At 48.3% G+C, this 60,948-nt stretch overlaps 1 protein-coding gene across 1 annotated transcript; it reads right to left on the reverse strand.

The window, feature by feature from the left end:
* Nucleotides 1-12,232: 12,232 nt before the first annotated feature.
* MAP2K6 (mitogen-activated protein kinase kinase 6) lies at nucleotides 12,233-54,722 on the reverse strand. Its single transcript, XM_062591609.1, has 12 exons — nucleotides 54,445-54,722; nucleotides 32,332-32,398; nucleotides 29,538-29,586; nucleotides 26,199-26,312; nucleotides 24,542-24,661; nucleotides 23,570-23,686; nucleotides 22,769-22,820; nucleotides 20,507-20,634; nucleotides 19,675-19,752; nucleotides 18,066-18,205; nucleotides 15,648-15,693; nucleotides 12,233-12,761 (listed from the first exon to the last, which is right to left on the reverse strand). The coding sequence occupies exons 1-12, from the start codon at nucleotides 54,458-54,460 to the stop codon at nucleotides 12,684-12,686; spliced, it is 1,005 nt and encodes a 334-aa protein (XP_062447593.1). The 5' UTR covers nucleotides 54,461-54,722; the 3' UTR covers nucleotides 12,233-12,683.
* Nucleotides 54,723-60,948: the final 6,226 nt, after the last annotated feature.

A 60,948-nucleotide genomic window follows, 5' to 3' on the forward strand; every position in this document is an offset into this window, starting at 1 on the left:
TAAGCATTGTGTGACAGGTCAGAAAGACACTGGGTTTACAAGAGTTAAGGACTGAGGGTTGGGAACTAATTGACATCTTCCATCTTCATGTGATCTCAGGTGGATACTTTATTTTTTGTCTTAGGAGGTTTATTTTGCTCCAGACTGATTGGATGAATTGCGTTCCCAGAGATCAGGGAGTTCAGATGGCAGAGGATCCTCTTACCAGAAGATGAAAGCCAATATAATCAACTGCATAACTTCAAAACATGCAGCTTGTTCTTGTTGGCTGCGCCTAAGTTTTCCCTGCAGAGAGGCTGTCGACAACGATTTGATATCAGTCCAGTAACAATCCCTGGTTTCTAATAATAATTTGCACTTCAGTAGAAATGTTGATGTGAGGCTCTGAGAACATTTAGCAGACGGTCATTAGTGAAGCTCTGGAGTTCTCCTGCAAGGAAGAGATAACAATTATTAGCCTTGTTTTACAGATGGTGACACCAAGGTGAGGTACTGAAAGGTGAAATAACTCTCTAATTTTCCATAATGAGCCAGTGGCAACAGGTCTATGAATGAAACCCAGGCATCCTGCTGCTATTACTCTACAAATCCTCTCTCCTTATCTCTTACGGGAAAACATGGTCAAAGAGGTGAGCCTGGAAAGCAAAAAAGCGAATGACTTAAAGGCAGGATTCATGACATATTTTTGGAAATAAGGAATTAGGTCTAAGTCAATAAATAACTGGAAAACCAGGGGGACGCAATCTGAGAGGCATGTGAAATGAGGATGGATGGAAAAGTAAGAAGATAATGGAAGGGAGGGGAAGGAAAACAGGGAGTAAATCTGACTTTTTATTTCCACTCTTGGTTTCAATCAGTGTTGTAGAATTAAAGGTTAGGGCTATGAAAGAAAGAAGAAAGCGAGCTTCATCTGTGCCTGTGAGGGTATGTCTAGTGGGTGCGGCTTCAAATACAGCGTGCCAGTAACAAAATCCTTGTTCTTGTGCATCATTTGATGCTCAGGGCCCCACAACAGAAGTGCAGGGAGGAACAGCCAGGCGCTGCCAGTGGTCCACAGATTGGGAAAAATAGTTGTGCTTTGGGTGCTGAATGTCCATGTTTTATGGCGCTGGGTCGAGGAACGCAAGATCTCAAGATGATACGAAGCCCCTGCCTCTCTCTGGCCTCGCAGGAGCGTTTGGACAGGAAGGGTGAAAAAGGGGCTGGAGCTTTTGGAAACGCTGACTCCGCCTGGGCACATCACGAGAAACAGAGCCGGAAAGCTGGGGGGCCCGGCCAGGCTGGAGACTGCTGCCCCGTGTCCTCGAGCCGGCAGAGGCCAAGCAGTAGGTCAGCCGTGGAGCTGGAGGTGCACCGACGGGCGCTTCAGGGACTAATTTTAGCTTTCAGTTATACTGTCTTTTTCTTTCTCACCCAGAACGTCTGGACTGCTAATACTGATCGCCTGGCTGATACTACAAGCCGGCTCTCTAACATCCCACATACATGACGAGGGGAACCCAGCCCAACGAGCTGGCCCCGTGGTTAAGTTTATAAAACAGCCAAATGGAAGCCAAAAGACTTGAGTTTAATCCCTCCAGTTAAGTCATCTAGATTCCTTCTCGCCACCAGACATCTGATCTCAATCAACAAATCTTGGCCTTCACCTCCTAACCTAGCGGAGAAGCGCAGTGCTTGGGCTTGAAGTAATCTGCATGTGAAATGCTTTAGTAATGATTCCTTCAAGAGGGATTTTTTTTTATTATGCTTATTTCACAAAAACACTTTGATGTGAAAGTGGTAGACAAACAAGAAAGATGTCTTACTAGCCGTTATTACTCATGTTTCCCTTTTATAATTTGTTAACAGAGTGTAGTGTTATTCAATTTATAATAATTTATAATTTAATAGAAATATTTATAATACTTTATAATTTATTCAATAGTAGCATTTTGAAATAAGTATATTAACATGAAGACATTAAAAACAATCACTGAGTATTAAAATAGCATGATTTTTCTATGGCAGAAAATATTTCCAATTTGTCTATTCCTCTCATAGCACTAATAGGATTTGGGAAGAAGGGATCCCAAAGGAGAGGAGGAAAGAGAAGACCAGAGGGAGCAGCACTGCGCTGCTGCACCTAGGCTAACTGCAGCCTCATCTTTCTTGACAGTGAAGGGAAGGTAGCAGAGGAGCTCATGCCAAGGAAGAACATGCGTTGCTTAACAAAGCCTGTTTTCATGCCCCATTTTATACAACCTAAATACTAGTTTTTATGTGCCTTACCATAGCCACAAGGAAGTCAACCAGCAATGGCTCCAACCTGCAGAAGAAGGACTACATTTGAATGGGTGCCATGTGATAGAAAGATAACTGGAGGTTTTTGAAGTTGGTGGTCCGGAGTCCTGCAGTTCTGGCACCACAGAGAGGCGTTCATCAGCTCAGCAAAGGAAAATGCCATTTCTCAGACCAAAGTGTGTCTCAGCAAGTCAGCAATCAACACTGGATTCTAGATATTCAACGGTGTCTTTAGTAAGAAAAAGCTATCAAATACATCTTTTTCTTCAGTTTTATGATCTCCAATGGCTACAAATTATTTATGCCTCTACATTTACTTTTCCCTTATCATCTCTTTCGAATTTCAGCAGTCACCAAGTACATGTAAAATGAGCACACGTTCACTGGCCAAAGTCTTTTTCCCAAGGGCCAGGACATTTCTCCGAGTCTTCCTTGCTGTGAGGAAGATCCCTGCTGTGCCATGTGAGGAGAAAGCAATCAACAGAACTGTGGCTCAGTTTGGCCCTTTGGGGAAAAAAAAGTGACCCGTTAAAAGCACAGGCGTTAGCCTGGACACATGTTTATGTACTGTCAGATGCAAGGATGTTCCCATCTGAATGTGAGGAACCTCAGTTTTCGCTCTTCTTCTTTCCCTCATTCGAATGTGATCTTAGTTGTGATAACGTAGAGCGTTATCTTGCAATTTCTTTTTCTGCATACACATGAAATCCTATCTAGTAGGCAGCAGAGACAGTGAGAACAAGATCTGCCATTTTGCCAACTAAAATAACTGCATTACGAAGCTCAGTATGGCTTACATTATTGTGCCTTGTTCAATCAGCTGCTGTCCCAAAGGTGCATACATATCACTTGACTATTTTCGGGGTTGGCAGCTCCTTCAGCACACTCCCTCCTTTTTATTTTTTTGTTTTCATCCAGAGGCTTTTAAAATTGATGGGAGGCTGAAGGCAAGAACTGAAGCATTGTAGATGACAACAAAAGAGGCTCTATAAAATTACTTCTGGCATCTCCCGTGCGTTCCCTCTGCATCTTACAAATTACTGCTGCATTTTGGTAATAGTTTTGTATTTGGAATTGATTACAGTGAGATAAAGCTCCAATAAAAAAAAAAGTACCGAAGCATAAATATTCTGAGCATACTAGGATAATTCAATTTGATAAAAGTATGGCTCTTAATTTCTTCCTTTTAAACAGAGCACAGACACATACGGCAATGCAGATAAAACTTCAGCAGCTGTTTCGCTCAGGATTCCCAGAAATGGTTATGTGCCTCCTGCAGCTCCTAAGACATTGTAATGGCAAGCTTGGTACCACCAGCACTCTCACCCCTGGTGCCGGGGTACCTTCCCCCAGCAATCTGCAAGCCTCCAGCCCAGGCCACTGTGCTTTCCTCTACGCTTAAGTGCCGATTCCTTCCCTGTGCCCTCAAAGGTTATTACATTACCCAGGCAATTTCTGTTTAATTCATTCCTTGGTGCATCAGCTCCGCTGCCGGTGCTTTCGCCTTAGCTGGGACTGCAGGGTCAGCAGAGGGAGCTGATATATTGTTTTCAGCAATTCTGACATAAATGGAAACATAACTTTATTTACGGGAGGAATAAGGAGCTATTCACGTTTCGGGATGACCCAGACCAGCACGCTTTGCTCAAGTAAAATGCCTTTTGATTTAGCCTATTGAATTAAGGGTGAAAACTGGCTTTGCACGGTGACTAATGCACCGCCGAACAGTTAACCGTTAAATGCAAGGCTTAAGCGTGGTGATGGCGTCGGGGCCAGCAGTGGCCCCACGGGCTGGTCCCCGACCTGGTGAAATAAAAGCACAAGGCTGCGTCCCGGCTCGGCAGCTAAGCTAGCTGAAGCACAGAAAGAAAAACCAGCGGCAGAAGGACTGACGGCTATTTCCGTAGACCGGCTTCAGCATTCCTGAGTTTTCAGCAAAAGACGATAAGCTGCTGCAAGTAAGGTGATCCTTAAAAATCTTCCATATGAATAACAAAAGCAGTACGAAATGCGTTCCCAGCAGGCCCTGATAGCGCTTCCACCCTGAGAAACACAGGTAGACTGACAGCATGTTATTTTTAAAGTTCATTTATTTATTTTTGTGTACATTTTACTTAATTTGACTGACATACCATCGCTATAAAGATGCCCTGCTCTTTGAATATTTCAACCAAGACCACTAGTTCAAGTGTGGTTATGAAAAGTCACGGCAAACATACGACTGGAAAGAGGTGGTTGGCTCTGACTTCCAGGCAGCTGTTTGAAGCGTTTCGTAGATGCACACGAGATCCAGCAGAGCACACGCACACACAGCGCCGAGGTTAACACACGCACGCGCACACCCACACGCACACACCTGCGCAACGGCTACAGTGGTTGACGTTTCCGAAAGGTGTGACTGTCCCCTCCTCTCAGCAGCAGTAATTAACCTTTGGGTATCCTGAGAAATAAAATCCAAGCCAAGTAAAGAGCATTAAGTTATCCAACCAGCAGGGAATTGGGTTTGGGTGTTTTCTTTCCCCCCCCCCCCCCCAAATTAAATATTTCTCCCAATCGGACCGTTCCGAGACGGCGGGGGCGGAGGGACGGCATCGGGGGCAGCAGGGGTTTGACAGTTCAGGTGTCCCACCAATGTCCTTCATCCAGCATGACGCTGAGCCTGAAAGCATCTCGCTAAAACGACGAGGACGAGGGCCCCCGCGCGCCCGCTCCCCGGCGCTTCCAGCTCCGCAGAGCTGCAAGCCGGTCGGCGCTTTCGCTGGGTGTTTTTTTTTTCTTTCTTTCTTTCTTTTTAGAAAGGTGGAGGTCAGCCTCCAAGACGCTTAAAGAAAAACCAGAAAAAACCTAATTCTTTAAAAAAAGGCTCCTTATCCCCTCTTCTGAAACCCAGAGCAGACCAGGTCACTAAAAAAAGAAAAAGGAAAGAAAAAAGAAAGAAAATAAAGATTTCCATAAATACAGTTGAAAATAACAATAGTTTGCCTTCTACTGACATTTGCATTTCCAGCTGTCAAAAGACACCAGAGTGATTCAACACGGCTCCAGAGCAGGCTGGCAATGCCTTCAGCACATCTTGGGTAGTACCAGAAATGGATAAATAATAAATAATAGGAGAAAGAAAAACCAGCTTCCCACGTGTGAGGAAAAGCAAGGACTTTCACAGTTATAAAATAAAAGATGTTGCTGTAAAAAATAAATCAAAAAATAAAAATAAAATAGAAATAAAAATAATAAAATAAGGACTTGCATTATAGCCGGTTGGAAAGTCTTCTCCTTACTAATCCGATCAAAACAGCTGCTTTGCCTGTGCCCTGTCCATTACCTGCAGCCCACTGGGAAGTGGTTGCATTTGGACTGTGCTCAATTCTTTTTCTTTCTTTTTTCCTTTTTTTTTCAGCTAAAAGTGTGTGGAAACGTCTTTTTTTACAGATTTCCCACCACCTCAGGAAAGAGGAGATTTCACACCATGAGAAGGAAACTCTGGAAACTTCATATATTTAGATGCAAAACATGGACCTTCACCAATAAAACCGTAATTGCTCAAATTGAAGATTTTAGACATTTTTAGACTTTTTTTTTTTTTTTTTCCTTTTCACAAGAAAGGACAAGTTTTACTCCAACACGTTCCCGGCTTGCAAAGAAGCCGCATTTAGCAGCCTCGCCCCGCCGCACGGCTGTTCAAACACGAACGCCAACTTCGCCCAGGTTTCGCCTCTCGGCGGCGAGGCGGCTGGCGCTGCGGACGCCGGTTACGGGGGGCCCCCGGCGCCCCGCGGCTGCAGCCGGAGCTTCGCTCCGGCCTGGGGGGTCCCCGCAGCTGGCAGCGGGCGCGGGCGCCTGCCCGATGCCTCCGCGGCGCCGGGGACGCGCTCTGAGCCGCGGGCGACCGTGAGCGTTCGATCCGGGCTCCCCGGGCACGATGCAGGCTGTAAATCAGCTGCGAAAACACCGAAAAATAAGTAAAATCAAGATCTCTGATTCTCATAAAAAGAATAATAATCTGGGGCAAAAAAAAAGGACTGAATTAGGATAAACGCTGAGCTGGCCTGAGTTCTTCCTACGGGAAAAGCAAACAGAAACTTTCCTGAACAGTCCAGTAATCCTCGGGACGTGTGTGTTTTCTCTTTATATAAAAATATAAAGCATCCTGGATTTAGCTGTGCCCAAAAGCAAAAGTAACATATCAAAATCCCATGAAATAAACTGCTAGGCAGCGTTTTCAGCTCCGGCGAAAACCACATCGCCCTGGAAATTGCCACAAGCCGTCTGATCTTGTGAGATTTCCATCTCTACTTCCAGAGCGGTTAAGACGCTTCCAAGCTTTTCCTAGCTTTATCCTCATGGCACCTCGGAGCCGCGGCTCCGCCGGGCCAGGGTCGCTCCGGCGCTGCTCCACTTCCAGGATTTTTAGACCGATGGCAATGGAGTGCAAAGAACCAGCGCGCAGATGGACTGAGGAAGCTCTCGCTTCGGTGGGACAGCCGCAGGGCCACAAGCCCTGCTGCGACTGCCCGTGAACGGTCACTGGGCAGGGGACGAGCAGCTCCCTTCTCCTCCCAAAGCACCTGCTGCCAAGAGCACCAAGGGGTGTCGACGGAGGCTAGGAGCTTTCTTGCAACCCAGGCATGCCCTAGAGGAGGCCAACTACAAAGCGTCATGCAGCCAAAATCACTCCTGGTGGAACATCACCCGCCCGCGGCGCAGGCTCCTGAAGGACTAACTCATCTTTGTAGACTCTAAGTTGGGCATTCCTACCATTAGGCTATTTAGAGACAATCTTAAAAATTTTATCCTCTTCTTTCTCAGCTGCAGAGACCTTTCCCATGCCTTCCCTATAATTTATGTCCGACCTCTGGATCTTACCGATGAGCCTAGCACAGGAAGCAGCAGTGCACAAGACTGCGCATCAGGCAACAAGCCCAGCAGCTCTCACAGCTGAATCAGCCTCAGCTAAGAACCCTCCTACAGGTTGACTTTCCCAGGATATTTTTCTTCTCTGCTGCAAAGAGGGAAAAGAAAATAAAACAAGGGAGAGCTGGGTGAGGGAAGAGCTGCCTGAGAAAGCGCTATCCATGAAAACCCAACTGTTTGCCCCAGACAAGATGCCCATGTTCAAATGGCTTTTGCCAGCCAGTACCCAGTGTGCCCCTTTGCGTCCAGCCCACTGACACCACCACCAAGCCATGCCTAGATTCATCTGCAAATACATGAAAGCCAAGATTCAAATGAGCCTTTCCCAGGCCTCTTCTATAATGAAATCAGCAGTTTTTATGGTGTGGGGCTACGTGAAGGAGCAGCGTTCTTCCAGCCTGGAGCAGAGCTGCCTACTGCACAGGGAGCATCTCTTCCCAGCAGGCTTGGGCGAGCGAACTCGACTGCACTGCAGCGCCCTGGCCTGCCAGAGCACACGTCAAACTCTGTAGTATCCATCTGCTCCAGCAAAGGCTGAGCTGAAATATTAATTAGGAGATCCGATCCCTTCTCACCAGAAACAATCTGGATTTTATAGCTCAGGCAGAGGCCAGCAGAGCAGACAAAGCTCTGCGATACATCCTTTGCTGCTGGTTAACAGCTTTCAAGGAAACAACTGACTTGGGGGGGGAGGACACAGACTGTAAAACATGTGGACATCTGGTCTGTTATGTCCATCTTTCACATCCCCCTGCGCTCAATCCCTCCCTTCTAAACGCAGACTCAGACTGGAGAGTGAAGACTCCTCTGACATAAACAGCTATAATACGGCAATAAAGATTAATGAGTAAAACTTGCCATTTTATGTATAATCCTTAGGGATTTACAATCATTAATCTTTATTAGTGGGTAATAACTGTTTAGACATTAAGGACAGATTCTCAGCTGGACACAACTGGCCTTTTTCCAGCCAAGCCAATGGAGCAGAGCCAGTGTACACCATGCCTGACCCTCGCGCTAAGCGAGACCTATCCCCATTTGCAGGAATCATATTGCTAGCAGTATTTCCCCAACAGCAGGGGCAGACCAGGGAAGGCAACTATTTGTCTTTCTCTGCATCCGAAAAAGCGAGCTGCATGTGTCCAGGAAGCCCAACAATAGACACGTCAATAAACACGAGGAAATTCAATGAAAAAGCAAGAGCAACAAAAGGAACCCCAAGGAGCAGGGAAGTGGATGATTTTTGAGGCAAGACTGTAAGATCTGGTTTGGCAGAAGCATATCTAAGAGGGATGCAGCAATCTTTGGCATGTGAAGGAGTGAAAGCACCAAGACAGGCTCCCAGAGTTCCTCTAAGAGGAACAAGATGGAAGAGAGGAAAAAATAAAGAGCATCTTGGCTGGTTTTTCTGAGAGAGGAGTTTGGGGTTTGTTTTTAATAAAGAATAGGGCTATTAAACAAGGGAGCCAGTGAGAACCTTGTCTGAACTACATCGGACCAGCCAATTTTGCATCGGCAGGTCAGATTATCTCTTCCAAAGCATCTAGAAAAAAACGGAGATGTGCAGGTAGATTCTTGCTTGCCACCAACAGGAAGAATCCTGGCTATGGGCACACACTGCCCATGGACACCTCTGTGCTCTCCCTCTGCACTGAGACCAGCAGCTCTGTCCCAACAACCCTCCCTCCTTCTGCTCAAAACTCCAACTATGTCATGAGCGTCACGAGGTGCCCAGTGAAGAAGGGGACGCTGTGGTGAGGCTGGGGGAGGAACGCCTCCGTAAGAGCACGTGGGTGGGCAGAGGCACCCGTTAGGCTCACCACCACATCCCTCCACAGTCGCCAAAGAAATGGGAGGTCAACTGCATCTTTTTTTTTTTTTTTTTTTTTTTTTTAAGAGCTATTTTTGAGTAATGGCTCGCCAGCTGCCTCCCCCTTTTCCCCAGGATGGGCCAGCTGCCTCCAGAAATGGTGGTCCTACCTCTCTAACACATCAGAAATATCTCCATCCCAGCCAATGAACACAGCAGAAGTCAGGGGAAAGGCAGAAATACAGTACATAGATATCTGTGTAAAGTTTTGTACACCTAGAAAATCCCCAGAAGAGATGGGCACGTCACCCACCGCAGCAGCACAAACCTGGCACGTAGACCCAGGAACCAGCAAATCCCCTCTGACTTCTCTTGCAAGTTTGAGAGATCTGTGGGGAGCCCAGAAAACAGCTTTCCCGTAGCCAGCCTGCTATGCTACAGCCGAAGAGCACAAGCCAGCGATGGCAAGGCTCGAGAGCCCAGGAACGCTGGGAGCTGCCAGGCATTTGCGCTGGCTCCCCTCCGGGATTAACGCGGAGAAGAGGGGACGAGCATCGCCGCGCCGCCGCACCGCTGCTGCTGCCGCGAGGACGGGGCTGGGCATCGTGCACATGGCTTGGTGAGCCCGGCCCGGGGCACAGCAGAGGGGTCCCTGCAAACGCTTCACCACACCAGCACTAATCCGCACCGCTCGTCGAGGGTACAGCTCTAGGCTCAGCTCCGAGCAGAGGTTCAACTGAATGAAAGAGCAAGGAAGCGGATTCTGGTCTTGCAGCTCAGTGTATCTTCAGAGCTGCCAAGAACACGAGATCTTGGCTCTCCACCCGCGTGGAGGCCACCCGCTCAGGTGCCTAAGAGAAACCGGGGCCGGTGCGAGCTTTGTGCTCACGCTCGCTCTGAGGGCTGCCGACCCAGAGCCAGCCCCTGCCTTTCCCTTCTGCCGTGCTACCTTCTGCCACAGCGACCGCTTGGGTCACTTTACTCAGCCACGCTGGTCACACAGATTCATAGTTGGTACTGACGGAAATGACTTCTAAAGGAATAAAGTCATGGCGACTCGGGAGGGAAGGGAAGTTATTTCTTGCATGCCCCATTGTAATGTTGTTAAAACAACGGGATTAGCCGACCCAAGCACTGCAAGAGCAAAAAGCATAAAAGAAAAGCACTCAGCATGTAGTGTTGAGGCATGCAGGAATCACTGTAGAGGGTTACTAGCTGCAGACAACACTGACATTAATTTTCTATTGGAAAACGCTGGTGACATTAATATCTGCTATTAATACTGAACTTTGACAGTATCACATAAATTCAGCTGTCAATTAGAATGGCACTGAAATAAAGGTGCTCTGAGGTCAAGGAGATGCGGTGTCCAAATGAGTCTTATATTCCAGGAGAAAAGCAGCAAAAACAATTTTTAACGAAAAGCATCAGATCCATATGTAGGAAAACCAAAGGGTGGTTTTAAATGTCATGTTTTTCAAAGCGAGAATTAATGCTGGAACCAGCTCCCTGAAGTGGCTGGCCGGACTTTGCACTGCAGCTCAGGACAAGTCATCACAACAGCCCTGCGACTATGAGAAAGCGAGCGCGAGCAAACGCACCCACCACGGAAGAGGAGAGGGCAGGTCAGGAGCCAAGCGAGGCTTTCTAAAATTACACCGAGAAGTAAAATGTCCCTGGGGTTCACCCACAAGAGCATGTCACCTGAAAGGCTCCACCTCGATGGAAAGTGGTGTATGGAGCTTCTTGCTACCATGGGCTGGGCTGGCTTGTAAAGCCCAGGTGGAGGAACGGGGAACCTCGTCTCCCAAAATCTGCGTGGCGGTGAGGACAGGCTCCATGCACCGGCTCCTGCCAGCCCTTCTCCGACCGCCCCGCTTTCCACGTGCAGAGGACAAGACCGACGAATTTCCACAAGCAATGTCTACGACCAGCTCTACACGGGGCCAGGAAGCCGAGCCTCGCGTGCCCGGCACAGCTCCGGGGACGGCTGCTCTAGCACCATCCTCTCCGTTGGCCTCTTCCCAAACGGATGCTCTGGCTAGCCCAGACGCCCAGTCTGCACCGCCAGCATGCTCACCCTGCCGAGAGGGAAAGGGCTGGACCCCAGACCGAGCTACATCCTCCTGAACGTCCACGCTGCCGAGCATGGCATAGCTCTGGTCAGGATTTGGCCCCCAGAGTCCGCATTTCGAGACAGCCCCACAGGCAGACACGGGCTTTGCCAACAGCTTTTCTCAGAGCCTCGGGACATTTCTGCCTATTTGCAGCAGGACAACCGGGGGCTCCTGCAACCCCTTCTCCTCGCCCCAACTTTCTCCAAGAATTTTTCCTCCCCTATTATGGAAAAGACATAGAGGGAGACAGAGCAGCAGGTTGTAGGGGAAAGTCTCCAGCAACAGAAACAGCCTGGGAGCGAGGGGAAGGGGGCTGTTGCCGCGACCAGAGCACGAATCTTCCTGCTGGCAGGAATCCCCCGGCTCCACCTTCCCCGGCAGCCACCCTGTGCTAGCGGCTGCCCGGGCGCCCCGGCGAGGCGGCGGCGCTGGACGGGCCCGGGCAGCGCCACAGCGGGACATCACGCGTGCACGGATGCACGGACACACGGATGCACAGACGCACGGACGCGGCCGCAGGGGAAGGCAGAAGCTCCGGAGCGGGGCGGCAAGGCAGGCGACGCGTGGCGTCGTGCTCCGGACGCACCGCAACGCCTCGCGCGGCACGGTCCCCGCGGCACCTGAAGCCAGGGGGACGGCGCCGCCCGGACGGTGCCCCCGCTCCTGCCCGCGGCAGCCCGGCCCGGGGCACCCGCCCAGCAGCGAGGGGCTCTGCCGGCGGGAGAGCCCGTCGCTCCCGGCTCCTTCACCATCCCGAGCGGAGCTGGGCGCGGACCAAGCCGGCTCGGGGACGCACGCAGGGCTTGCTGCCGACAGCGCCGGAATCGCGCCCCGCGGCACCCCCGCTTTCTCCCGGGCATCAGCGAGGCGGCTGCTGTCCCCTCTCGCCCGGAGGAGGAGGGAGGGACGCCCAGAGCAGCGCTTGATGTTTCCTTGATTAGAAATTCCTTTTACGATGCACATTAAATATCTTCCACAGCACAGACACTTCTTCTCTTCTTCCTCTTCTCCCGTGACACCTTTTCGCCCCTGCAACTGTTGCTTGCTGTGGCCTCACTTAGCATCATCATCGTCACCACACATTCATCCTCATATAAAACAGGAATCTATTCCATCGAGCACTTAACATAAATATTAAAATAATGGAAGGGACAAAATATAAATCTACATACAACTTCATGACTACCATAGCACCTATTACCATGACAAAGCAAATTCCGGTTCAGGAGGAAGGGAAGGGGGATGAGGAGAAAGTTCGGAAGAGGGATTTCGACTGTCATTAAATATGTAAATCACTCTTAAAAATTTTTTTTTTTGTTTTGTGTTTGTTTTAAGGTTACCAACCTTATTAAAATTCATTTCACTAACCAGCTCATTCTATGTCACTATGGATACCAAAGAACCCTTTTAAAAACTTCGGAGAGGCGGGGGGTTTCTCAGAATAAAAACAAAACAAAACAAAACACGGCGGCTTTCTGTTGGTGCTCCCGTGACAGGTCCTGCCACGCGCCCCTCCCCGGCACCCACCAGTCCACAGAAGGGCAATTCATGTACAAGTCCAGTTCTCAGTCTCCCAGGATGAGCTTGACAAAAGAGGCGACGTCTGTCTCTTTGGATTCGTGCAGCGTGAAGAAAGGATGTTGCTGGGAAAGAAAAGAAGAGAGAGAAAAGAGAAACAAAAAAGGAGAGAACGTCTTAAAATTTATCACTCGCAACTCAAAGGATCAGCCCTAATAGCTTTTCAGCCATCTCCTAGATAGTGAAAAACAGGTTTTTGCCAGTGCTAGAAAACGGGGCTCTCCGTGCTGTGCGCTTTGGGCCCCGTGTGCAGCCTCTCCGCGGGGCAGGGGTGCTGCCATCCCGCCGGCCCCGCCGGCGGCGAGGTCGAGCCCGCAGCGGGGCTGCCCGCGCCGGGTTGCGTATTTACCCTCCGGTGACTTCTGAGGCTCATTTCTTCCCTGGGATTGCTCCCAGCAGGAGACTGCTGCTTCACCCCTAACCGCGGCAGAGGAAAGCCACGGCGGCTGGAAAGCCCGCGGCACGCTCTGTGTTTAACTGCTTAATCGTGACCAGCGTGGGAAGACATCCTGCCAGAAAGCCTCGTCTGCATCTCAGCACAAACGGAAAAAATACGTGTAAGGAGCAAAAACGCCCCCAAATTCCCCCAGCGCAACGCAGCCCCTCGCTGCCGGGACCAGCATCGCTGGCAGCAGCGCTGCTCGGCCCCCGCCGCCTCGGCATCTAACACGCGGTTACTAGCATCTGCTTGAATTAAGGGCTGAGACCAAATGGCTCCGGCAGGGATTTGGGCCCCAGGGCGTCAGAGGCAACCGAGAGGCCCCGGGGTCCTGCGGGGCTCGGGCGAGCGGCTCCCCTCTGCCTTGTGCAAGGCGACTTTGTGCTTCCCACACATCAGCCCACGGGAGCCGGGTTCAATTCCTGACCCTCTTCACTTAAACCACATTTTTAAAGGCATTTTGGGGGCTCGCAGGGGTTTTCAAAGCTCCCCCTCCCCGTGGCAGTATGTTCACACCCGCACCGGGTGACTTACTTAAAGATGGGCCAGCACTCTGCCATCTGCCCCAAACCCAAGCCCTGCTCAACAACCAGGTCAATACACTACGTAGCTGAGTCAACTCAGCCATCGGGACGTGCTCAACACGATGTGCAGACCACCGGGGGAGGAGTCCTGCAGTAGTTTCATGCTCCACTTCACCTGGGGAAGTGGGTTTTAAAATGAAATTAAGCATCCGTATCAGTTTTCCTGATGCTCAAGATAGCACAGAGTCATATTTTCCATGAGAAACCTCAATTCCACAGGAAAGCAAGGGAGCAGTCTTGGTCTAAATGACAAGTCCAATCCAGTACCGCAACTTAATGCCATAAGAGAGAGAGGAGGGAGTAGAAAAAACAAAACAAAACACCAATCCACAGCCACAGGACCTCACAACATTCATGTCAGCCATAAAATACCACAGCATTGAGATACTCTGGAGAGGTGATCCAAGAACCTAATTCAATAGAAATGCACTTGCTTGCCAACCGGTATTAATGCTGCAACAGACAGAGCTGCTCCGGTGAACTTTTTTGATAAAAGGCCATTTGGCAAACTTTAGAGATTTGCTTAAAATATATATGTATTTATTCAATAATAAAAAAAGGAAAAAAAAGCCATAAACCTTGGGCCTCCCTTTGTCTGAAACCAGTGTTTGAGCAAAGCGTGCGTAAATCAGATCTATATATAGTCTAATTGCATTACAGAGCCCAGCAAGAAATGCCACAGGAATTATTCATTGCTTACACTTCATTTTTAAAAGATGCAAGGATTTCCAGCACATCTTGCACCTAAAGAGCACTTCAAACCTTGGCATCTTCATGCCATAGATGTCCCAGCACCTCCAGGCAGAAGGTATCAGGATGTGGGTAGCATGAGGGAGATCGCTGGGTGGCATAACACACTACTCACAAGTAACAGGAGACATTTATGCCTGAGCATATTCTGCAGAAGTTTCCAGCTTGGCCAGACAGTCTTACTGATGGCACCAAAGGATGGAGTGCACATAAAGCACAGACAAAGCATTTGGGTCAAATCTCCAGAAATAACTAAATTAGGCACCTTCCTGCCTTTAACGAGCTGTGAATCAAATGGCAATAAAAATGTAAACAGATGCTTATGGGAGCAAAACACTGACTTCCCAAGTGGCATGGCTCTTCTCGACTGGTCTTAGTCAGCTCTTGGCATCACCAGAATCAATCTCAGAAGGGCAGGCGGGAGGGAGGTGGAGCCCTGGCACTGCAGAAAAAGCTCATCGCAGGGTCGGCCCAGAGTTCTGGGTAAGCTTATGCCAGTGTCTGTACTGCTGGGAGTTTGTCAGCAGTTAGTTTGTCTGACCGCAGAATCTTGCTATCTTGCATTTCCCCCACCACTGCGAGCACTTATCAGCATTTCCTTCCTCTTTGTTACTCCTCTGTCCTAGCCACACTCACAGCAAACAGTCTCTAAGCAGTGGACGAAATTCAACAACCAGAGGTATTAGCCACAGCCTTGTCTCTGTCCCTAGCATCCAGGAATCACTCTATCCAAAAACTCTCCTCTCCAAGCCACCACGTCAGTAAAGATTAGCAGTCCATTCAGCTCCTGCAGCCCACGTAGTGCATGCAGCAGTGCATGTATTGGGCTTTGGGGTCTGAAGGCATCACACAAACCAAGGGGAGAATTTTACCCTTGGTAACAAGCTCTCTGCAACCTCATTCTTATGTCCTAGCAATTTTGTTAACTGCTTTTAGACATTTTTCAAGTATATTTCCCCTTGATCTGATCGTATCAGCACCTGACCAAGGTTTCCAAGAGCATCTCCTGATTGCAGCCACTCTCCCAAGACACTGAATAGACATGATTCTCCTATCTTTTATCAACACCAAAATGCTGAGTATCCCAACTCCCCGGTCACAACTGGAAACCTTGGTTGGCTTCAGTGTCTAATAATGTCTAAACTCTTCAACCAAAACACTACTTAATCCGTACTCACCATAAGCTCTGGGTATGTTGGCCGTTCTTTGGAATTCTTCTTCAAGCTTTAATGAAGAAAAGAAGGAAAAGGAAACAAGTTACATTCTGTATGCAATTTAAACAAGGTCATATATATATATATCTTTACAGAAGCAAGACTTCAAATCTCTGTATAGCAAGTCCAACCACTCATCCATACATTAGATCGACAGCTGAAGGCCAACAGCTTGCACATAGGCCCTAGGTAGTACACAGCACTGGGTACGACAACTGCAGTGAGCTAAAGGTCAAACTCAGATCCGGAGATGTCATATATACAAGTCAATACATTGCACGTTGCTGGGGAACTGGCATAATTGGTCCTTTGGGTACTACCTGCTAAAACAGGGACTAAGGAAGTGGATAGAGCCTCCAACCTCCAACTGGGAGTGGTAACTGAGCGGCTCTGAAGCACGTGTACAACTATTTGTTTATCACCACGTTGTTATCAGCAGGGACGCTTACATGGGACATCCTTTTTTTCTCCTCTCCTACAACAGATGGCTCTGGAGGGTTGTAGCTGGAAGTTATTTTGGTTTCCCTCCAGCAGAAAATAGCTTTTAAAAGACAGGACGTAATCTCTACTCACTTCCTGACAGTGTATTTAGGGGAAAGACACTTGGAGCAACTTGAAAAGATCTTCACACACGTACACGTCGGTGGCGGGGAAAAGGTGTCACACTGAGCAAAACAAAAGTGAGAACTTCGGTGATGATAAGCCGGTGCTTTGCTGGGATTTGCCGGAGCCCAGAGGAAGTGGAGGACACACACTGAATAGATATTTCCTGCTTGCTGTGTGTAGCTAGCTCATGTTTAGTGTCATGTTGTGAATGAACAGAGGAACCTAGTAACGATACGTGCCAATATTGCCTAATTGAAGGTACGGGATGTGTCACATCCTCTGAGCTCAAAAGTAGCCCAAATTGAGGTGCTAAGGTGAATTTCAAGTGTGGGTATAATCCTCTTAATTAAGTCCCTCTACAAACAAAAACCTTGTTCCCAGGGTACTAATACCAGGAAATCTGATGACAAGTTACTGAAATCAATGTAAATCTTCAGGAACAGAGAGCCATATTTGGATTACTTATTACTGATGCCAACTCAGACATCACAGGAGCTTCCCTGCATTGGCTATAGGTAACGAGAGTTTTACTGCTCTGGATAGCAGGTGGTGTGATTCACTCTCGACTTCTTGAATTCAAGGTAGGCCTAAGCTAGGCCCCCATAATAAATGATCTCAGTTCATGAGCTGACGTGACCTGGTTCAGTGTCACAAGAAATTCTCAAGTCTCCAACAACACATAACCTAGTGCAAACTGCAGCCAAAGCTGTAACTTTTGGAGTGCTGGCGTGGAGGGGTCTTCGGCAATCCTAGATGGTAGAACTTGCAAAGAGAGGAATTGCCACGGGACCCCAAAGCATGTGCTGTCAAGACACGGGTGCTGCTCATCAAGGTCACTCTTCTCAGTAAAACCACCGTGAACGGCTGTGGATTTCTGATTCCTAAATCAGCCCATGGCAATAGCTTCAAGACGTCGTGCTTGCAAAAGCAAAACGTGCCTCTGTTCAGTGGAGAGCAGCAGCCTGCCTGGCACGTACGGGCAACTTTGCAATAACAAGGAGCCAGCCGGCAGCACGGGAGAAGAGAAGCTGGTCCAAAATCTCAGTTGTGGGTCTTGCAAAAAGGGTGGCTATTTTGTGAGAGGGCTTTTCCAAGCCAGCTCCCACCGCGGGCGGACGCACGGCAGCGCGGGCACGTGCAGGTGCTCCTCGGCGTGCACTGGCAGGGGGAGCCGCGGAGAGCTTGCAGACGTGTCTGAACGAGGCTCCAGAGAATCCGCGCGTCGGTACGCAAAGTCCCCAGGCCGGAGCGGCCGATAATCCCCTTCCCGGGTCACAGCAGAGCCGCCCGGGCTCCAGGCCCTGACGCTGGCAGCTCCGGAGCAGTCTCACATTTCTGTATTTGCGGATCTGCAGCTCTTTCTTGGCTACGGCGCAAACCACCATCCACCTGCCAACTTGGCAAGGAGCGGATGGCACTGCAGCGCCTGGAAAACAAAAATGCCTCCCGAGCGGTTTCCAGGGAAGCTGGAGGGAGCAACCGTCAGGAGCCGCGGGGCCGCCGCCAGCTCTCTTCGAAGCGGGCGACGGGGGCAGCCGCGCGTCCCCCCGGGCGCTGGGAGAGCCGGCTCCGCTCTGCAGCCCGCCGAGTCCCCCACCCCCCGCCGGCGCCCGGCGCTCCAGCCCTTTTCCCAGCCGGCAGCCAAACGCTCCCGCTGCTTCCGGACCCCCCCCCCCGGCCCCGGCCCCGGCCCCGGCGCGGCCCCCGGGCCGCCCCGCCGTCCGCCCGGGGACGCGCTCCGTGGGAGGGACGCGGCCGCCGCGGGCGAGGACCTACCATTGCGAGGTAAAGTCGACAAACTCCGCCGAGAACTTGTCCGCCGGCAGCTGCGGCGACGGCTCCTCCACCACCTGCTTGAGCTGCTGGAAGGGCGTCCCCCAGGAGTCGTAGGGAAACCGCAGGATGGCCAGCTCGATCTGCGGGGGGAGAGCGCCCCGGGCTCAGCTCGGGGCCCCCGCGGCAAGGACGCGGCTCCCCGTCCCCGCCGAGGCCTCGTGAGGTCTGCTGACTCTCCGTCCCCGATGCCAGACGCTTCGGTTCATTCTCCCCTCGCCCCCCGCCGCCCCGTTTTCCTTTGCCTCGCACCTCCAGGTGCGAGCTAACATCCCCTCCAACGTAACATCCCCTCCAAGGAGGCCACCAGCTCCTCGGCCTCTCCAGCTCCCTTGGGAAATTCCTCTGGTCCAACCACCCACACCAAGACAGCTCCTCCGGCCTCAAACGAGCTCTCAGGGAAGCGATTTGTCCGAGGCTGCGATAGCTGAGAGCCCGGGGACAGCTCTTCCACCAGGAACAGCCCCGTGCACCCTCTCCCAGGTGTGCACGCTACCTAGAAACACACTTGTCTACGCCCTGTACAAATACGTGACAGTTCCCCATCCTACGTGGCCACAGTTTTCTTCTGGGAAATCTTCTCTTGCCCGTGGCTGTGTTTAACCTCCCCCACCAAAAGAAAAAGGCCTAAGGAGACCCAGCAGGTTCTCTCTGTTACCCTTATATTAGACTGCACTTAACAGAGAAGTTGGGGGAATAAAAGGTTGAAAAGGTAACTGCACTAGAAAATGACTTGCAAGCAGATGGATTCCCTCTAAACACTGATTTTCCTGCCATTTGGGAAATGTCATCGATCTCCGCTTTTCAGAAGGAGATTTTGCTAATTGCTAAACGCCAGGAGGATTTTTTCCTGTTGGAGACCAAACCTGCTCCGAGGGGACAGCCGCGCGGCGCCGGACGCGCAGCACGCGCCCTCGCCTTAGCCCATGCTGCCACCTCCCGGCAGCTGGCCGCGGCGGCGGCACGGCTGCTCCCGAAGGGCCGGGCACCCACACGAGGTGGGCACCCGCACGATAGTCCTCGGGGCTGCCGAGAGGGGAGCCCCGCTAAGAGGGAGAAGAGGCAGCAGCCTGCCACCCAAAGCCGGGGGCTGGCACTGCCCCGTCTCCTTCTCCTGCTCCTGATTTCGTTTTTTCCCTCTGCGGTAGAAGCAGTGGTAGCTCGGCCAAGGAGCGTATCTCCCTGCAGTACGTGCAGCGGGGCAGCCCTCCCAGGAGGATGCTCTGGAGGGTTATGGACTGCCTGCTGCAGAGGTCCTCTCCCCTCACCTGGGGAGAGTGCTGGGAGGTGAGCCTGAATGAGCCTGACTTCACCGTGAAGGTGGAGCGGTGAAGCTAGTGGCAAGGAGTTGGTAAAACAGCTCCAGATTGCTTCCCCTCGACCCTGCAGTGAGCTAGGAGTGAACAGTATGAGTTGACTATTCCTATTCCTGCCCTCACCAGCCCCCCAGGGAACAAGAGCCACTCGTGTCTGTGTGGCTATGGGGAAGAAGATGATCTCACAAGGAACATCCAACCCTCCGGCATTGCTGTAAGCCCTCAGATTACCCTACCATCGTGATTCCCAGGCTCCAGATATCAGATTTGACGCTGTATCCCTTCTGGTTCAGCTCTGGATTAATTCTTTCAGGCTGAAAAAGAGACAAAGACAGTTGGAAGATCACAGATGGCTCCAGTTCAGTGCTTCTATACTCAGGGCTTTCCAGTGTGAGCCACCACACATCCTGGCACAGCATGGTGCCAGCAGCCAACCTAAGCCAGGTCTTTTAAGGGTGGCAGGTCAGGACTACCTATCCCAGGCCTCTCAGTTTGTCCGTTGGCTGTCTTGGGGCCAGATCTGGTTGCACATCCTTGTCAGTAAGGGCAGACAGAGAAATGGGTCACGAGAAGCCAATGATTCCTGCCACAGATAATGGGGTGCTGGAGCTCTGACACATCTGGCAACTCAGAGGTGACAAACCTCAGCCCTCTTGAGCTGCTTCCACCCCGTGAAATGGGTCCACAGGGAGCGGGTCATGAATGGCAGCTCCCAAGGAGGAGCCTGAAGGACCCACTTCCTACGGATTTTTTTTTTCTCCCAGAAAGGACATGCTATTGTCCCACAGGGCAAATGGCAAAAATGCAACACAGAGTAATTATAGACTCCTCTCAAGGTCACAAAGGCAGTAAAGGAGCAGGAAGCAGTGCCCAGGAGACCTGATTCGACCTGTGAGACCTATCTCCTTCTTTACATATAATTTCAGAGATATGTCTTCCAAATTGAGTCCCTAGGACACATGCCAGACACTGATCCTTCCCCTTCAGGACAACCCGATGCCCAGTCTCACATTCCTCTGGCTGCCCTGCAGCAGGTTTTAGACCCAGCTTCTTTGCGGCTCAACTTACAGCCATGTAGGGTTTGCATCCTGCGTCCATGGTTTTAGCAACCGAGTCAACGAGGTAACCGCTAATTCCAAAATCGCACATTTTCACCTGCCCCTGCGTATTGATCAACACGTTAGAGGGCTTTACATCTGCAAGAAGGAACACATATCACAGTCACTGTCACGCATGGGCGGCTGTACCAAGCCAAAAAGCTAACGAGCTTTCTATCAGTAGAGGGCACCAAAGGTGCCTGTGCAAACCCTACTGCTACTGTTTGCCAGAAACCCAGGAGCTATTACAAGTGAAACAAGTGCTTCACTGGCCTGTCATATATCCTGAAAACGTCCCTTCCCTTGTGGACCTCCCCTTCTGATGTGACTGGGTGGGCTGTAATATTGCATGTGGCCACCTTATCATAGGAAGCAGGGGATTGTGATGGATCATCAGAGTGCTAACGGAGAAACAATCTCAGGAGGGCTGGGAGCATCTCCAGAGGATGTCTGCAAAAGTCCAGCATGCCGTTGAGTCACCAGCTGGAGCTGCTCTTATAGCAGCACAAAGAAAAAAGATTTGGAAAAAGGATGAGGAGTAGATAGAAAAGGGGGAAGAGGAGTGTGTGTCTGAGGGGAAGGAGGGAGCAGTAAACTAAGACAGAAGGATCACGATTTCAGAAGTGGCCTCTGATTTTCAGGTTACCAGGCTTGAAGGCAATGGGAACAGCAGCAGGCATGTGGGTGCTCCACACCTTATGGAAATTAGGCCAATGTCTCATCTATTACTGTCAGATTTATCTGGTTCCCATCACAGCCTTACAATCCTTGGTTTATTCACATTTGCATTTCTCTCATGAAGCCAGTTATAATCACCATCAAAAGGCGGAGTTAAAGCCCAGGAAGAGGCTAGAAGTGATATCCACAGGAGCACGCAGGTGCTTTCTGCACAGCAGGGAATTCCTCCTGGTGAGACAACTCCTAAATTAAATCTCAACACAAAGTCCGTTTCCTGAGCTGACTCCAATGACTAGCAGAGCTCTGCGCCGACATGGAGAACATGGACTACCTTGCTTTCTCCTGTCCCAAGACTTATCCTCAAAATGGAGCCATCTTTCTTTCCCTGCTGCCACCTAGAAATAAGAGGTCTCTTCCGAAAGAAGGTCCTCTATCTACATATGATAAACTATTAAACAGAAGAGCTGAAACACTGTTGGAAGGAGGTCAGAAGCCGCTTTTGAGTCTTGCTCATTAGAACTGCGTGGTTTACAGTTGGTTAACATCCTCTCTCTAGTAAATGTTTTGCAGCCAAAGCTTCAGGTATCTGAGATCCTCACCCATCTGTTATTATGTTAAGATAATACTATTTCAGTGGAAAGCGAACAAGAAAACAGAAATCCAGAAGCTGAGCAGCATCTTCCACCCACTTTAAATTATACAGAAGGCAGGAACTCAACCCCCAGCCACATGCATAGTGTACAAAACGTGACCGCCTGTTCAGCTGAACTCCTTTCACTTCAAATGGTTCTTTCCCCAGCAGTCACACACTCCAGAGAGGGCTTTTTCTTCCTCACAACAAATTGAAAATGATCTTTTAAAAATAAAGGTGTCAAGCAGCAACAATGCATTTTTTTTTCTATCTAAATATGTTCACAGCATCTTGGAGATGTTCTGAGGAAAATGTCAAAAAAAGTTTAAGGAGGATATTCATGAGTTCACTAGATGCTATTTTAGACGTCTAAGCATTCTGCCTCGTGGGTATTAGAGGATGGCCACAGAAGGGGATGGTGACCAGTTTGATGACTGCATGACCCATCATGCCGGTGTGGAGACACTGCTCACCTTCTAGGGGTGAAACCTGCAAGCACACAGCCTCATCCAAAGCCTATCAAGGTCAGAGGGAAAGTCTTTTATTAATTTTGTGGAGGTATTCAATCTGAACATGGATTAGTCCTTCTGATTAGAGAAATACAATCCAGGAAATCCAGCCAGGCTGCAGGAAAACAGCCCTTTCTGCCAGCAGAATCAGGCTGGAGGCCACTTCTCTTCCATCTCAGCAGGAAATGCAGAGGAGAGCATGGAGTTTCTAAAGAGCAAATCAGCAGACATTTCCTCTGACTAGGCTTTACAAATCCTGAGATGTTAGGGAATATTTTGATGTCAAAACCCCATTTTATCCTGGATACTTTGAGAGTCCTATGCCTGGCTGCAAGGCCAGCCCTTGCTAGGATAAGGGCACCTGGCGCAGGGCTGACCGAAGCCAGCAGTCACCAGCTGCGTGGATGGCACTTACCTCTGTGGATTACGGAGAGCTTACTGTGTAGGTGTTCTAGTGCTTTTACGATCTGAAACAACAAATCTAGAGTGAATCAGAGCTGGCAGCACCATGAAAGGGAGGAACTGCCCCTTGGTTTCACTAATCCCTTATCCTCATCCTTATCCTGTTTGGAGGGAAGGAACAAAGTCTCCCAAAAGGCAGTGAGTCCTGCAGGCAAGCCATGGAGAAAACTCCTCTGGCAACTCTGCAGCACCTTGCCTTGGAGATCTGGGAGCCTCCTTCCCCCTCAAGCCTTCCTTTACCTCCTGGCTGGGCACCAAATCCACCACTTTCCTCTAGCCCTGGATTTCTCAGGTCTAGGGACAGCCCTGCAAATAAATGTCTCCCTCAACTGCTCGTGATCGCCCACTGGTTTCTATTTCATCTCTCCTCCATTGTGGCCAGTCTGGCTGCCACCTCATCACCAAAAGGAACCTTGCTTGAACCTGTCCCTCCACCCTGCAGCAGCCAGAGGTGATGGTGGGGACCCAGGGATGGCAAGAGAAGGCAAAGCAGCTGTAGAGCCCTCCTCATATCTAATGCCATGCTGCCTCTTTATTACATGTACAGGCACATTTTGGGGGTATTTATGGTTTATAAAGAACATAATTTCAGACTAAATACTGGAAGCCACCTAGGGATGTGCATATGTGCCAGATGGTGGGCCAAACTCTTCGCAGTGCAAAGATGGCAGGGAGGGTAGCTCATGAAGGAGTTGGTTTACAGAAGAAAACCCCTTTCCCTTCCCTCTTCCCTCCTTCCCTTGCTAATACTCACAGAGACAGCTATTTTCCCCAAGATGTCTTCAGGAATCGTCAGGCCTTTGTCAATGACTTGTTTGTAGAATTTGTCCAGTGAGGTATCCATCAGCTCCATGCAAATCCACACATCTCCCTGGAGAAGAAAGAAAGTAAATAGCTGCACACTGGAACAGACCAACCTTCCCTCTCACATGCAAAGGTCTTCCTTAATGCTTCCCCCTTGCTGCCCTGTTGTCTCTTCCCTGCCTTTTAGAAGTCATCCAGCAAAACTCCACTGGGCCTTATCTCTCCCCGCTTAAGCTGGAAGTGAACGCCATCCACCTTCACTAACATTTAGGGTGAAATTGCTGCCATCTCTTTCCAAAGCAGAGTCTCCATGATTTAGGAGTCCTGAAAGATAACAGGACTGAGGCTCCTAAGTGCTTAGGTCACTCTACAAATGTTGAGCCAGGAAGTGCTCAACTCCACAGAGCTGTGCTTAAATTCTTCAACAAATCTTGCTCTTCAAAGCCTTTTCTCCATGTGGTTTTCTCATTGCAAGTCAGGACAATATTAGCACTGAAGAATCATACTGTGAGTCAGTGCCCTTGGCACTCGGTTGTCCCCATCAGTCAAACCCCCGAACAAGTCCAAGTGCCCCAGCACAGGGGCCTCTCCACAGCCCTCATCTGCCCTCTGCTTCTCTTCGTGTGGAAGAGTGCCTCTCTTTGAGCACCAAGAAATGATCCTACGTAACACGCTCAGGCAGAGACTGAGCAAATCCAAATTCCACCAAGTCTTCGTGTTTAGAAGGAGGATAAAACCCCTGACATGGGGACTCGGAGGGAGTCCAGATCAGAGCCTGGGATGGATCCAGCCTCCCAGACAGAGAGAAGAACTGAAAAGGGCTTTTGATAGAGCCCAACCTTCTCTTCTGTAGCGGTGGCCATGAGGGTCCTCCCAAGCCCACGGGCTGGGGGCAGGGCAAGTGGTCTCTGGGATACCATACCTCTCGGAAAAGCGCCCCATAGAAGGTGACAGTGAAGGGGCAGTCTACTGTCCTCATGGAGATATCCAAATCCATCAGTAACCTCTTCTGCTCCTGGCTGTTCACCGTGGCTCGGATCCGCTGGAACACAAAGCATTTCAGCACCATCCGTCAGCGTCTCCATAGGACACCCAGGCAGCTGTGCCCAGTGGCCTCAGTGGCCTGACACTGTGCCTGTCCTTTACCCTTTTATCACACCTCTTTGTGGGAGGCATGGCCGAAGCACACCATCCAAGGTGGGAGCACTACCATGCCACAAGAAGAGATGGAGAAGGGGTCTTCACACATTACCCCACACTGCAGGCAATTTTGATCTTCCTGCTAATGCCACTCTTTTTACAACAGCCAAAAATCACTGCAGTTTGGGAGAGGAGGAGGGTGCAGGAAGTAAAATTCTAGGCTAGGGGAAACCCTTGACTTCTGGAGCTGTAGAGTACATCTATTTACATCAAGAGGGATTTTGGACACGAGACGGAGCTCAGGCCTTGCAGCTAGAGGCCGTGTGCTCCCCAAAACTTTGGAAAACGGACATGACATTTCCCACTCTCCCGGGAAGAGATGTCATTTATGTGAAATACCTGAAGATCCTCAGCTGTGAAGGGCATGACACACACATCAGCATGGGCCACACACATCTATTCTAGGCTCCTTGGTCAAAGCCACTCAAGGTAAATAATGTGGTGGCATTAAACTGTTTGGCGTCACAGATGCAAGTAACAGACTTGAATATTCCTGACAAACACTCTTCACCTCTTTCACCCTACTTAGAGAGGTCTTTTGTAGTTTGGTGAACACCAAAGCAAATAAGAAGACAAAATGCATAGCCTGAAGATCCTGAGACATATCCCAGCATCCACAGCAAGGGTCATAGACTGAGGAGCTAAGATTTTTCTTTCAGTTTGCTCATAACTTTCAGCTCTGCATCCTTTTTCACTTTTTTCTTATTCTGAACAGAAATTTGAGATAAAATTTGGCCATGCAAAAATTGCCACTCCCAAAACACAAATCTTCCCATGACTATTTTCTTAAACTGCAAGCTTATGAAACAAAAGTATTATTTTTTGTAGTAGCATCTACAAACCTCTGTCATGACCCCACTGCACTAGATATTATGCGAAAATCCCAATAAAAAGCGTTCTTGTTCCAAAGAGACTAGAAAAGTCCCAGCTGAAGACTATTACATTATGCACTCTAATTTTCAGGACACTGTTACTTACAATTACAATCATTATTGTTCTGCAGAGCTCTGAATCTGAGAGTATACTGTACTAGAAAAAAGTATGCACATTTAACGAAAGATGGCAAATAGCTTTTAAAATCCAGTGTAAACAGGAATGTTGTAGATACAGATGAACAATATGTCTGTGTGCACCACGATGCTAAAAACACTTTAAGTATTGTACTTTTAAAACATGACCCTTTCTTTGGTTAAACGAGGTCCAACTCCACCTTGGCATTATTGCCCCTGCGTAGAAAGAGGATTTCACATGGGAACAAGTCGTCCCCAGTAAAGGCATGCGTGAGAACAAGCAAGGTTAGAGACGTGCACGAACGAGAGCTCAGAGGGTGTCCACACACAACGACACACACAGAAAGCACCTCAGGAGGCTCACTCTACCTTCACTGCCATGATCTGCCCGCTAGGCATGTGCCGCATCTTCTCCACCACCCCGTACGCACCTCGTCCCAGCTCAGAGATGGGCTCCAGGTCATCGGCTTTCACCTCAAAGTTCTGCAGGAGAAAAACCCGTCAGTGGCAGGAGGACAGGCGGTGGCCACGCTTCACCACAGCCGTGGCGTGCACCAGAAGCCGAGACCCCTCCAAAATCGAATCCTCTCCCAAGCCACCTCATGAGACTAGAAACAAAGTCATGGCCCTTAGGGACCGTCACAAGGACTAGCTCCTTGGCAAGAAGAGCTCTGTGGAGGCTCTGAGCACCCCAGGCAGGGCAAGAACGAGAAGGATTTATCCCTCTTGGAGCTGCCTCTGTAGGTAGGAGGTCTCCAGGCCTTGCCACAGGGACCCAGCCACGTGCAGCCATCTGCACTCTCACACTCAGTCCTGCAAGCGCAGGGACGGAAAACACCAAGACAGCTTTCCCCTACAAATCTCCTTTTTTTTTTTCCTTTTTTTTCCTTCCGTCCTCCTCCCCTAAGCAATCATGGAAATATCTCCAAATGGCTTTCGACCTGGAAAAGCTCATTTCGCCAGACCTGTAGATGGGCCAAATACCAGCTGAGTGTGCCCCATTTTTAAACCACGACGGATTTACTTTGTCTAGCATTTGAGATCCCTTTCTCCCGGCCTTGCACAAAGGATGACTTTGTTTGCGCCCTGCATTCTAACCTGCCCGTCTCCTTTCTGCCGCGATATTGTGCAGCGGCTCTGTTTTTTGCTTATTATTATTTTTGGACATTTGCAATGCGCCTTCACTACTAAAACAGGCCATTCTGTTTGCTGAACGCACAACCACGTAAGTCAATCACCCTACAGAAAGAAGCGGGCTATAATGAAGCGATTCACGGCGCGTAATCCCACACCGCGTTTTGCCTGCGCAGCAGAACACGCTGCAGCCTGCGACGGGCAGGCTGGGGAGGCCGCGGGGGGCACACGCTGCGCTGCCGCCCGGCTCCGGCTCCGGCCCCCGCGACCCTGGCTAAGGGTCTGGCGTGCAACGGCGGAGATTCGCGCATCTCTTACTGCCTGACACCGCTGCTACCGTCCAACGGACCCGCTCCGAAAAAGCACCTGGTCTCTCTCGGGGCAGCTCTTAATTTTAGCAGCAAAGATCAAATGGAGCAGGGGGGAAGTGGCTTTCTCTAGGGATCAGGGATACGTTTGCAAAGGCCCGTGGAAGAGGCGATCACATCCTAAAGGAACTCGACTGGACAAACACCTAGCAGGCCCATAGGAAATTCAAGCTGCGGCAAGTCACTGCCTCCGAGGTTGCAACATATCCGGACACGCGAAAAAGCCGGAGCTCTGTGCCACTTTACACCGTCCAACACGGGCTTTCTGCCTCCGTGCACGGAGCCTGTTTGGAGCGCTTCAGCTTTTCCTCGTCCTCGGGACGGCGGGGGGAGAAATGATTTTCTTGGAAGAGGCGCCCGCTCTAGCAGCAGGCGTTTTCGCCGCCGCGCTCCTGCGCCATTTTGCTCCAGAGGCATCTCACACTCTTTCCACCTTCCAGCCCCTGCTCCATGCCAGGGAAAATAAAAAATCCAAAATGAAAGAAAAGCATCCAAAGATAGACATTATAAAATGCCATTGGATTCGTATTTCACTTCATAAATTAACTCACTGACACCGAGGTCTATCTTTTGCACCTAATAAATTTATTGCCTAGCTTTAATGTGCTTTTATGAATGCTGCTGTGCCATTTTCTCCTATCAAAATAGTTGTCCTTGTTTTTTCTTGTTTTTTTTCCCTGATGTATTTTTGTAACATCAGAGGGAAGGGTTTCCAAGCTGCCACAAAGATTTGCTTCCAGGAGAAGGAAGATCTAAGCTGAGTTAGACTCCTGATGAAAAGGCCTTCAATATTAGCCGGGGAAAATACTTTGGATGAAGGCTTTAAATCAGCAAAGGAATTGAAATGGAAAGTAAAATCTGCAGAAATCTGCAGTTAGTAATCCTGTTGTTTAGTAATTGATGTTTCCAGGAGATTAGCTACACCTCGGAATTTCCAAATCTCAGATGTACCTGTATGTTCACCATTTTTTTTTTTTTTTTTTTGCTTTAACAAAACAGAGGGAAAAATGTCTGTTTTTTTCCCCTAGATGAACACAGTGCCTTTTTTTAATGCACAAAAAAATATAGCGAAGGCCGTACAGACATAGGCAGCAACTGTAATGCTGTATTTGAGCAATTCTGGCGATCTCAGTGATTGCAGAAAGATTTAGGGACCCCTTTCTCCTTGCATAGCAATGTTGAAGGAGGTGTAGCCAAAGCTCTTTGAAAACAGCACGCGATCTTGGATTATAACCATGAGCTATTGGAAACATGTGAGCTGGGCCTGATTCGGGTTTAGAAAAGCCCTCCCTCTGCGCTCTGCTCTCTCTTTCTCAACGAAGTGGTTCGCAGTGGAAAATGTGAAGGGACCCCAGTGTCCTGTCTGGAAATGTAAGCGGTGAGAGCAAGGAGACCCAGGACAGACCTTCCGCATGACACGGTCAGTCCTCGAAAATGCAAAAAGACAATTCCCACCGGGACCCAGCCCAGCAGCAGGAGGCTGGAGGAGGCACAGCTGCCTGTGCTTGGAAAAGCTACCCCGAGTCCTTCAGGACCGGGCGGCGGCGGGGAGAAACCCAAACTGCAACCTGCCTTTCGCCGCAGGCTCGGGGTTAATCCGGGCAGCTCCTGGGCTCAGCGCAGCCGCCGCCGGCTGGGCACTCCCCCGGCTAGCGCGCCAGCTTTGCAGCAGCGCCCGCCAGCAGCGGCCCCGGGCCAGGGCTGAAACCAGGGCAGACGCTCCAGCAGCTGGAGGGGGCTGCCAGGGCTCGCGCAAGCCCGGAAAAGCTAACAGCACCGTACTCCCAGCCACACTTTGCTGCTGGTAACACTGGGCACGTGGTGCCAAGGTGTTACGTAAGATCCAGGCAAAGGCGGCACGAAGCTCGTTACACTCAGTTATCCCTGGGGGGGCAAAGGGGAGTCTCTGGGGGAGATGTTCTTCACTGGAGGATTTGCTTACAGGATGACCTCTTGCAGCTGCACTCCTCAAGCTGGCAGAAGACCCGGCACCCTCTCATCTGCTGGCTAAGCCCCCGTTTCACGCAAAATATGCTACATTTTTTAGACAGCCGATGTTTATTAACCCGCTCCTTTTTATCAGAAACTAGTTGGGAAGCTATCTCCTGAGCAGCCCGCCTGGAGAAGCACCCAGTGCCACCGCAGCCAGGCAAGGATGGTCACCTTCTCCCAACAGTCTTCTGCTCACTGCAACTCCTAACCTTACCTCCTCGCCAATAGAGATGCAGGCTTTGGAGTCTAGATCTCTGGGTGGCCTGTGGGAGAGAAAAGGGAAAATATGTAAACTGCTCCTTACAAGGATCATTTTTCCCTCAAAGAGTAACTATCACAGCCATGGGGGTCCCCAAGGCTATCCCTTCGCACCAGCAGGTCTCTGGGCTTTGCAGGATCAACAGGCACTGCCAAGATTCACAACGTCCCCCCAGAAAGGAGTCAGAAGGGAAGGAAGCTGCTGGGGCTGGAATTTCACACATCTGCATCCAACTCCCACGCGAAGGGACGCAGGGAGTGCCTTCAGCAGGCTGAGATCGCAACCGGTTCCTATGGAAGGAAAGCGAGGTGGAAAGAATCCAGTCCCTGTCAGCCTGTATAAAAAATGGATTGGAGGTCAAAAACCAAGCCATTTCCTCTTTTTTTTTTCTTTTTTTGTGTAAGATATGGGAAGTTTTCAAAAGCATTTAAGTTTAAAGAAAAGAGATTCATATAAGGCCTATGCTTTGCTTTATGACTGTCTCTGTTTATTTTGGGAACTGTTTCTTAATAGGCCATGGTAGATGTAGGGATGTTTTTTCTTTGAAATATTGCTTTCTGATGGACATGGACCTCTTCTGCTCCAGCCCTGGACAAACGAGAGAAGGCAAGGCACTCCTTGTGCACGCAGAGCTGCAGTGCTCCAACCTGGACACACCTGGCTCGTTTCAACCCTGGTCTCTGCGCTCACGGTCAGCATGTGTCCAGGAGCACACAGATTGATAGCTCATGCAACTGCTCATTATGTGGCTTAAGCAGACAGATTAACGGCCTGCCTTCCCTGAAACATCTCTAGCTGGCTGAGCTGCCCTATCGACCCAGAAAAGCAACACCTTGACCTCCTCCTAGCTGTGGCAATGGCATGCGCCAAACGGCTGTCAACTGAGCTGAGGATGTAGGAGGGAAGGAAGAGAAACAACTGGCTTTTTGCTAATTTATTTCTGGAACGAGGTGATTGTCCTAAAATTATTCCCACGTGAGGACAGATGGAACAAGGCTGTGAATAGTCCCCGCATCTTAGCAGAAGTGGGCTGCGACATCTGTTGACTTCACAAGACCTCCAGAGAAGTCCAAGAAGAAAGCACGATTTGCTGGCAACAGCTGTTTCAGACCACTTGGGAAAAAAAGGAAAGTAAAGGTCATCCTCAGCAGAAACCAAAATCACTCTCTCACTGTCCGCTGGGGCAGCCAACTTGGTTTTCATCCCTCCAGGAGACATGACTTTGCTTCAGCTTTGGCCCCTCTGTCCTCCCTGATCCTTCTGTGTCTCTTACTTGTTGGAACCCAGAGGATGACCAGAAGGTGGCTGAGGGCAGGGCCGGGGCAGTGATTTGTCACAATGCTGGATATGTGGGTTTATTCCCATTAAGCTGGGCTGCTCTGCCAGTGCAAGCAGACAAGCAAGAGGTGATGGGTGGTGACAAGTGCTGCCAACCTCCTGAGCCAGGGTGGCACAGCCTTGGCCACCACCACCATCGCTAGGTTGTGAAGCTGCCATGGGAAAGGGCTGCTCCACCCAAACGCCTTCTGGCCTGGCTCTAAGGGGATGTAGAGTGACATCCCCCCACCTTCGAACTCATGAGAAGAGCAGCAAGAAGAGCTCCTCCATCATCGGCATCTTTGCACCAAATGGTAACAGGGGCTATTTGGCACTTCTGCCTTGAGTCAGGCTTTCCCAGCATCATCCTCGCTTCTCAGATGATGGCGGGATGGAAATTAGGTCTCCTAACAAAAGCCTCAGCCACAAAAGTGCCAGCCACTGAAACTCAACAAATTAGAAGATAAAGGATTACTATAACAACTAATCAGTGACAGGCAACATAACGAGTTGGGAAAAGCTTGCTCTGTCCTTTCCCCGAAGTGAGCAAGACTCCCACTTGCTCTCCAAAACTGCTGAGCCCCATGCTGGCCCAGCCTCCACACAAGCTGCTGTGGTTGGACCCTCTCTCACCCAGATGCCACCCGTGCAGGACCACACCAGGTGTTTGCTGCTCTGCTGCATTCCAGCCCCACCTTGGGAAACTATCTGAAGCCTTTCAGCATTGGTCAACAAAGGAGGGAGCCCAGCAGAAGGTCCAACGGTAATGAAAGGGAGCTTGTGTAAAGGACAGGGAGAGACTGCCTCGTATCTGGAGCTACACAAGAAACACAAGGGCTATTTTTCTAGGAGAGAAAGAGGCCCAGGGCCCAGAAAACAACTCAGCGTCCCAGCAGGAACTGTGCAAGAAGGGCTAAGAGTCCAGAAAAAAGGGTTCAAAATCTGAAGGATGGGAACCCAGTGCCCTGGAAAAGAGCATCTCCTCTGCTGAAAGTCCTCTCTGGAGTTAAAGGCACTTTAATTGCTGGAAGAGCTCCTGATCTGAGGGAGGGAGAGGGGGAGTTGTAGTCCTAGGCTTATAATCAGGGTAGCAGGCTGGAACACCAACTTCCCCAGCTCTTGGAGGAAGCAGAGGATGGATACTGGCAGGCACAGAGGACCAAATCTCCTGTTTATTATATTAAGTATGATCTTTCCTGGCAGTGCCAGAATTAATCTAGGCAGATTTGCCTCTGTTCCTCAGGATGGATCTCAGTCATTCCAGGCCTCCAAGCACCAGCCCTGGTCCCTGCTGGGACATGGCCTGGCCATCATGCGACCATCACACAGCCGCCCGCTCCCCGGCTGCTGCAACGCTAGTGCTAGCAAACTCTGGAAGGCAGCTTGGGCTCCTGGTTTTCTTTTTATTCTCCCTTAGCGTTTGGAGACTTACGTGGAGCTTGTCTGTGGTTGCTCAAATGCTTCTTTAGGAATTTTCAGCCCAGGGTTTCTCTTCTTGCCTGCGAAACAAGAAAGAGGTAGACTTTTTAAAAGGCTTTTTTTTTTCTTTTTTTGGTTTCAATTTGCAAAATACAGCTTGCCTATATTTGTTGACCTTATTTAACATAAATGCCAGGCCAGACCAGTGGTGTAGACTCAGGGCACAGAGTTCAAAACATAAAGTGCCTTTGTTCAGTAACGCTTCATTTAGACCTGCGAGCTCTGGCTGCCAACTTGGTACAGAAAACAGGCAAGAGCTCTGGCAAAGGCAGGCCCTGTGAAAATGCCAAGAGAAAGGTATTTCTCCTTCATCAGTCCTACCCACACAGAATCCCTTATACTGCTTCTTAGACAGATCTTAAACCATTCCAGATATGCAAGTGCGAACACTGGCAGGATTTAAAATCTTTTAAAATCGAATCTGAAAGTCCAGAACCAGATTCTGTTTAAACCGCTAATTCACATCTTCGTTATTAAAGCTGTGCAAACCCTCCAAAAATAAAGCAGAATTCAGTTTTCAGGCTTCAAAACCATTTGTTTCTGTTCACACTGACCAGCCAAGCTTTTCTGAGCTGGATAACACTCAAATCCAAAGCAGTTCAAATGCTGGCTCTCCTCTAAATGGGGTCCAAGTCAGCAGATGTAAGGGCCAGGCAGACTAGAGAAATACAAGAACCTTTTTATGGCTAAACATATACAGCCACATTTCAGCACGGGGTTTTGAATTCATGGATAAAATAACCTGAAACATAAGTCATGTCACCAAAACCTCAAGGTAAACATCTGGCTGTTTGGGTGTGTAATAAAATCTGTGGTCCCCAAAAAAGCACAAGCATCTAATTTAGACTTTAAACATTTTTAACCTAACAATTTATATCAGTTACCACCTTTCTTTTAAGTGTGATTTCTACTCACTGTTCCCAAAACTCTCTTCAAACTTTACCTATGCATGTTTGAGTTTGTTTTACCTTTTGACATAAACTCAGGTCAATAGATGCCTGCGCATCCCAATGCCGCAGGGGTGCTAGATCAAAGGACAAGTACTCAGAACTGAAAATGACCTTTTCTGAAGGATTTAGTCAATTCAGATTGCCAATCTTTTCTTCTTGTCTGCTCCAAGAGACAAGACCACGCTCGCTCTATTTGGCAAGGAATAATTCCAGCATGGGACAGGCTGTTAAATCCAGCTGACACCTCGTGGGAAAAGCATTTACTGGGATCTACTGTGCACACTCGCTGTTGTTCTCTAACATCTATAGAGTTGCAGACTTACACAGGAAGAAAAAAGCCAGTTCTCTGCTCCAGGGAGCTTCCAGTCTAACAGAGAAAAGGCCACATACAAAGTTAAAAGAAGCAGGATTACTCAGAGGCATGAGGAATAGTTCTCAAATTTCCCAAGAGGTGGAAGCTGGTCTGTAGGGGAAGCAAAAATAATTATAAGAAGAAGTGCAGGAATTTCTACAGTTAGCAGAGCTGTTCACTTGACCCTTTTATTTCCAGCTATTTTCTTAATTGTATTACAAAGGTTTGTAGAAGGTAGAACCAAGAATCCAGCCCTGCTGTGCTAGATGTTCCAGCTACTGCTCCTGTCCAAGCTGCTGGTCAAGTGCATGTTGTGTCCAGCAGGACACAAAATTGGTAATAGCATTCTTGATGTCACCTTGTTTTACCAAAAAAAACCCAAAACCCGGAATCTCAAAAATATAGGCCTTGCAATGCAAACAAACATAAATCCTATTTCTTTGGCAATCTCTGAGTCTGCCATCCCAGTGACCTCTCCGCCTCCAGAAATCTGCCTCCATCCCCTGCAAGCCCCGCTCCCCTCGGATGTGGATGCGCTTGCAGGATCACGCATGCTGCGCCCGTGTCTCAGGAACCTGCTCGCAGGCAGTTCTGGGAAGGTGAAAACGAACCTGCTGGAAACTAACCTAATTTGAGCACGGACCAGAACAGATTGTGCCACGTTTTATCTTATAGTGGTTCACAAGTGGTGTTAGCAGAAGAACTAGGTAGCAAAATGCCAAACCCAAATAAATATTAAAAGCCTTCCGCCTTCTGGTGAAATAAAATCTGCACTTTGGGGAGTTTATTTTCCTTTGCCTCTTCTTAACAGAATACAATATTTTGAAACTTTGCCATTTTTGTGAAGTACAATCTGTTCACATCCTCGAGTTGCCAAGACACAGGCACAGTTTAATGTTCTTTGGGGTTTTCTTTTCAAGAATGAAGAAAGCAACAATCATGACAAGAAGAAAACACGAGTTTCGTGACAGCACCAGGAGGAGGAATTGCAAACTGAAATTACCGTAGCTGGCACTCACATCTGCAGCACCAGCTGACACTGCTTTAAAACCCAAAGCACCGCGCAGTCACCCCCACTGCTCCCGGGTGCCTGCTCCCTGCTCCAGGGGAGACCTCAGCTGAGGCTCTGCAACCGCTCTTAAAAATAATCCTTGCCCCAAAAAAACATGCATTGCAACCCCAGGGGAGCCGGAGGAGAGCAACGAGGCACCCCAGGGGACAAGCAGGGGGGTGCGAGTATAAAACGTGGTGCACAAATCGCTCCGGATACCAGATGTCCTTGCATCCAGGTTAGCCAAAAAAAAATATACATATATATATATATATCAAGCTAACTTATATCCCTTGGAGCATGTGGATGTGGACTAGGGAGGCCTGAGCGGACGGTGAGGGAGATTCTGTTAGTGAGACAGCAGACACGACGAAACGTGTGCCTGTGCCGGACGGACCGGTCTCGCTGTCCCCCTCCGTGAAATCCCGGACACCTACACGCAAACACACCCACGGTGACAATACGGAACGTGCTGCCCCTTTTCCTGCACTAAATTTGCTCTGCATAAAAAATACATGGGAAAGGCACAAGAGCAGATCCCAGGCAACGGAGGAAGCAACGGGCATCTGCTGCAGACGCGCGTGCCAGCGCGCCGGCTCACGCGCCCTGCGAGGACTTTCCTCCCCAGCTCAAGCACGGATGCTTGCAGTGGTTTATTATCTTTTTTAATTGGAAGCCCCAAGATCCATTTTCCTCAATAGTAACTGCCAAGCAAGAATCTTTCTGTCAAAATAAAAAGCCTTCAGTTTAACACAGAAGATGTAGGCTTTGGAAGAATACACTCTATTAAAACTGCAATTTGGAGCAGGAAGCCATTTGTGCAGCAGCTCAAAGTGTGGAGGCTCTGCACTTTCAGACAGTTACCAATAAAACAAAAAAATTGACGTTGCCTACTCCATCCACCAGGAAAAAAAACAATATATTTTTCATATTTTTATGAATCACTATTATTTTTAGCTTTGTTTCCTAAAGAAAACCACCATGTGGGCACACTTGTCAGCCTGGGTTCTTCACAATAGCCTTAAATCCACTCACCAATTTCAACCAAAGCTGGCAGAGAAACAACGAGATCGCAGATCACACAGAAACAGGTGACTGAAGAAAGAGGTCCCCCTACTCAGAGAAAGGCTGAAGCACAAAACATGGTCCATGCTGGACACCAGGCATCCATGTACAAGCTGTGCTAAACTGACATCCAGGCTTTGTGGGCACCAAAATACTCCGACCATGAGGCACTAACCCTCCAGAGCTGGAGCATCAGTAGTTCAGGGAGGTTTGCTGCAACTCCTTGTTTGCAAGAACGCAAGCCCACAGGTGCTGTCATGCAAAGCATGAAGGTGAAACGTGGCTCCTTCAGCACAAGGCTCACAGTCCTGGCTAATTAACAGATGTGATCATACATCTGCCTCCAAGCATCCAAAAAATGATGTGTTTCTGGCACAAACAACCGCTGGTGGCTTTCTGGTCTCTGAGCTTGTGAGCTAAAGCTCATTTTAGAGCTTGTCCCTGCAATTTTCCGCATGGAGACTTTCATAAACACTTGACTCCAAAAGCCAAGTTTTCAGAATAATTGAGGAAAAAGAGAATGGTTTTGAGCAAGGCAGAGAAACAGCTTCAGAACTAGGTTCTGATTCAGCAAAACATTCAGGGCGTCCTTGACTTTAAGCACAAGCTTAAATCTACCTTCGTTTAGCAAAGCAATTACCCACAGCAAGTACTGAACTATGTGGAGCCAGAGAAGTCACCACCTTTAAAAAAAACTCAGTGCTTAATAGAAAAGTCCAGCAATATAGACAGTACTAATCCGAGGTGTTAGTTACAACATCACTGCAATTCTCTCTGCAACAGCTACACACATTATGTGCCCTAAAAATGGGCATTGACTACACCAGTGCAGAGAAGTCAAAGCTGAGACTAAAATGAGGTCTAAAGGCAGAATTATAATAAGAGAAAGAAAAACTGACTTAGCAAAACCACATTAAACACTTCCCTGTGAAGGTCTTAAACCCAATTCTTGAAGGAAGGGAGAAAAATACAGCTTCCAATAGGCTTATTAACCTCCTTCCACTGACAGGTCGTACATAGAGATTAATGTTGCTAGCCTATTTCAGTTAGACCAATGTTAAATGTCAGTATTAACAGAGGAAACTTCAAAGTTTCACTGAAAAAGCTGTAGGAACCGTAACAGAGAATAATAAAGAAAGGGAAGACAGAGGAATTCACTAACCACATATGCTGTAACAGAAAATAAACTTTTACTTCTGGAGGACAATCCCGTTCCCCAGTCTCCAGACTTTTCACGGCAGTCAAAAACTTTTTATATAACCCAAAGTAAATGGTTTCTTGCCACAAAAAGCTCCCATTTCCTTCAAAGGATATTAACTAGCTCTGTCTTCACCACAATTTATTATTAAAGCCAAGTTCAATAGTCATGGAGCAACACTTTCTCTCAAATAATACTCTTCAGCATAAGAGCTGCTGGTAAAATTTCACAGGAGGGAAATGCCTCTTTCTCCCACTTTTTCTAAAAGTGGCTCATTATTATTCCTAGCTTTCCTAATAATTTTTTGTCTGCCTTTCTTGAAAGTTATTGAAAACCAGTTTATCTGTCCTTTCTCCAAAAGGACTGAAGATTTTTGTCCTGCAGGAGAGAGCTGCTCTAGCAAAGACTTGGTCTTTGAACGCAAAGGGTATCTCATTCCTGGAGCCCAAGTCCTGCCTGAATTTCAGCAGTGACAGACTCAGCGTTGTCAGTGGGAAGTTCAAGCCTTGCAGGCCAGGAGTGGAAGCACCCAAACTCTGAGAACTTCGCTCATTAACACGCCTGGACCATGCACAGAGCAGGCACTCTTGGTGCAGTCTAAGGAACTTGCTGCAGGAGACATAGCAACTGCACGTTCAACATCACTCTCACACACAGTGACCAAAGAGGGTAAAACCCCCGGACTTTTTCATATGAAAAGTATTAAAGATCATCTCACAGGTTTATTATTTATGCTTGCAAATTACTAGAGGTTAATGCACGAGTGATGGTCCCAGCTGCTACAAGCCCATCTGGAGACACGTGAGCAGCCGCACCAGCAGGTGATGGACTTGCCTGTCTCACATCGCCCTCAGCTATCGCGCTCCAGCAACTCGTCAGCCACTCACCAATTATTGAGGTGAAAAGCACGGCATTCTGCCCAGGTCTCTCCACCAAGGAATGCCACCGCCAAGGAGGCCCCAGCCAAGCCCGAGGAGCGCAGTGGCATGGCGCATTCCTGCACTCCCGCAGGCAGCACCCACCACCTCCAGACTAGACAGCAGTCACCGAGCAGAGGCGCCTCACGCTCCCTGCCAACGCGCCGTGCCTAGGGATGAAAATACACACAGATAACAACGTGTGTTTGAAGTGAGCGGGCTTGCAGGGCGGACGGAGCAGCCACGCTCCCGGGACGGGACCTGGACTCTTCATGAGCTGGCTCTAATCCAGCTGAAACTTCAATCAAGCCCTCAGTCAAAAAGAACAAATGTAAACAAGCAGAATTTCCTCAGTTACTGACTTCTGGTCTTTATATTAGCACAGATTTATCTTCCAAGGCTGCCACCTCCCCACGACAGCCCACTTGCCCTTTTGCAGGTCCTCGTGGCAGGCCTGCAGGCATCTGCCCCCTCTTTGTCACCACCTCCTTCCTTTGCCTGAGACAAATCCATTGACTGATGCTAGATGAGCAGTCAGAACAGGTGATCAGACTGTGCCTGCTGGTTTCATATGACTTTGGGATGGATCCGCAGGTGACAGAGAGGCACCTGGTGGGCTGGTGGCAGCAACAGTGGGTTGACAGATCAGCTGGGGTGGCTCACAAGGAGGCCTTCTTCTCCCACCACTCACTTTCCCCAGCTGGGACTATCGGGGTCATGTATTTTGATAACCCTCTCACTGACACTACAAGAGCACCAGCTAAAGCAGCATCATCAAATGGGGAGAGCAAAGTGTCGTGGGTGGGACGGAGCAAGACCTGAGCTGCCCCACCGTGCTTTCTGTAAATGTGTGTCTTAACCAAGCCACAGTTTCTGGGCAGAAACAAAAGCTAGGTGTTCAGCCAAGCAGTAAGTGGCATGGAAGTGGGCTGAAAAATCTGTTTTCCAGTCACTCAATTAAGCCACGGAAAACAAATTTAAATGCAAGAGGTTCTCGAAAGCCAATGAAGTTTCAACTAAAGGCCAAAGGAAGAGATGAAGTGAACGTTTCGCTGCATTTGCCTCCTTGAAACATCACTGAGCTGCTCTCTCCTCATCCCTGTCAACAAAGAGGGGTGGCCGAGTGCCACCGCCTGGCTGCGTCTCCATCGCTGCAGGGAAAAACCGGATCGGTCGGGGGCAAACGGAGACACCCTGGCGAGGAACGCGGTACCTCTGCTGCACGGAACGGCGAGGCCCTTCCTTGCACATCCTTTATCTGCGCCTTCACTCGCGGTTGTTTGCAATAACTCCTTGGAAACGGCAAACTCGAAATCTGTTTCCTTAACGACTCCTCGTGGGGCTGCTCACGGGCAGGGAGCGGAGCGGCCGCGTGCGGCGGCGCTCCGAGATGGCCCCGAACCGCCGCGTTTTCTCGTGGCGTTGCTGCTGCGGAGCTGCTGGCCTGCAGCCGCTGCCGGACGCCGCCGGATCCCTGCCCTGGCCGAGACTCGCACCTTTCTCTCTCGAGAGCTGAAGCATTGCTTCCTTTCTTATTTTTTTTTTCCCCTCCCCAGCAAGCGTATTTTGGGACGGGAAGCAGGAAAGGCGAGAGCACATTTATGACTGTCGTGGACCTTGCCAACGTGCACCGGAATCAGGATATGGCCAAAACACTGGGCAAGGCTCAGAGCTGTCCACGGGACAGCCTGCAGTTCCTCCGAATCTCTAGCACTTCTAATCTTCCTCTGTGCACTTCTCAGAAAAATATGTAAAAATCTCATTTTTAAAAACCCCAAACCTGGAAATGTCACCGGGCTAAACAGAGCGCTTGAGTCGCTTTTCCTGGTTCTCTTCCTCTCCGGCTCCTCTGCGGAGCTGGCTCACGCCGAGGCACGCTGCACTCAGCCGGGGAGCTGCTCCTAAGGAGGGAAGTGGCAAATCTCCCAGTGCCTTAAATGCAGCCAACACATCACCCCAAATACAACCAAACTGGGTTTGGCAAGGAGCAGCCGACCTCAGAGCCAAAGCCCAGAGGCGGTTACTTTCTTCTTGCAAAGTCAATCTGAGCAGTGGGAATAGGGAGAGCGAAAAACCCTCTGCCGACATCTGGAAAATCAACCTCTGGAAGCCCCCGCCGCAGGTGACGCCTGCGCTGGTGGCACGCCGCGGGGGCCGGCCGTGGCGGGTTCCTCTCCCACGTGGACTCCCTGCGCTCCTGAAGGTCGGGGCACAGCATGCCCCAGCCTGCGAGCAGCTCCCGAGCTCCCCGCAGACGCCGTCAGCCCCTCCCGGGAGCGAAGCAAGCCGCTGCCGCGGGCCCCAGGCGCCGCGGTGCCCGAGCACGAGCGGAGCAGGCAGCTGCCCCCGGGCTTCGTCCTCGCGGTGCTCGCTTGCTCCGATGACTCAATCCTGCAACCTGTAATAAACCCAGCGCAGGAGAGGCCCCGTAACCAAAATAGCTGGGGGTTTTGCAAGGAGCGACTGAAGCGCACTGAATGAACCGCGCGGGGAAGGTTGTGCAACGCCCGCGCGGATTAAGCCGGCGTTATTTGTGTCTCAGGGCCTGTCGCCGCTGCAGGGAAGAGCCGCGTTCTCAACCCGCGGTGCCTGACGCACGTCGGCTCGGCTGCGGCACGAACGCCGTGAAGACGAAGACGTTCAGTTTTGCCGCAGGGCAAACGCGCAAGGTCAGCCCCGCACGGCTGCAAAGCGCTCGAGCAAGGCTCCGAGCGGCGAGCTGTGCCGGCAGCGCTCCAGCAGACTAACCCCGGGCCGCCACCGGTCAGAAACGCACAGAAATGCCACCAAACTGTGCAAACATCAGACCCTACACGCCTGCCTTTCGACAAGCTCTGTATTTCAGTAATTCTGTTCTGAGGCTAATTTCCCGGTTCGGTCTGATTTCCCTCACTCTGCTCATTTTTCGCATAACACGTTCTGCGAAAGGGTGGCAACCTACTGTGTCAGCTTATTCGTGTCAGTACAGAAAGAAACCAGAGGGATGCAATTTCTTCCTACCTATCTGCACGTACGGGAGCCTGTCGCTGTGATAAGACGGCCCCTCTAAATTTAGGCGAGTTAAGACTTTCTGAGCGCGAGGCGGAAGAGACGCTTTGATGGAGATTAGACAGCAGATCCTGTGCTAAGGCATGCACACCGATGGCAGCAAGTGGGGGTTCTAAGTGGGGGGGCTAAGGCAGCTTTTTCCTCCTGTGGTCCATAGGAGCTTGCTGGAAGCCAGGCACTGCTGCAGCAATCACATCCCAGAACAACCTTCCAACAGGTCTTGTGGGGCAGCAAACCCCCAACACCAGTTTTAAGACGAACGTTGACCATCTGATGAAGGGGATGATACAAACTGGTGGTAAGGCACGGGGTACGATGGTTCAGCGTGATCTGTCATGTCCCACAGATGTTGCTGCAACCTTGCTGAGCTGTTTTATGGACTCCAACACTTGCTCAGACTCTCCATGGCTGGAGATCCAGGATGATGTTTCCCAGCTGGGCTCTGCCCCTCTATGTTTCCCGCACCTCCCTCCAGTGTTTGCTCATAGGAATACCACCGTGATAGGAAAGGCCTGTTTCACACTCACAGACCGCCAGAAAACAGCCAACCGCTGTCCAAGACTACGGTCCCTTGACCAATTCTGAGCTGCCATGTACAAAGGGACTTTGCACCCCCTACCCGCCACCTCTATACTGGTTTAAGCTGGGGACCTGCATAGCTTTGCGTACCAGTGCCACACTCTGACTGCTCATACAACATCTCCCTGACATCAGAAGTAGTTCACAGCGTGGAGGAGAGGCGCAAGGACTGCCCACCTTTCCTCCCCACCACGCTGCCTCCACCCCAGCATTGCACTGAGCTATCAACAGCAGGTGAATAACGCAGAATCGCAGCCAGGAAAGAAAACAAGCCTGCTCACCACACGCTCCCTCCTAACGCTTACAGCTCGGAGGAAATGGGCAGGTGACGACAAACAGCAGGTGATGGTAGAAATCAGGGTTTGGCCTACCTACGGATTTCAGGATAGAGTACAAGAGACTTCAGTATTAAAACTGTTACACCACCTTGGCTGAACTCATCTTGTGTGTGTACCAACCCGCGAGAACCTCAGTGGCCGGGGGGAAAGGGCAGGACTTCTTACAACGAGCTGGCATCTCCGTGTAGAAGGTGGCTGACGTTGCCTGGCAGGAGGACCCAAAGAACGGGGTCAAACCACCCACGTTTGAGTAAGGGGCTCCAAACACATGGCCATGCCATTCGGCACAATATTGCCCAGCGGAAATGTTTTGGAAAAGCTACGGCTGCGGAGGGAGATCCCATGGAGCTGCAAGGCTGGTCTGCGAGCCCCCGTGACCTCTCCCACTGCCCCAGTTATCGCTAGAAATAACACTAATAAAAATCGAGCGATACGAGCAGCAGGGGGAGTCACTCCCTCAAATCACCAGTAAACCATAAATCAAGCCTGTGTTTTCCTTCTGCCAAGGTCCACTGGCTTCGCTGCCTTCCCGTCCCAGGGACTGTTTTCTTTGCTGCTTATCTCAAATTAGGAAATCCACAGGAATCCCAGGCTGGGGAAGCTGTTTGTCAAGAGCCTCCTGGCCCTCAGGGGGATTTTTATGAGGGACTTTTGGTTTAGTTGCTGCTTTGTTTTCAAAACCTTGGTCGCCTGCATCCCGTGGGAGTTTGCTGGAATTGGACCTGCAGAAAGGCCTTGGCAATTCACCCTAGGAACAACAGGGCTTTTGTGCACCAGGACTGGGGGCCGCGCACCTTTCCCCACCGCCACCTCCGTTTGCATTTCTTTTTTGTCAAAGAGCACCTGCCACGGGTGCCCAGACGCCAGCAGAGGTGGATGCGACCGGCCATCACGGAGCTCATCATCTCCCGCTCCTCCAGGCAATACGCGCAGGGCTTCGCACAGCGGAAAGGGAAAGCGCTTTGCAAACTTCGATGGCTCAAGCCGTGCAAAGGCATACGGACGCTGGATGACTTGCCCAACATCTGCAAACAATAAATAAGTCAACAGACAGGTGCTGTCGTACGTTGCCTGAAGGTTCGGCCTGGCAACAACCGACATCCATCTTCTGCCCTGTGAAAATGGCCATCTCCGTTCCCACTTGCAGCGGAGCCTCTGTGGGCAGATTATAACCTCTGCAAGACAACCCACACAGGCCTTTTCACTCGAGGTTTCACTCAAGTTTCAACTTTAGTTTTCAGCTTCTGAACGTGTTCAGTGCAGCTGGGCTTTTCTCCCGATGGCTCGGCGCAAGGTGCTTTCAAAGCAGCACCACTGTTCGGATGAGGACCCTGCCGCAGAGCTTCGTTCCCCCCGAAGCCAGCAGGCTGCCTTGGGTATCTACCAGGCTTCCTGGAAGCTGGAGAGGTGACGAGTCTCCCCCAATGCAGGAGCAGCCCCTGGCACGCTGGGAGAGTCGCCGAAGGTTTCCAAGCCGCGGGCATCGCGGCGCTGTCGGATGTACCGCCGGCACGGGGAAATGCAAAGCCCCTCAGAAAAGGGAGGTGACGTTTCCAAGCGCTGGCTGAGCGGAGCTGTGCTGCAGCCGCAGAGCCCGACTCAGGCGCGGGACTCCGGCCAGGGACGTTCCTACGCCTTGACGATGCTCGCAGCTAAGCACGTGCTTAATGCGGGCACGCGTGCCGCCGAGGCTGTGCTTCGGTGCCAGGCTGAGCAGGCTGTCCAACCAAAAGGGACAACCCCAACAAAAAGGCATATGCACGTATTATCCTTCAGTCCTGAACTGCTGCTCCCAATGTTGTAATGCACTTGCATCTTTTTACAGACACCTCTGCTCACCGAAGAGACATCCCACCTTTTTGGAGGGATTTCTGTCTTGGTGTCGTCACCCGCCCAGTGGGATACAACAAAACCTAAATGTTATCACACGGTAATCTTATCTACGCTTTTATTTTTGTTACTGTGTACTGCAAGCAGCCACAGGAGTCTCATTTTACCAAAAACAGATTTAACTTCTTCAGCATACTGTAAATGCTGGACGCTTAACTGTGCTGTTATCAAGGCACCTTCTACTGCTGACGCACTGCATATAAAACCTTGGATTTAAATGTTAAGCTCATGAATAAAACCACCTTAGGAAAAAAATGAGCAATTTATGTTCCATACACCATAAAGGGACAATTGGCCATTTGATTTTTTTTATTCTGAGAGTTGTAATTAGAGCGTCGATAACTTTTACTTCCAAATGAAGACATTCATGGCACCAGAGAAATGTGTCCCAAGCCATTTCTTTAGCAGGTATCTTCACTCCGGGCCGAAGTTTCCTTATTGCTAGAAGCGCTATGTTAAACTAAACAGTTTAACCTGCCGCTGTCCTTCCGCTCCTCGTGGGAAAACATTATCTCCGGGTTCAAAAGGTTTAAATAGCGCCAAAGCTGTGCAAGACACCCTTAGACAGAAACGCTCCTCTTTATTTCCCAAGCTATGCAATTCGGCTTGGCAACTGTTTCAAGTAAAAGTGCTAAACTGAAGATCGTTTCAGGACCTCTTCTGTGGTGCAAATAACACTCAGAAGCATTTAAAATCGAAACCTAACTCCAGTCGCAGCGATGTGCTGCTCACGCTCTGCCTTTCACTCGCAGCTCGGGCCAAACAGGTAAGTCGATCAGGAATCTGGCCGGCAACCTCGCCTGGAGGTTTTCTTACGTTAGCACAAAACCATAGCACCCGCAGCACGAAGCCCGAACGATACCTGCTTCCTTGCTTCAGATGTTCTCCTAGGGACATTTTTTTGAAGTTCAACCCAGCACTGTGATTGAGTTTTCACTCAATCAAGACTTTGGTCAAGACTTTGACCAACTTGCCTTCGTGCCACCCCACTGAACAGCCCTCTCTTGCTTTTTTTTTCCCCTGCCGTTTATGAGCTTGTTGGCTAGGTTTTGCAGCAAAATTGTTAGAGCTGGTATTCAACCAGTCTGGGGAGCGTAGATGGCAGCACCTAACTCACGCTCCCTCCGCCGGCAACGCGGCCCAGCAAGCAGTCGGGGGGCGCCTTGCTCGGGGCGAATTTGAGGAACACGCTGAAGAAACGTGTCACATCATGGCACCACGATGGAAGACAGCAAGACTTCTCCAGCTTCTCCCCCGATAAAGCACCCCCGACGCAGCCGAGCAGGTTTGTTTCTACCCGCGTACGTCCACGTGGCTCATGCGCCATTAGCAGGTTACATCCCTCCACCCAACCTTCTAAATCAGGAGCTGTAAATACAGAACTCCCTTTATAAGCCGTTCTATCAAAGCCTCTATAGAAGTCCCTGTGCAAGATTCAAGACTGTAGTTTCAGTTATAAACACACACGCTCTCAAAAATGGTATATTTTTCTAGGTTTTAGGACTAGATAAGCAGAAATGGGGGGGAAAGAAACCAAGAGAAAGCAGGATAGTATAAATCATCTGCACAGACCCATAATGTCCATTCTACTTAGCAACCGGGACAAAATATATCCCCAGCCTTGTAAATTCTTGTGTGTGTGCTCAACTTCAGGCACATTCAGTCCCACTGACTCCCGCAGAAAGACTTGCATGCTCCAAGTTCAGCACACGCCTAAGTACTTTCAAGATCAGAATATGAAAAAAAAATCACATTCAGCTTTTAAGGGGGAAGAAAAAAATTTTTTCAGGGCCCAGTCCCTCCACGTGAGGGACCTACTGGCTGCAGCTGCTCTGAGTCTGCTCTGATTCACTCTTCCCCATTGCTCTTTGCCGTTCAGCTGTGGCAATGCCTTTATAAAGCAAGGTCCTGCATTAGGGTAACCCTTCCACCAGAGGTGCTGGCTAGGTAGCTGCTCTTGCAGGATGGGCCCCAAACTGGTATCCAACAAGGCAAAGTAAGTGCTTTTTGATGCTGCAGATACTGGTATTGCTTTGAGGTGCGTGCAGGAAGAGCGAGTGGAGAGCTGCTCTCCTGCTGCAGGAAGCTCTTCCAGCTTTTTATCAGGCAGAAAGCTTATGATTTCTTGCAGGGGAAGTACCAAATGTTTGGGGGGGGGGGGAATCACATGTTTAGCCATAAAGGAAACTGCCTAATGACATGAATGAAACTTCAGTCATGCCACATGGAAAAAAGCTTGCTCTTCTGCCCTGCTCAGAGGAGTACAAGCAAGGAGAGAGCCCTGAGCTCTGGGTGGTGTGCCTCCTGCGTGAAGTGCTGGAGAGATGCAAGCCCAAAGGTCCTGCTCTGCCAAAAGGTGCCTGCTGTGAATTCAGCCTTTCTTATCTTCAGAAAGTAATTTACTACTAATAATCTCTGATTTCTGTGTCACTCCCCCTAGCAGCCAGGGACTATTTTGGGCTCTCCCTTTGGTTGGGATGCTGCTCTATCAGTGGGCTGCTCTGTGATGTCCTTCTATGCAGTGCACTAGTCTGGTCTTTTAGTTAATTTGTACAACTGATTCTCTGGCAGTAATTCAAGTCCTTAGTAGAGATGTTCCAAGTTCTATTAGTAATAAGCACATTACTGGTGTCCTTGGGAAAGGTAAGGAAGTCAGACCTGATGTTAATTGCTTTTATTTTTTTCCAGGGGTAGCCTCTTGCAGGACAACCTTATACCATGTAGATGAGGTTACCTAAGGACCCGTACACCTAATGGTTATCATGGCTTCTTGCAGAGATATCTGAGTAAACTTTGGTTTTAGGTGTGTTAACTATCTGATCAGACTCTGTTTTATCTGATCGTAGCCCTCATCTTCAAGCTAGTTTCTCATGGTAGCAGTTATTAGGGTGTTATGGTTTCTATCTTATAGTTAAAGCTGAAAACACTTTTTTTCCACCTGTTCCAAAGTATCTAGAGCATTGACTTTCTTTTCCCTTAATAGGCTACTCTGTCAACCTTGTGCTTGTTAAATAAGAGAAAAATCTGTGGGCATGCAGTGAAGGTCAATCTTGTGGTTTTTCAAAACATTTAATTAGTACGGTTAAGTACTAAGGTCTGCTTGGGAATGAGCTTCAGCATCTGCTGAGAAGCAAACCTGCATGAGGGTATTGCAGGTTAAGGTCACATCTTCCCTCTCAAACTTCAGTGAGATTCAATCTTGCAATAAAAACCTATTGCAGTTTCCATGTCCTGTTGCTGCTCTAAACTCTGCCTGAGATTTGGAAGTAAGCTCAGATCTCTGCCTGCACATCACCACCACCACCAGGAGTGCTGGCTGGCCAGATCTTGGCCTGGTGCAGGAGCTGGGGGTCCTATTGCTCCTTTGGGGACCCCACTAGTTCACTGTGCTGTGGTTTGTGCTCCTAGTAAGCTGTTTTGGGACAGTGCTGGGGCTTGGGCTTCAACAGTTCTGCTCAAGGTGTAGCTGTGCCTGCAGGGATTTTGGTGTTTTATGATAGCATGTAAAGTCACTGTCTTTTCCTGCTGATGCATCTAAGCATAAGGGGGGGCAGCTGTTCTTGGATCCTACAGGTGTTTCAGCTTCTCAAAAAAACCTACAGTAAGTGTCAAACATCTGTGTGCTTTTAAACCTTGGGCAGTAGCATGTATAAATGCTACAATTAGACTAACACTTCCTTTTAGAAAAGGCTGTATCAGCTGCTTAAGAGTCCAGACATTAAGAAGCCAAACATGGCTTTATTTCTTAGCATTTTTTGCAGCATTGGACACCTTAATTGTAGGCAATTGAAGCAGCACTAGGAAGAATGATTTTTGTTAAAACTAAGGTTGGAAACTGCTTCAAAACTGCAGTTGGCAGCACTGGAGAAGTAGCCCAGGGTGAAGGGGTCTGTCATGCTGAGGGCAGTGCTAGGCACTGTACGCCTCCACACACACAGCTTGTGCCAAGGGACCTTCTCATCTGTCCCCCTTTTGGAGGGCTTTATCTCATCTGCGCAGATCCTGGTGTGAGCACACAGGTCCAGTGGGCTGTTATGGGGGTTCCCCAGTATGTTGCTTGTTAGGAAATGAGCTGTGGTATGTTGAGAGTTAATGAGAGAATATAACGGAGTAAGTCTAAGGAAACTAAATTAGCAATCAGCTCTGGACTACCTGTAATTCTCTCCCTCTTTCTCTTCAGTGACCCTTGTTGTTCTGAGGTTTGTTTTTTCCAGATGGGGAGTCTATTACTTTAGAACCATTAAAGATGGAATTTCAAGTTGCTTTCTATATCTCTTTGAACCACTGGAGAAGCAATGAACTTGCAAAATGATAACATGGAATGAAGCTTTATTTTTATAATGTAACTTGTTGCTTGAGTGTCAAACCAATGAATAACTGAGCTATGCCCTGCTGAAAGCACATGGATGAGAAACTTCATGATTAGACCCCATTAAATTATGAAAGTAAGTACAAAAACATGTTGCTTGGGTCTTCCACAGAAGAACAGACACATGGTGCCCTAAGGCCATTTGGCACTGATAAGCGTTGTTTCATGGAGTGCCATTATGTATTTTTGTTTAGGAAAAGATTCTCCTTCAAAAGCAGCTATGAAGCCTCTGCTTACTCAGCCTTCACAAAAGGCCTCTTACAGCGGCCAGTGAAGTGTTGACTCCTGCACTTTTTTTTTTTTTGTTGTTGCTGCCTTATCTTTGGCATCTCATCTGCAACTTTTACTGTTTTATTTTTCACCAGACTCATCTGAGTGTGGGGAGAATGGATGCTGCTTGGGCTTTAGCTGCTCCTAATGATTTTCTTGATCTGTGTGGAGTAGGCTGGGGGAAAATCTAGCTGTGATTATAAAATTGCAAGCTAAGTAGGCTAACAAAACAGCAAGAAAGTAGATCAGCTCGGGTCAGTTAAGTTTTGCTGCTCTGACAAGAAAAAATGTTTTCTTTCCCTGAAGTCTGTCTTATAAATACGAAACTGTATCTGAGCTGTGAAGGCCTCTTGCTGTCTGCATGCTTCCTGGGCTTTGCTGCAGGCTGAACAGCTTGTTGCAGCAGCTCTGTAAGTGATGCCTGCAACCACCTCTGGTGATGGGAGCCCAAGTAGCTTCTACCCCAAACTGGCCATCTCATGTGTTCCCACGTTCGTATGAATTTGGGCCCTTACTTGATACTAGGCGCAACCCTGGAGCGATGTTCAGCCGGAGCTTGGCTGGCACTGCAAGGCAGAGATGTGCGAGTGGCTTCCTGGAGCTCTGCTAAAGGATGTTGAACATCTGTGTGCAACACCTCCAAAGTAGAGCTGACTCAGAAGTACTTTAGCACCCTGGAGACTTTGATAGGATGAACTCCAAAATGTCAACCCAGTGTTTGGAGTTCCTAGCTTAAAAGGAAGGATAGGTTTAATTTTGAAGCAAAAATAACTACAAGCAAGAGTCTCAGGCTTCCCCCTTCCAAACTTCCAATCCTGCTTTTTACAGAGGCAGGATTACCATGCAGAAGAGATGCCTTTCCATTTGCATTTGATGTTTGCACTTGGCATGCAAAATAATGTAGACTTGGAATACAGAAAGCAATCTTTTTTGCACACTAAGTAAATATGGACATTTTGTTGAATGGCCTTCACCAGTGCTCTTGCCACAGAACATAATATCTAATGTGGCACATGTCCAGGGTCCTAGATCTGCTTTAGTGCTAACATTGCTCTAGCTGATAATGCTAATCTCTTAAACTATTCCTAGACAGGCCCTAAGGAAGAGAGCTAAGTAACTCTACAGGTAATGAAACACTTTTTTTTTTTTTTAATTGTAGCTCTGGCCATGTCTAAAATTAAAAGAACAGTTCTGCAATTTATCCAGCCACCTGAGACTGATTCAATATATTATACAATGATGCTGCTTCTGTGAGCCCAGTAGCTGTATGGATATGTTGCCAAACTTTTCCAATGCATTGATCCTCCCTGAAATAGGAGTGACTGCAGTGACATCTGTGTGCTTCTTTCTAGCCCACTGCCCTTACTTGAGTTGCTTGGAATTTTTTCCTGTGTGCTGCTCTCTGGAAGGCTACCATCACCTTGACCAGTTGCCTGCACTAATGTTGCTGTGAGCATGATAACTTCCCAGGAGGAGATGCAGAGCTTCAGGTGGGGTTTGGAGCTGAAGCAAGCTGTTGCTGTGGTACTGCAAGGTTTGGGAGACTGAATGCAAGTCTGCAGGGTAGAGGCAGGTAACCTGAGGAAGAGAGCTCGGAAATAAAGCTGGGAACAGGGTAACAGTAGTGTGGTCCTCAAAGCAGGTTCATTGAGGAGACCTGCAAGGGAGTTCATGCTCTTGTGCTATGGAAGGTTTACAGGTTGCCCAGAGAGGTTGTGGAGTCTCCTTCTCTGGAGATATTCCAAACCCACCTGGATGCAACCCTGTCTAACATGCCCTAGGTGACTGTGTCAGCAGGGAGGTTGGACCAGGTGATCTCCAGAGGTCCCTTCCAACCTCTCCCATTCTGTGAAGATCTTATGATGTTTTTAATTTTCCTTCTAGTGTCACCATATAATTCTTAAGCCTTAAAGAACAGGAACTTTTACATGAGGTGGTCTAAAATGTCATTACTTACGGCTCTTTTCAGCAAGAGAATCAATTGACACTGAATCCAAATATTGGAAAACTTTTTAATCATCTTGGCTATTTGTAGCCACAGTACGCACAACTGGCAAGCAGTCCATGTGACTTTCAAGGTAACTGTACTCTACTGTAATGCCAGTGCTCTCACAAGAGTCAAGTGTCTCATCTCCAAATTGCTCCCGTGGTTTTAATCAAGTATTGTTCACTTCACCCAACAGCCTGTGTGTGTCATGGGGGAACTTGCCCTAGAGGAAGCTTGGGTCTTTGACTGAAGTAACAACTGAGCAAGGCCTCAGCATGGTGGTGGGAGATCTACACTTATTGCAGAGAGAGGAGAAAATAGGTCTTTACTCCTTTTTCCTCTGCAACTTATTGCTTTTATTGCTATAATTTCTTTTATGGGTTTTAAGTGCTTGTAAGTGTGTTCCTGTGGCTGCCAAGCAGTCTGGCTAGCATCGTGGAGCTGCTGTCCCCATGAGCATGTGCAGTAGGTGCCAAGTGGCTGGCAGGACAGGGCACCCTGCAAATGTGCTCTGGCTTCTTGCAACCTGAAGCACTACTGCCTGTGGCCAAATGGGCCCCTTGGGGACTGCTCCTCTTTGTGGGCCCCCAAGACCCTTCTCTGGGCTGAGGTATGCACTCCACCACAACTGCAGAGGACGTGGTATGGGTAGCAAGGTAGAATAGCAATTCTTAAATTCCCTTTAAACAAAGTAAAAATAAAGCCTTTAAGTTGGTGGTTCTTGCTAGACTGGCACTTTGCAGACTGTGGCAGGTCTTCGTTCACCCTGCTTTTGCAAACCTTTCCCCTGCCAAGGAGCTGAGTGAGGGGAGGGTGTTCATGGCAAGAGGCTTGGAAGTGCTGCTGAGTAGGCAACCTGCACATTGCACAATGAGCAGGGATCTTCACAATGCTGAAAGGTTAATTTTATACTAGTGAAAACCTGCCATCTACTCAGGATGCTTTTTTTTAAGCTACTGTTTAAGCTTTACATCTGTTCCATTGACACTTCTAGCTGGGGAAAAAAAAGTACTTTTTAAAAAAATAGTATTTTGAACAGGTGCAGTGCCTTTGATCAAAGTCCATAGGGTACATGCTCAGCCTGCATCACGTGGGACATGTTTCTCATAATTTCAGTATCCCTTTTGAGCCTGAAGAGTGCAAAAAAAAGGAGGAAAAAAAAGAAAAAGAAAAAAAGAAAGAAAAAACTAAGTGTGAGAGTTAGGAATGAGATCAATGAGCAACAATACTTAGTAGTTAAATGTACCTCGTTTCAATGAACTATTTATGAATTAGTGCTCTAATGAGAACTTCTCCCCTTCCATTTTGCAATTTCAATGGAGAAAATTTGCATATTTGCAATTTCTTCCTCTGATGTGTGCTTAAGTGAATAATTCATCCATTACAATGAATTTGGAAGACTCTTGAGTGTATCTGTCAAAGAGTTCAGATTTATGGCTTCAACCTGTGTTTAGCTTGTAATTAATATGGACTTCCACATTTTCTCTTCCAGAAAAATATCCTATTAGTCATGATGGCTGAATGTTCCATATTTGGGCAATAATTCAGTTTCTTCTGAACTACCATCAAAATCAAGTCACACTTGTCCAGACTGAACTTAACTCCACAGGTAAGGAACAGATTGCATGTTCTGTGCTTGGAAATTGTATTTTTCCATACATTGATTCCCCTTTTAAGTTGCAAAATGGTGTTTAGGTGGATGGAGCAAAGTAGAAGTGAGCGTGCACTGAAATGCAGGTGTCTGTGCTGGTAGAAGTCTCTGCCTTGGTCTGTGTCTTGTTGACCACAGCCTTAGGAAGTCTGCCTGCAGAGCACTGATGATGCAGCTGGGTATCGCGAGCGAGATGCTATGAGCATCTGCTATTTTCTGCTGTGGGAAGAACCAGAGTGCAACTGTTGCTTCACAACCCCAGGCAGTTTAAGGCAAATGTGGCTATGGTTGTGTTGGAAGTAGCTCCTTCAAATAGCAAATGTAGTGTCTGAGGTATGATCTTGTGCTAGAACTAGGGTGAGATTCACGGCATGGAATGTGTCTTATTGGAGAATGACCCTCCTGCCTGCTGTCCCCTGACAAGGAGCATTAAACTCTGCCAACTTCTCAGAACAACTTTGGCAACAACCCAAAACAGGGAGAAGGCTGCACAGCTCAGCAGCCAAATCTGTTTAGTAGTTTAGAAACCTGAAGAGTGACCTCCTATGCAGTAAAGCAAGCTGATTCCAAAAGACCGATTATGCCTTGCTTAATTCCTCCTAAAGAATGCCACTATCGGTGCAGACCCTGGAACTGCAACCCCTTCCCAAGAAAATATCAGCCTCAACAGTGGAACTTGAAAAAGTTATCTATGCAAGGAATTCAAACTTCAGGCACTCAAATTGCAGAGCATGAGATGGATGGAAAACTGATTCAAGAATCATGCCATTCATGGAGATCATGTTTTGTGGGTTGGCTACTTGCATTTTCCCATTTTTCTAGTATTGAGAAGGAGAGATGAGACTAGTGCTGGAAAGTGCAGGGTGTGTGGTAAGCCAGGCATGAGGGGCTACTCCCCCTCCCCAGTGACCCCAGCATGGGTCTCCTTCCCCAGCTCCACTTGGCTGGTGCCTCCCACCTCTAAGGCTCCTTAAGCATCTCCCTCCCCAGCACAGCCTTGTCCTCCAGTGCATGCAGGGGCCATCCTGCATGCAGAAGAGCCCCAAACAAGTGTCCTGCAAATGTGCTGTGGGTATCATTTTTGTTCAGTTTTGCATTATCAAACTTCCTTGGCTCTTTCTCTTGGAAACTTTTACAATTCTCTACTTGGCTGGAAAAGATGACTGCAGCAAACCCAAATTAGGAATAAATTATACAACAACTTTACATTTTTCTTGCAAAGGAAAACTGTGGCAAGAGCTCAGAAAGCATCTCCTTCCTATGCCCCTCTAGGAAGCCATATAGTGAAAGGCCACTGAGTTCATCCATGTTTTCAAGTCTATAAAAGTTCTGGCATGGAGAACGCACTCCCACCTGGGCCATGCAATGGCTCTCAACTCCCTCTTCCCTAGTATGTGATTGCTGCAAAATACAAGAATAAGCAGCTGCAATATGCAATCCAAACATTTAGAAAAAGCTCAAAAAGGTGCATCTGCATGGCCAGGCACTGACATATGTGCATCTATTTTCACAACGAATGGCCAGAGCAACTTCTACTTAAACATCGCAGTATGGTCTAACAGGGACTATTGCATTTCCACAGCATTTTTGTAATATTAAATTCTCCAGCTCCCCCCACCATCACTTCCCTTGCAGGACACAAGGCAAAGCAACTCCTGAATACTCAAACTTAAAAAGCAAGATCAAGCTTTCACCACATTTTTTTTTAAGCAAACACACACACTGTCCTCTACCCAAATATTCCCCCTCTCACTCCATCTGGAGTGCAGAGCCCTTGCTCCTAAATGCTAAATTAAGCAGTCTTCTGCATACTCTTAGCGATCTGGTGTTACAAACCACACTGCTGCCTCTGACCAAAAGTTACCAAATATTAAGGAGGACAAATCGGTGGAAAATGATCTCAGTCCTGGCACAAGAACAATACTTTCCCATGGAAACATAGGTATATATTTAATTCCCAGTAACTCCACTCAAGTTTCACCTTTCATCTCTTCCATAGACTTCTTTAAAAGTTTCATTTAATTTTGCACTTGAAATTATCTGCAATTCGCATGCATTGTGCCCATTTTGCGTGCATATATACAGTAGCGAATGCATCTGCTCTTCAACACCCTTTATCTGTCCTGACTGTGCAAAAGGCAAAAAGGGCTCAGTAATCCCCGCAGAAGAATTCAAATAACGTCAATGCACAGCTGAACTGCAAGCCCTGCCTTACAGGAACTGTGTGTGTGAGTGTGTGTGTGTCTGCAAAAAGGCACATACTAAACAGGAAATGCAACTGAGAGCCATTGAAAGCCTCAAACTTCAAAATGCAATTGCATCCCGAAAAATGCATGCATGCACTTAAAAATGCATGCACGACTTCTTGCATATTTGCAACGAACAGAAGTAGGAGCCTTACCTCTCGACTGAGACATTTTCCCCTTTGCTTTGATGGGGGAGGGGAGCACAAAAGACTTTGCCTTGCCTCTCTTCTGGAGCTAGTTTTGCAACAAAGATGCAAACTGCAAGCGCTCAATCTTCATGCAACTGGAGTTTTCCTGACTTGCTGCAGCAGGTCTCCTTGCAGCGGGGGGCCGTGCAATTGCACGCGTTGCAGGGCAGCTTGCAAAGTGTGGGGGGGGCTTTTTTTCCTTCCCCCCCGCTTGCAATGGTAGGGAAGGCTCTGCTGCACCTACATGATGGGCCAGGGCTGGCAGCTAAAAGCTCCAAACTTGGATCGGGGGAGCGCAGTGCGCAGGCGCGCTCCCGACGGGCGCCGCGCCGCCTCCTGGGGCTTGTAGTCGGCGGGCGCGCGCGCGCGCGTCGCTTCCTGCAGGGGCCGCTGCGCGGGCGCGGAGCCTGCGCGCGGCGGCGGCGGCGCCGCCTCCGCCGGGGGCGCGTTTTCGGGCGGGTTAATGTCTTCAGTGCGCGCGGCGCCTGGCCTCCCCGACGCCCTCCGCTGCGGCCAGCGGGCAGTTCACCTTTATTTATTTTTATTTTTTATTAATAAATCTAACTCCCTGCCCCCCCCCTTTTTTTTTTTAATAGTAACGCGGCTCTGCTGGGCAGCGCGGGCGCGCGGCCCCTCCCGCGACGCGCCGGCCGGCGCTTTGCGCTCATCCAACGCTGAGCGTGTTACGCGGTTACGCCGAGCACGGCGGCATCCTGCAACTCTTACACGCGTTATATAATATTAACAATTTCCTAATCTTTTTTTTTTTTTTTTTCCCTTGCAGGTAGAGCAAATGTTGCAAGTTTATCCTAAGCCTGAAAGGGAATAAATATTATAGGAGGTGGCGATTTTGCTGTCGGAGCCACGACGGTCAGTCTGGCCCCGGTGGGCCCGCAGCGGTTTTCACGCGGTACTTTCAGCGTGGTGGGTAGCAGCATCTCCCAGCAGGGTGGACAGCAATCAGGACTTTGGTGGTAGGCTGAAGTGTGTTAGATGAGCAGTGGCATGCGTGCCCCCCTTCCGTACCTAGGGACCCCACTTTAAAAAAGCCCCTAAAGAAAAGATAGGCCTTCTTATAGCAGTACTTTAACTATGTTTTGTTACAGGAACACTGCACGGGGAAAAAATAAGAAAGCGAGGGGAAGAGATGCAGAGAAATAGGCTCTTAAAAAAAAATACAGCTAAACTAGTGGCAGAGACGTCTGTTTACACCCCAGCAAAATATTTATGCTGAAGGTATAAAATTGTACTTTAAAAAATAAGTTCCACTGAGAACACGTCTAATTATAAGCAGTGATACTAGTGCCTCTTTCATGGGCTGGAAAATGTGTATTGTAGCAGATTTTTATACTGCAACCTCACACTGTTTTGTTTCCCAGTGTGCCCCTAGTGACTGAGATCATAATAGGCTGTAGTTTATCAGGATTTTGCCATTTTTAGCTGTAAGGGCTGAAGTCTAAAGAAGACTAACCCTCAATTAGTGATATGTTTGTAAAACTTTCTAATGGTGAGAGTGATTGTTTGGGGTGAGAGAAATATGCTGCTCTATTTGATCTTTCATGCCAAACTTCCAACTAGAGCAGATCTTTATAGCCAAGCAATAAATCCCTGAAATGAAAGGTTTACGATGGAAATGCTGACAAACCCTTAACTAACACATTACAAATGGCAGTGTTACAATTCAGTAGCTATAAGCTAAATTAGCAGCAGCATGGGTAGCCCTCAACGATTGCCTTAGCAAGCCAGCTGCATTTTGTGGATGTTACCTGTATGAGGATGTCTAGTGAAGCTGTTTTTTTTTAATTTGACTTGTAATCTTTCTAAAGAGTGGTGGTTAGGCTAACTTGCATGTAGGGGCAAAATAAGTGCTATTCATGAAGAATTTTTTGGATGGCCATTCGAAGAACATCCATCAAGCAAGAACAAGAACCCAGTTGTTTTAACGCATTTTTTCCTATAGAGGGTGGGGTCCTTTTTCTTTGCAGTTTTGCAAAGCGTTCTGCTTGCCCCCTCACTGGCTGGCAGACAAAGTCACACGTTTCAGGATGTCTCCATTGCACCCAGCAAAACACAAACACGGTGAATTGTTGAAACGTAGATTTTAATTGTTTTTACGTCATCTCTATTCCCACTACCCCATAGGCGTGCAGAGTGACTTGAATATTACTGCTATTGCCTACAATCCTTCACTGAAGTTAGGGCACTCTTGTGCAGTACTCTGCCAATGCTGAGTAAAAATTTCTCCAGGCTTAGTTGAGTCTGAGCATGGAACCTGCAAAGACTTGTCCATATGTCATGTGCTGTGCAACAATTCATATGCATATCGTTTGACTCTGTATAAAGTTCATCTTGTGGGCAAGTCTTGGCAGGATAAGGTGGGATGGAGACAGTATGGATGGTGAGGTTTGGGCTGTAGAGCAACACAGTTGCTATCCCAAAGCATGTGATCTGTATGAGATGATTACAGAGAGCTGCAATCTTGCCTGGTGCCTGCAGTAAATTCCTCTCTGACCAAAACACAAATGATGATGTCAGTGTGACCTGGTGTAACTAGAACTAGTCACAATAGACAAACTCCTGTGGACGTCTGTAGAAATTGCATCAAGCTCCCAGAGCTGTGAATAGGTTAATGTATCAACTTTGAATTAAGTGGTACCAAAAGACTTATCTCTGTTGTTAAAGCAGTTCTGACAGCACAATTGCTCTGGTGAACGCAGTGCCCAGCCTTCATTCTAGTTTTATCTGAAGACCTCAGTTTTTAGCTTCCCAGTGACAGATCTTTTTCACTTTTAAATTCTAAATTCTCTAGATAACATGACGAAGTTTCTTTCTTCCCTAGCTAGGATTCAACCTGTTCCTGTTCAGTAACAAGTCTAAGCCTCTGTTTTTCAAACCATCTCCTCTGTCCAAAAGCATTTCTGAGTTACGGAAAAGGCCATTTGTCTTCTGAGCACTTCTTCAGTAATTTTTGAACACAGCTTGAGTTGCTGGGTTTGTTTACAATAAAACACTTTGATTAGCTGTGTAGCAGTTCATCAGAGCAGATGTTGAAGCAGAACAGAAAAATCCTTTCTTGCATAGTTACATATCAAAAAACTGAAAGGCAGTGGACAGAATAACTAGGTAAGTTCATTATGCAAGCCTGTATATTCATATAATTAAATTCAATAGGAACATAACTTTAATCATTTTGTTGTGTCAATAAGTAATGTCACGTCAGTATACATACCTATGCAATGACTTTCTATAAAGTAACTTACCGGTTTGTCTACATGAAGTTTACGTCAGAGGGTAGGATATGTTAATTCTGTATCGTGGTGATAAACCATCAGAGGGCATCTGCTGCTATTTGCTTTGTTCATGGTCTGCTGATGTACACTTGTGTGACATACTTTGATCATCTGCAATGCTTATAGTAGAGCTGGTATTGATTCTGATCACCGTTAGCTACTTGGGAGATTCACGTGCTACAAGCAACACTTACTGCAACCCACGAAAGTTTTGAGCAACCAATTAAGTAGAGCATATACTGCAAGCTGCCTGAAAATAAAGCAACTTGAAAGAACGAAAAGAAAGTTAATTTTAGAAAGTTAGTCTGCAAGACTGAATGAAGAGCCTGATTTCTAAATATGTGTCTAACAGTAACTTTTTCCTGTAGTGTTTACTATCTGTATGTGATCATTCAAATATGTTTCTATGGTTGGTTTGTTCCTGCTTTCAGCTTGCTGCTTCGTTACTATGCCAAGAAATGAATTTGCTGCACAGAAATTTGATAAACATGCTGTGGCTTCAGGACACTACTGAAAAATCTAATCACACTTGTAAACAAATTTACACTGAAATATGTATTTGTTTTAAAGACGAAGACTTCATTTTCATGGTTCACTTTGATCAGGGCACTTGGAATGTGTGCTATGTCCTCTGGCACTTTTGTCCAGTAAAAATACAGTTAGAAGCTTCAGTTTCCATGTTTGCTAGAATGATTGCTTGTGAATAATCTACAGGCCGAAAATTAATTCTAGCAATCTGTTCACATACAATGGCAAGCTTAAAGAGGAATACTATTTTCTTGAAATTTTCCCACTTAACTCCTGCATGACTATTGTCAAGTTACTATATCTCTGTATATTTCAATTTCTTACATCTCAGTGGGAAGGAATATGCTTTTCCTTAGCTCATATCCCCTCATAAAGAATTCTTACACTGACATTTAGAAAACACAGATCCTGGTCTACCATATGCTGTTCGCATGTAAGGTTTATAACTGTTATGGTATATACTGTGTGAAGCAGAAAGGAGCAAAACTGGTGTCTGAAGCACCTCTGAAGTTCTTGTACACTAAGACCAGATATTTGTTTTCAAAATAACAACTTTTTACAGAATGTCATACGGTGTAAATACGCTGCAACTATTGCCACTGGGAAGTGGACCTCTAAAGCTGTTGTGTATTTTGGATGACAACTATGTGTAGGGAAGGACAGAAGTCACAGTGCCTGGGAAGTGAGATCTTCCAAAAACAACACACTTTACCAATAAAGAAATCAACGTTACCAAAGGAACTTTGTTAGTCAGCTTCCACAGAGCAGGGAGATGGGATGAGCTCCAACAGCACCTCTAAAGAATCACCTGTTTCTGTTTCCTTTATTTCTGTTTTGCATTTTTATTGGATTAAGCTGCTTCCAGCCATCATCTCCTTCCATGGGAATGGAAACTGTGGAAAAGGAAGGATATTGCGGGGCAAGTGATAAGAGGGTTTGGCGAAGTCTGGTCCTGTGAGTGGGATGATAGCATTTAGAAGCACCAGGCAAGAGAATGACATTAAGTGTGATCTTGTCCCCTTGACAGTACCCCCATGATGTATCCCATAATTTTTTTAACTGATAGAGTGGTGAGCTACCATAGAGAAACAGAGATAACTGATTGTGGAGGGGCAATGCATGCGCACACCAACTAAATGCTTTCTGGATTCTTCTCTAGGTGGACAGCTCTACTATGGCTTTGAAGAAAACATTGAAACCAAAGTTGATAAGAAGCAATGCAGCGGTACTGGCCTGAGTCCATAGAAGATGTGCAGCAGTAGCTCTGAGAGGTAAGCCCTTCCTCTGTCTTACTGCTGATACATCACAGCTGTCAGCACTGCCAGCTGTTTCCCTAATGCTTCTGGGGTACCAAGCTCTGATATAGCAATGCCAGAAGAAAACAAGAGTAGAAGTAAAGCATGATAGAGGGTATGTTTAACACGGGGCAGACAGGCAAGGAAGCGTTCTTTGATAAATAAAGAAACTATAGGAGATTCTCCAAGACAAGGGGGACCAGCTGGAGGAAAGGAGGCCCCCAAGGGAACGGATCTGGAAGGAGCTTGAAGAAAAGCCAAAGCAAATAGTGGGTGCAGATGCTAAAGAGAATAAAGTGCTTGCTTTACAAGGGAGGAGGTGATAAACAATGAGCCATCCTAAGCACTAGTAGCTTATGGGAGGAAAGACCATCTGCTCTTTCCCAGCCTGAATGGTGCAAAACGATATCCTGCGTTCTTTTGTTCTCCAGTTTAAAGGGAATTGTAGGCTGTGAGCATTTTGAAAGCCAAATAGAGTTCCTGAGAGTTCAGCTACATCTTACCTTTTGTTTGTACTTCCTCTTTCTCTTTCTTCTCAAGCTTTTTACAGCCATTAGTATCTAGTGCATTTTTTCCACTTAGTATCTTGAATAGTTGGATCAAAAGGACAGGAGAATATTGCAGTTAGCAGAAGTTAAACTACACTATGCTGATGCACATAGAATAGGGAGTTGATGGAAGTGGGTTTTGTGGCTTTAACCAGATAGCTGAGGAATTCATGTAGGATAAAACAATCCATGAAGTACATGTAGCTCATAAAAGTGACAGAACCCTAATAAGCAAAGCCTGCTTACAGCGTAAATTACCAAGGTAATAATGAAGTCTTTGAGCTGTAAACACTGGTAGATAAGAATAATGTGTTGAGCATGCTGTTCCAGGACAGATGTGGGTGAAAATATTGGTCTCCTTTAACTTGAATGGGATAATGAGTTGGAGGTGCAGGAATTATCAAATGTGTCTTGAATTACTAACAGAGGCAGACCTTGATGTAAAAGCAAGATAAGATTTTTTTAATGAGATTTGCACATCTCTGTGTACCAATCAAAGCAGCTTTGTGTCACCATCTGGGAAAGATGTTCTTATATGGCATATCTTATATTACTTGTCCTTTCATTCCTGAAATTCTCTGTTAAAAGACAGAGATGGAGGTATGCTCTGATGGACATTTTTGTTTTTCATAAAAAGCCTGAAATTTCACCGGATACGTTCTACTGTGTAGCACATTTTGCTGTGTTGCCATGTAGAGGGGTCCATGCCCAAAGACGTGCCCTGCATGCAGAAAGCTCTCACCAGAACTACCCTTCCCCTCTGCCATGCGTCTTAGGTGTTGTCCTGGTGTGATGGAGGGAAGAGCTACG

Source organism: Rhea pennata, chromosome 19 (assembly GCF_028389875.1).
Source record: "Rhea pennata isolate bPtePen1 chromosome 19, bPtePen1.pri, whole genome shotgun sequence".
Lineage (NCBI taxonomy): Eukaryota > Metazoa > Chordata > Aves > Rheiformes > Rheidae > Rhea > Rhea pennata.

Coding starts and splice junctions, on each gene's coding strand:
- MAP2K6 (XM_062591609.1), bottom strand. Junction 20,635..22,768: donor GCTCTCCGTAATCCACAGAG/GTAAGTGCCATC, acceptor TCCTTCTTGCAG/ATGTAAAGCCCTCTAACGTG. Junction 19,753..20,506: donor GATGCAAACCCTACATGGCT/GTAAGTTGAGCC, acceptor TCTCTTTTTCAG/CCTGAAAGAATTAATCCAGA.